Source organism: Papaver somniferum, unplaced genomic scaffold (assembly GCF_003573695.1).
Source record: "Papaver somniferum cultivar HN1 unplaced genomic scaffold, ASM357369v1 unplaced-scaffold_117, whole genome shotgun sequence".
Lineage (NCBI taxonomy): Eukaryota > Viridiplantae > Streptophyta > Magnoliopsida > Ranunculales > Papaveraceae > Papaver > Papaver somniferum.
The window spans coordinates 7,650,492-7,721,901 of NW_020620714.1; the positions used below are offsets into that span (position 1 = coordinate 7,650,492).

Below are 71,410 nucleotides of genomic sequence, written 5' to 3' on the forward strand. Positions count from 1 at the left end.
GTATCGCTGTTAATGAGGATGATGGTGGTGGAGGTGGGCAGATCGACAGATATCAAGATGTGTTTGGTTGCATGAACAAAATTTTTTTTATCAGTTGGGATTGTATGAACTATGAAGTGAATAATTGATTGTTATTTGGATAAAGATGACGAACAAAGAAAATAGTAGGATCAAGGTCGGATGAGAAACAACTGATTATTTCCATTAGTACTTTTGGGGGTATATAGAGGAACACCCTATTCATATATATATGCGAGTGTTTTTTCTTCACTACTGTAAACAAAATGGATCCTCCATCTCTCTAGCAATCAAGACAAGGTACACAAGACGTATGTATTTCTTAAATCAAGATCATTTTTCTGTTCCTGTTTGATTATCAGTTTATTATTTATTCCACTGTCATTCTATTAACTTGCTAAAAACTTATTATGGAAAATGATTTTTCTTCTTTCTTTAATTACCGATGTGATGTATGTACTAGATGATCATCACTTTTGCAAGTGGTTCTGATATGATGGAAACTGACCCATTAGTTCTATGCTTCCGTGGTTATCAAGATGGTAATACGTATCTATCAACTGTTTTATTATATATTTCATAAATGATTATATATTATATGAGTTAAAATGATTTACCATTTGCTACTGTGATTGATCGGGTATTCGTCGCCATTATTTTGATGAGCTTTTTGTTTTGTTTTTTTGTTTTAGGAACATGAGATAGATTTTTTATTGCATGAAAAGGTATTTTTTTTAGATTAATTTTTATATTCATTAGTGTTAATGTTATTTAACAATCATAAAACACGTTTTGCTTGAACCTCTAACCTTACTGTACGCAATCTGTATGTACTTGAAAATACGTAATTAGAAATGTCTGATATGGGAGAAGAACAACAAGAGGTTGCAAAGAGTAAACGAAAGAATGATACATGGACGATGTAAGAGAGCAATGAATTGGTTGTGCTCAAACGTGGAAAGATGAAACAGGTGATCAACTATCGCTGCTCAAATGTGGAAAGATGAAACCGGTGAAGAAAATAGCAATGAATCATGAAGTTATTTTAGATTAATTAAAAGTAATAAGGATTTTATTTTGTTTATTTATTTTGGTATGTTAAAAAAAATTAATTATTAACTGCTCATTTTTCTTAAGATATTTGGTGGTAGAAATTAATTTCAATCTTTATAAATCTAAATTAATCCAAGCTACAATCCATTATAATCTGAAATATATATCCATAAGAATCTAAAAGATTCATTAAGAAACCATACATATCCACCGGATCCAGGTAAAACTTATATCCATATAAACCCAAATAAATCAGGATCCAATACATCCCTGTAAGAATATATATATTGCATGTTGGGTCCGTTTAACTCCATATAGTAGCAGTATTATTTTTTTCAAAAGAATATAATATCATTTTATTTACTAATAAAAAAAATTATCTTTTTTGGTAAATATATTATGAGGATATAGATTAGATGTAATACTATAATATTATTTGAATACTATAGTTTCCTTTTCCATATATTAGGGGTTTTAATTCAAGATAGGTGACGGGCTCAGTCGGTGGCTAGGCTCCCTAATCGCTTCTTGTAAAAAAAAATTGTTTGTCCTGTATATTTATGACTTTCTATTTGATAAAAAAAAAAAGAAGCTTTATTTACTATTCTTATTGAATTTTTGATTTTCTATATTCAAAATATAAATTTTCATTGTGTTGTTTTCTTTCCAATAACAGGTACATGTATTTGAATCAAAGGGACCAATAGTGATTGAGCCATGGACAGTGAAGTGCATGACAGTAAGGGAAGCTTTATCTTGGGCTAAGAAAATGAATCTCTCATGCGTTCAAATTGAAGCGCAAACGCTAAACTAGTTATTGAGTCCTATAATGGGAGCATTTTAATCATTCAATGGGATAACAAAAACTTAATGAAATAGATCAAACATTTAATCTCTTGTGTTTTCATTTTGTGAGTTTATCTATGTAAGTCGAGATGATTATCAAGTTGCTGATGTTATTGCTAAGAATGTTAGGCAATCAGCAATTCCACTTAAATCTTATGAAAACTTTGATCTATCTACTTGTGGTCTTCCGTCAAAAGACCATAACTTTAGATGATATTAATAAAATTTTCATTCTAAAAACAAGAAAAATAAATTTAAATATTCAAATTCTCGATGAAACTAAATTAACATTTATCCATTATCTGGTAACAAATTTATTTATAGGAGGCATTATAAAAGAACAAAATCCATTATATATACAGTCAAATAATTGGTTCCATTATTTATGGGGTTATTTTCCCCAATAATGGAAAATCGAAGTTTCATAACTTCCAGAGAAAGTCATATATACGAGTCAAATGACTTTCTCTAACGGTCGCGAAAATGGTTGTTATTTGAGCGTCTTTTTCATCTATGACGTGGCTCTGCAGGTCGTGGAACAACTTATATGAACGACCAATTTTAACTGTCAAGGCGTTAAGACTGACCTCGTTAATCGTAGATATACATTTTAATATAAGAAAATAATAGATACAGATTGACTGACTTGCCTGCACTGGATCAATCTGAGTTGAAACAAGTCTGACAGAGACTAAAATGAAATTCAAGTTACAATAAAATGATACCCGGATTCAAAATTCAAAGGGTAATTTATTTAAAAACTCAATATTCATTATATAATTCATACAGGTTCAAATTGCAAAATTTCAATGAAAATGAAACCTGCACTTAGCTTCAAATCATAAGAAAAAAAAAAAAAAAAATCATGTATTTGCACCAATACAAGTCTTAGCTGATAGGTTCACATGTTTCATATAGACAATTCTTAAATAAAAGTGCAAGTCTGCATACCATACAATGAGATGTCGAATCAACTTTCTTTGTTGGAACCGCCTCACAAATAGCAGAGAGACGTGTTTGTTTATTTGTTGTGAACCCACCTCTGTCAAGTATAACACATCCCTGAGCACAGCGCAGGATTCCAATAAGATTTATCTGCAATATTTGAGATGGATTTAATCATAGTGGTGAACTGAGACATAGTTAACATAAGGACAAAATTGACATGTTAAGGAAACAGTATTACCTTCCTACTTGTCCCGAAGGTAGAAATCTACTGTCATCAGCTGCAAGAGCCAATATGAAAAAATAAAAATGATGTAGGCCGAGGAAGAAAAATAAAACTAAAGTTACATAATCAAAAATTAATAAAATCCATGGAACAAAAATTGTAGAAATGTTTATTTTCAATTTCAATATTAGAATTTTGTTTTTTCTGTGTTGTTTCTGAACTATGATCCCCTGAGTTGATTTCCAAATCATATCCTATTTTTTATCCTATTGCTTGATATGGTAGTAGTGCCAGGTAACCAAGAACACAAGCAAGTACAAATTATTAACCATTTAACTTCTCCTAAAAGAGAAATTAATAAAACTATGTTAGATTAGTCTTAGGCAAAGATAACATTAACAAGGATAGCATATTTAAGAGTATAAAAGAATTTAAATGAAAAAAACAGTGATGGAGATCTAATGTATCTCGGTTAAAATCCATGCGTCTTGAAAATCATTTTATTAAAATAACCAAAAATTTAGTTTAGAAAACTAAGTTTTCAAGCAAACAACCAAAAAATTGGATTTTCAAAATTGAAGAGATTTCGGTGAGAAAGAAAGTTTAAAAAAGCTTTCTTTAAATTTTATAGAAAGTTAAAAATTATTCCATGACAACAGATTAAAATAATTGTTGGAAGAACATTTTAGAGGAGAGAGGACAGAGCGAATATTTTAGATCGCATAGCGATTCTAAATGGACCGAGGAAAAAACAATGAAAAAAAATGGCCTCTCCCAATTTTCTAGTTTTTGAGGGCCCCACTGGACCCATCCCTCCGGAGGTTAGCAGGGACCCACGTATTTTGTATCCGTCGGTTTTTCTCGTTGGTTTTCACCCCGTTTCGTTAAGACTTTTGGAAGAAAAAAATGTAACCGAGAAGGCCCGCGCGTACGTTTTGTGTCCGAAACCAAAGGTTTTTTTTTCTTCTTTTTTTTTTCTACGACACAGCTCCTGAATGAAAATTGACCTTTAACCGTGGTGGCTGAATCTTGTTTGCGCTACACGAGCGGCAGTTTACCGCAGAAAGTTTTGCTCTCACAAGATGATCTAACAGCAAGGTGGTCAAACGTGTGGCGTTTTGTGACTTCACCAAATCCATGGTTTAAATGGTACCCAATTAACCCAAATCATACTGACACTCAAAGGATAACGAGTGAGCTACCGAGAGAACCTGCAATCAAAAGATACTGTGAAACCACCACCACCTTCAAATCACCACCATCAGTCCATTACCTTCAAACCACAACCTAATCTCCGTTCTCTTTTGCAAGTTTGGTTCTTATCTTCACAAGATCGTCTTCAAATCACTGATCTTCTTCAAATGATTTAGGTAAGAAGTTTTTCCAGGGATGATTTACAATTTTAACTTCTTCATGCTTTAATTTTGAACTAATTTGTTTTAATTTCAGAAATATAGTTAGGGGAACAATTTGGGTTTTTTTTTTTTTTTTTTTTTTAAAATTTGGTGTCAATTAGGGTTGAGTGATACTTACAATTTAAGCATGGGTTTATGTTTGATTTTTATACATTGTTTAGTTAACTTCGAATTTTAGGGATTTTCGGGTTTGTTCTGATTTGTAGGTGGATTAAAGAAAGGTCTGTCACAGGAAAATTAGTAGAAGTAAATTTTTGTTCATTAATTCCCTGGACATTAATAGTTCTAAAATATTAAATTTCTTGTGTTTTCAGGATGAGATAAAATTGAAATCTAGTAATTCTTTCCTCCACATTTTGTGAACACAGTTATGGGAGATAAAGTTAAATTCGTGTTTCTTATGATGCTTGCTGTATCCAAAAGACTTTTTAATCGAAAAAAACAGACATCATTGGAGTTTGGGCAGGTGAAGGATTGTTGGATAACGTTGATGATCCGGTGAAAGTTGAAAATGAAGGTTATGATGTAATCAGACGTCTTAAACATGCAGGATTGCTTGAAACTGGTGCTCAACTTGGATTAAAGATGGAATTTAAGGTAAAAGTGAATCGTGATTCGGCAGTTTCGATAGCTTCAGATCTTAGGAGCACGTATTTGACGCTACAAGCAGAAAGCACACTGAAGCTCCATGAATGGGTGAAAGCAGAGAAAATATGTTTGATAGGAAATAATGCAATTAAAGAACTTAAGGGAGCACCACGCTGCTCTAATCTCTCCACTCTGCTCCTTCAAGATAGTAGTAATTCTGTTATATCTGATGAATTTTTTCAGTTCATATCGCTGCTTAATGTTAAAAATAAAAATTAATTTGTGATCATTATTCTAGAATAATCTTGAAGTTCCCTAGACTAGGTAAAGCCCAATACATTCTAGAGTTTTTGGGCCTCTAGAGTCTTCTTTTTAGTCACATGTAATCTAGAGAATTCTTTCTCTAGAATTCTCTTAAGGCATAGTAGATCATAGTCTCTAGAATTTTCATTTCTAGAGTTTTCTTCACTAGGCCTATAAATAGGCACTCCATGGTTTCATTTTGATCATCAAAAACTCAAGTGAGTAACCAAGTAGTAGAGTGAGAGCTAGAGTTAGAGTAAGAGCCAAAGTGCCTCTTTGTAAACAACTAGTGGAAGCCAAAGTTGCTACACAAACCTCTTGTAACATTTTCATTTTCATATTAATCAAAGCCTCACTTTCCAATTAACCAACCTCTCTTTCAAAATCATTTCCATAAACCCATCACATTTCCGCATTGCGCCAACAAATTTGGTATCAGAGCAAACCTAACCCAGTAATCCTAAAACTCTACTCATGGCAATTAACCAAAATATTCAAGGTTTCAACTATGCCCAAAGTCTAATTCCAATTTTTGATGGTGAGAGTTACGATTATTGGAGTCTACAAATGAAGACACTATTCATTTCACAAGACCTATGGGATTTTATAGAAGAAGGTTATAAAGTACCAGAGTCGGCAGAAACTCTGTCGTCATGGACGGACGCAGAGAAAAAAGTATAAGGAAAATAAGAAGAAAGATGCTAAAGCATTACTGTTTCTACAACAGGGCGTAAGCAAAGCTATTTTTCCTCGAATTTCGGTGGCAAAAACTTCACAGGAGGCCTGGAATATTCTCAAAGTAGCATTCCAAGGATCAGAAAAGGTAATCTCCATTAAACTACAAAATTTATGGCGAGATTTTGATAATTTACTTATGAAAGAAAATGAAACTATCCAGAACTTCTTCTCAAGAGTTACTGGCATAGTAAATCAAATCAGTAGTTATGGAGATACCATTGAAAATAAAAGAGTGGTAGAAAAGATATTAAGAAGCTTACCATTCAAATTTGATCATATCGTCGCTGCCATTGAAGAATCAAAAAATTTATCGACTCTCTCGGTACATGAATTAATGGGTTCACTCGAGGCGCACGAGAAAAGAATAAATAGGTTCGCGGAGCAACCATTGGAGCAGGCATTTCAATCAAAAATAAATTTCAGTGAGAAGAAAAATACAGAAGCCAAAAAAAAGCTCTAGAGGGGGATCATCATCCAACTCGCAGTATGAGAAAGGGTCGACGTCAAATCAAGGACCCAGAAATTACTCCCGCGGACGTGGAAAAGGAAAAGGAGGTTATAGAAACAACAATCAAAGGTACGGAAAAAATAACTCCTCAAATCTCCGATGCAATGTTTGCAAAAATTTTGGACATGCAACTGAAGATTGCAAGTATAAGTGCACCAAGTGTGATAAATTAAATCACATGGAGAAAGATTGTTGGCTTAATGAAGCAAACTATTCCGAGAAAAACAATTTCTCAGAATCAAGTATTCTATTCCTGCCTCACCTCGCAACAAGAATCGCAAGGTATATGGTACGTCGACAGCGGATGCAGCAGCCATATGACAGGAAACAAAGAATATTTCGTAAAATTGGAGGAACAAGAGATTCCGCCAGTCAAACTTGGAGATGGAAAGTTCCAGAATGTTGAAGGAAGAGGAGTCATATCCGTACGTACAAGGTCAGGTAAAACTCGATACATATCTGATGTTCTTTATGTTCCTGGCCTAGCTCAAAATTTATTAAGTGTTGGACAACTTATAAGAAAAGGGTACTCACTACATTTCGAAGACGGAGAATGCACAATTTACGATAAAATTAATAATCAATTGGTGGCAAAAGTAAAAATGTCAGGAAATTTTGTCTTTCCCCTATCTATGCCATCAATTGAAAATTGTGCAATGAGTACCAACCATATTGACGAAGGAAAGCTATGGCATTTGAGATACGGGCATCTCAACTACAGATCCTTAAAGGTTCTAAAATCAAAAGGCATGGTAATTGGTCTTCCCAATATCGACGGTGGAGATAAAGTATGTGAAGGTTGTATTCTAGGGAAGTTTCATAGACTTCCATTTACGAAGACATCGTGGAGAGCAAGAAGGCCCCTCGAATTGGTGCACGCTGATATATGCGGTCCGACAAGAACAACTCACTCAACAACAGAATATTTTCTCTTATTCGTGGACGATTATACCAGGATGATGTGGGTGTACATTCTTGAGCAAAAGTCCGAGGCATTCACTAAATTCCTAGAATTCAAGGCGCTGGCAGAGAAGCAAAGTGGCCATCAATTGAAAGTTTTCCGTACAGACCGTGGTGGAGAATTTACTTCAAAAGAGTTTATCAACTACTGCAAAGAAAATGGAATTAAAAAGGAGCTCACCGTCCGATACACTCCACAACAAAACGGCGTTGCGGAAAGGAAAAATCGTACGATCGTGGAAATGGCTCGCAGTATGCTAAAAGCAAGGAAGCTACCCAACACCTACTGGGCGGAAGCAGTCAACACAGCAGTGTACATCCTTAATCGCTCGCCAACAAAAGCGGTTCACAATAAAACTCCATACGAGGGATGGCATAAGAAAAAGCCTGAGGTAACTTCTTTCAGAATTTTTGGTTGTGTAGCATACTCACATATTCCATCCCAACATAGAGAAAAGTTCGATGAAAAAGGAGAAAAGCTTATATTCATCGGATATAGCGAGGAGTCTAAAGCCTATAGACTTCTAAATCCAGATACAAAGGAACTGGTAATATCAAGAGATGTTATCTTTGATGAATTCAAAGCTTGGGATTGGAATGATGAACCAGATAACCACGAGTCTCCACTACTCATCGAAGAAGAGCCATATCTGTCACACCAAGAAGAAAACACTCCACCAGCAAGCCCGAGATCTCCTAGTCCAACACAACAAAGTCCAAGCTCATCTGACTCAAGTGCCCCACCTAGAAAGGTGCGTTCCCTAAGAGATATTTATAATGTATCTAATTGTGCTTTTATAGCACTAGAACCTCAAAAATATGAGGAAGCGGCAAAAGAAGAAAAATGGAGAAACGCCATAGACGAAGAAATGCGAGTAATTGAGAAAAATAAGACATGGGAGCTCGTCAATCAGCTAGTTGATAAAGAAATAATTGGTATGAAATGGGTCTACAAGACAAAATATAATGAAGATGGGTCAATTCAAAAGCACAAAGCAAGGCTAGTTGCAAAAGGATATTCCCAGCAACCAGGAATTGACTACAACGAGACATTCGCCCCAGTCGCTCGCATGGAAACAATTCGGATGGTGTTAGCTTTGGCAGCTCAACTCAAAATGAAAGTCTACCAATTAGACGTAAAGTCGGCGTTCCTAAACGGAGAACTAGAAGAAGAGGTGTACGTTGAACAACCTCAAGGATATATCCGAAAAGGAAAAGAAAAAATGGTATATCGTCTCCGCAAAGCACTATACGGTCTTAAGCAAGCACCGCGTGCATGGAACAGCAAAATCGACAAGTATTTCCGAGATAATGGATTTGAGAAAAGTCCAAGTGAGCCATCACTCTACATCAGAAAATAAGGTACGGACTTCCTAATTGTCTGTCTCTATGTTGATGATTTAATTTATGCCAGTACAAAACAAGAGGTGACAGAAAAATTTAAGAAGGAGATGATGAAAGAATATGAGATGACAGACTTAGGATTTATGCGATATTTTCTTGGGATTCAAGTAAAACAATCTCCAGAAGAAATATTCATTTCTCAAGAAAAATATGCGGAAGACTTACTGAAAAGGTTCAACATGATGGATTGCAAACCAATTGCAACTCCAATGGGTACCAATGAGAAATTGGTAAAAAATGATGGAGCGACAAAAGTTGATCCAACCTTATTCAGAAGTCTAGTCGGCTCACTGATCTACTTAACAAATACAAGGCCAGACATCGTCAATGCAACCAGTATTGTTTCTCGGTTTATGAGCGAGCCAAGCAAGTTACACTATGCAGCCGCAAAGAGAATTCTTCGGTATATCAAGAGAACGAAGGATTTTGGCATCAAGTATACAAAAGAAAAAGATAATGATTTAATTGGCTTCACAGATAGCGATTGGGCAGGTTCTATTGAAGACCGAAAGAGCACATCAGGCTATGTTTTTTGTATGGGAACAAAAGTTATCTCTTGGAGTTCTAAAAAGCAAAGCACGGTGGCATTATCGTCAGCCGAAGCAGAGTACATAGCATCAACAAGTGCAGCATGTGAAGCAGTGTGGCTAAGAAGAATAATGACCGACCTACAACAAAGGCAAATGCAGCCGACGACTATCTACTGTGACAATATGTCTACAATTGCAATGACAAAAAATCCAGTCTTCCACGGAAGGACGAAGCACATAGAGCTACGACACCACTTCATCGGAGAGCTTGTAGAAGACAAGGAAATCGAGCTCCAATTCTGTCCAACACAAGAACAAAATGCAGACATTTTCACGAAAGCAGACACGGTGGATAAGTTCAATCATTTCAGAGAAAAGCTCAACATCACAAATTAAGAGGGAGTGTTAAAAATAAAAATTAATTTGTGATCATTATTCTAGAATAATCTTGAAATTCCCTAGACTAGGTAAAGCCCAATACATTCTAGATTTTTTGGGCCTCTAGAGTCTTCTTTTTAGTCACATGTAATCTAGAGAATTCTTTCTCTAGAATTCTCTTAAGGCATAGTAGATCATAGTCTCTAGAATTTTCATTTCTAGAGTTTTCTTCACTAGGCCTATAAATAGGCACTCCATGGTTTCATTTTGATCATAAAAAAACTCAAGTGAGTAACCAAGTAGTAAAGTGAGAGCTAGAGTTAGAGTAAGAGCCAAAGTGCCTCTTTGTAAACAACTAGTGGAAGCCAAAGTTGCTACACAAACCTCTTGTAACATTTTCATTTTCATATTAATCAAAGCCTCACTTTCCAATTAACCAACCTCTCTTTCAAAATCATTTCCATAAACCCATCACATTTCCGCATTGCGCCAACACTTAAAGTGTTAGATTTTACCGGGTTGAAACTCGAGAAACTCCGGACAAGCTTGTTTCCATTGACGAGGTTACAATACCTGAATTTACCAGAATCTGACTAGCTTATCTGACCGGGGAGATTATCTTCATTTCCAGAACTGAAGATTTTAGGTTTATCAGAATCGTGTTGTCACTGGGAAGATGAAGGTGGACCAAGTCTCAGTGAATCAGAGAACTTACATCATTTGATTTTTCTTCAAATCACAATTGGAACTGCTGTTGCTCTTGAAAGATTAGTGACAAGCCAAAAATTACAACGCTGCACAACATTTTTGAGGGTATATTATCCAGGCATTACTTCTCTTAGTTTTCTATCATCCTCAGCATCGTCAACATCATCACTGACTCTTGTACACATGAGTCGCTTAAGTTCACTTGAACTGAAAAACTGTGATAATTTAGAAAATTTGTGACTCATGAGTGGGTATGAAGCTACTTTGTTAACAAACTTGGAGAACTTATTCCTTTCTTTCATGCCAAGGTTAAGAAATGTGTGGGATGTGCCTCAAGGATCTTTCCACTCTGTGAACCTCAAATGCGTAACCATCAGTGGATGTCCTCAATTGAATGATATTACATGGCTGGTCTATGCTCAGAATCTTTAGATTCTTATGTTGAGTGACTTGGATGAGTTGAAAGATGTAATTTCTAATGGTCAAAATATATTAGCAAATACATTTTCCAGGTTAAATCTTTTGGAGTTGGGTTTTCTAAGGAATCTATCATGGATATGTGAGCATTATGTAAAATTCTCTCTTTTGGAAAGGATTACTGTGGTGGAGTGTCCAGAGTTGAAGAAGCTGTCATTCAACCGCAGTAGTGTGATCCCCCAGTCTTTGATGATTGAAGGAGAGGAGGAATGGTGCGAAATCCTAGAATGGGAAGATGATGCCACCAAATCTAATCTTGCTCCTCTTTCTTCAAGAATTTGATTTGTAATCTGGATAACTGTATTAGGTCTAATAGTGTGTAAGTGTGGCGCGTGTGTGTAACCTCTCCTGATCCTGGACGTGGTGCACCATTAGCCAGAAATACTCTCAGTCATACATTTAGGGTACGGGCATCATAAAGATTTTTGTTGCAGCTGAGGATCACATCCTGAAGGAGCTGTTGTTTGGTTGTTTCACGGATACTTCTATTTCAGTATGTTATTAGCTGTTGGTATGTTCTTTCTTGCTGTTGAAGAAGACTTAGAAGTTGCTGTTTGTGGTTAATCCACCTGTTTAACTCTGGGAGAAGGTCTTTGGATCTGGTAATCTTTCTATTGTTTTTTGTTGCTTATGGTAGTTGATAACAATACTTGCTCGCATATGATTGCTTGACCTTGGAAGGATTGAGGTTTGGGTGTATGGTGTTGGCTGGTTTGGTACAGGTGCTTCTGTTTTCAGGACGTATTCTTCTTGCCTTCCTGAACTCTATATGTAGCAATCCTAAAGCCATGCTCAATGCTTAATTCTGATATTAAGACTGTACTTTGTCAAATTCAATTTACTATTGTTTCTCTGATTTTTCAGTTATAGCTCAGTGGTTTTATTACTAGAAACTTCAATTAAGCACTTCATTGAATTTGATTCTGGTTTTACCACATTGCATGGGTTGCAAAATTCCATCAAACCATATTGTTTGATCCGAATCACTATATATCTGATTATATTTTGGGATATTTTGATTTTGGATCACATAAAAATGATCAGAATTGCGTTTGGGTCGGTTAAAAAACTAATTAAAATTTGAAATGACAAAATAGTATTAAGTTTTAAATTTATTTACTAACTCTACCTACCATTTCCGTTTGTCACACTTGCGGTTAAAATCTTCCATGAACAAAGGGCTGAGATAAACACGAGTAAATTTTTGATGGGGGTATTATGTCGATGTGCCATTTGTCTTGCTTGTTAACTGTTTCTAACCGAACTCAACTTCTCATCTTTCAAAAAAAAAGGGCATTTTCGGTATTCACCTCTACTTCTCTTCCCCACCTCCATATTTCTCACCCATCTTTCATTACCACAACTCCTGCTAATCTATTTCCACGTCTGTATTCCACGGTTCAAGTCTTGTTCATTGAGAGATCAAAAATCAGTCAACAGTACAATCATAAAGTGGGTTTGAAATGCAGTAGCACATTTTGAATCATAGTTTATTATGATCATCAAGTTTTAGGGTTCGATTTGTGAAGTAGAAATATATTCGTTATGATTGACCGGGGGCCAATTTTCTAAACATAAACAAATATGGGTTTGATTCAAATTTGTTGAATTTCTAGGATTTTGGATTGGATTCTGTAAACCCTTGAATGGGGTTGAACGTGATTTGGGTCCTTGATTTAGATTCTGTAAAAGATACTATGATCTTTAGTAAACCCTTGATGGGGTTAACCATGATTTTTTGATCCTAGGGCTATGTGTACAAACATGTATATCATTCCGCGTTTGCCTTAAAGATATGTGCAAGAGCTATGTGTACAAACATATCAAACCACATGAAGTCATCATCAATATTACCATGAACCCACACTCCAAAATTACCTGTGTTTGGAGCACAAGAGCTAACTGTTCTTCTACACGATCTAGTCTTTGCTTCGTTTGACAAAGTTCAGCTTCCACTCTCAATCTTGCCTCTCTTTCCTCCTGCATCTTTGGTCGCGCGGTATGGAAGTAAGATCCTTGTGAAACGAACTTTCCCATCTCTCTAACATTTCCAGACTGTTCAGCAGTCCCTAAAGCAAGTGTTAGAATATCATTGCTGCCACTTGTGACCAGGGAACCTTCTTCCACCTGTTCGGTCAACTTGTCCTACAATTTAAGAGAGAGAAAAAATCCATATAGAAACGATACCAGCGAGAGTTGGGGTCCTTTGTAACCAACGAGGCAATAAATGAATCGACATAGAGATTTGTACTTCATTGTTTTATCTTACAATTGTTTCAACTCTTTCCTTGGTCGCATCATGTGGAATGTTCCCGTTTTTATCTTCCCTAGCTTTCTTCCATAAGATGCTCCTATCCAATCCATCAGAAGAAAGCTCTCCTTTTTTTTTCTGCTAGCAACAAAGACACATTAAATTAGGAACAACGATGTCTAAAAAATTTAAGTAGCCCCATCTTACATACCAATTGTTCCATAAGATGCTCCTATCCAAGCCATATGCAGTGACAAAACAACATTAAAATCGAAAGCAATTACAACATAGAGCATGCAAGTAAGTTACAATCCAGGGTTGGCATATCTTCTTCACTATCGTCATGTATGACTGGATGTTCAAACTCCATGCTTGTTGTATTTGATATAACACAAGCAAGTTGGTCACTGACCAATGAATATAAAAGGATAACAAACAAAGACATAAATGATAAATCTATTTAGCTAATCGAGCAATCAGAAACAAAAACAATCATAAGTAATAAATATTCCAGATGGAAAACATAGAAACTGAATGAGCCTAAGGAGAATACATGGGTCTAGTATATCATACTTTTATATAAGCAAGTCAGGGTGACTTTCCCAACAGTTGTTTCAAGCAGCAATTACATCCTCCAAATAGGGAAAAAAATGTAACTAACCTAGTAAGGGCGCATAGTTTTTCCACCTAAATATCCTAATCATGAACAAATGATGACCCTATTTTCTGCATCTTAATCATGTTAATTTTCAGCATCATACAAAAAGGAAAAAGAGGAGAGTCAGGGGTCTAGTTATTAGTACATGGAGTCTAAATGAGAATACAGGGGTCTAGTTATTAGTTACGCTACCTCTCTTTGAATTCTCCCAGGCATGTACATCTACCACTCAAATTCTACCTTAACCGCAGAACAAACCAAACCGCAAGATTCATAGCAGCGCAAATGCGCAATAAAAAAACAAAATAACAGAACAGCGTTGTAATATTTAAACAAGCAACACCATGATAATTACTAACTTATACCAGATTAGGGAACCAACCTTTGACAGTTCCACAGGTTTCGCCCCAAGTCCAACCTCTGTCACAGCCTTTCTAATTTTGTCCTCCCCCCAGCTTCATAAAGGAAACAAAAGGAAATTCATTTAATTCAAACTAGAAAGTAGAAAGGTACAAATCATATTTAATTGCTAATCTTGAAATCTAAAAATTGTTCACAAGAAGGACAAAGAAAAAGATAAACTTGGAAACAACTGAAACTATTGAATGTGGGTACAACGTATACCAATCTTATCTAAGCTTTATATAAATGTGTGGGTACAGCTTACACCAATCTTAGAAACTATTACAACAACGGGATTGAAAAGTCGTTTAATTTTACAAAAAATAAAAGTCAAAGTTCTGGCGGTGGACGACGTTAATTGTGAGCTATAGTGAACATACTTTAATTGGCTTGGGGATGTTAAAACTAAGTAGATTTTACAAGTACTCCTCCTTTTGGATTATACATGGAGTTCCAGCAAAGGCTAAGTGACAAAATGAGCTACAGTTGGCCACCTATTCAACCATATTTTGTTTGTGGATGGTTACAACAGTATCGTGCAAGCTGTACACACACGTTTATATTTATATAAAATCCACAAGTAGACACGGGAAAACATGCATCAAATTCCCAAACTGTGACTAGATAACAATATGTATCAAAATATCTGGTTAGTAACGTAGTTAGACTACCTTCCTTCTTAGCATCATTTCAAACTGGTCCTCCAAAACATCATCTTAACCAAACTAATTATGCACTCCTTAGATTTGGGATGGAGCAGACAATTTTACTTTTCAATGGCATTCAACAAGATAGCTTTGAGATAAGGCATAACAAACATCATAATATTATTGCAATTGCTCCTAAAAAAAAAAGAAAAGACTACAATGGTGAAACAGGACAGTGAAGTTTTTTGATATCTACTTTACAACATCATCTGTAATTTACAAACAAAATGAAAAGAGAAACTGAGAAAGTTAACTGAACTGAAGAAGCTAAGGTTACAATACTTACTACCCACAGCTCATCATCACAACCTTTCTAGATTCTACTTCCTCAAAAAGCTATCCAGACAACTACTTAACACTCAATGTCAGCCTACTCATATTCTCTCTTAAATTTTCTTATATACCCTAGTAGCTGTCAGGAAAAAAAAAATTACACACAAGGGATCCAAAAGAGTACTATCTCTGAATTCTCAATAACTGATCATAGTACTCCACTGATTTCAACTAATTTCCAAAAGAAAAAACACTTGAAACAGGAAATATCAAATCGATCTCTATAAACTAACCAATCTACTAAGTAAAAGTAAGAAAACAACTAATCTAAATCAGAACCAAACATGCAATCAAAATTTTTAAAGCAAACCTAAATCAAATCAGTTTCAAGTGAATTTCAAGCTAATACCAAATCAAACTTCACCGATTTCCAAGCAATATCTGACTCCAGGTTTAGATCGCGTACGCCTGCATACAAACCATATTGAAATCAAAATCAACCCTAATTTCAAATCTCAAGTACAAAATCAACTCGAACAAAAGAGGAACCAGTTGAATCCTACCTGAATCCAAAACGATTTCTACAGACGGAGAAAGTTTTGAGATCGTTCCTTAAATTTTCTAGGATTGAGAAAAATCGGGAGCAGCTCTGGAGTGAAAATGAGGAAAGACTGAGAATTCGAGGAGTAGAGAATAGAATCTTTGGACCCCCAAAAATAAAGTGGGCATTCTTTTTTTTTTCCCTGCTCACCGCAATTCTTTTTTAAAACATTTCAGAAGACTGATTTTTTATCACAAAATAGAACTGAAAGTGGTGAAATACGCACACTTTCAAAAATGTATGAGCAGGTCTTCATATCTAAGCGTCCACGTTGGGCGACTAAACCCAAATATTTGATCTTTTAAACAGACATAGTGGAACGTACTATCGATCAAATTTTGATCGACGACTAAAACCCAGAGTATATTTGGTCTGGGACCAAGACTAAACCCAAATATAGTCGAGGGTTGGTATAATCCACGCCCCATCACCAGGCGGTTATATAATTTACGTCCCACACCAGGCGTACGTAAAGTCCCCGCACCACATCAGGCATACGTAAAGTCTATGCTCCATATGGGGCGTACGCAAAGTCTACGCCCCATTTTTTTCTTTTTTTAATTTTGTATGGGGCGGGCATTATACCCTCGCCCCATTCTTTGTTTTCCAAAACAACTTTAGTGGGGCGGGCTTTATACCTCCGCCCCACTTCTTTCTCTTTTTTTTTCAGAATCTCCTCAATCAGGCGGACGTATAGCCCACGCCCCACACTAAGCGAATATATAGTGTACGCTCGATCAAATTTAGTCTTCCACCCGTAACGTCACACACTTTACTAAACTCAAATTTGATCATTTTTTTTGGTCTTTGATCTTTGGTTATACTCGCACCATTGCAGTTGCTCCAAGATCACAAACACTATAATAATATTAATGGTCTTTTTAAGTTTTGGTCTTAAAAAGACCACAAGAGTTCATACTTTTTGGTAGTGAAAATTTGAATTTTCCAAAGTTTAAATTTCCTATAACATGGGACGATAAATTTCCAATTTCTTCATCTTGATTAAATCTTTTAGCCGAGGGAGGGACATGAGGTGACCAAACTGATTTTTGAAGAATCTGAAATCTTTGCAAACAATGATTATATCTCATACGGAACTGATACGGAAAATGGGTCATTTGTCCAAATATTTTTAAAACATGGTTCAAATGGACGAGTAAAAATTAGTATGGATGAAATGGACAAAAAAGGTTTAGCAAGGATGAAACTGGATGCATCCTGTGTAAATTAAAAAATAAGAAAAAATATTTGAAAATTGGCAGGATGAAACTGTTTACATCCTGGCTATTTTTACATTTTTTTCCATTTAAACAGTATCAAAATCTAAGTGTTTTTTTCACCCAGAAATTATTGATTTTGATCTTTTTTTAACCAATAACCGATACCTATGGTTTGCTTTTTCTAACCAAAAAGGCAAAGAAGAGCTTATGGTAGAGATACCTAGTACTCGAAGAGCCTTTTTGAAGTTGTTTGTTCAAATTCTCCTCTTTTATTGATTCTTTTAGATGATATTGATACCAAGACTTGAACCCACACCTTTTCGATAAGCTCTTTCAGTTGTTCCATTGCAGTTATTTTAAGTTGAACGATCAAGTAGATTAGAATCATCCTTGTTATTTATCTTCTACTGTCCAAGTAATTTCGCTTCCATTTTAGACGACCCCTTAACTAAACTGGGTCATGAAATAACCTTTACCAGAGTTTGTCGTAGGCATATATCTTTCTTATCTTACTCAAAACAACTCGTGACAATCATTTTTGTATACTGCACATAATAGTTTGTACCAACCACACGGTGTACAACCGAACGACTCATAGATCACCCTGCCAAATCTAAAAGTATCACAGAGCATTTTCGAGTCATGTGGTAATTTTTAAGTCATGGCGCAGTGGGTAGTGCTGGTAGGTCTGCCAATCTATAGAAGTTAAGGAAAACTCTTACTATCTTAATTACATGTTCCTCAAGTGTAGCAAGAGGCAAGCTTCTTACGTCTAAGAGTTAAGTTAGGAAACCTACACTTACCGGAAATATAATCCTCGTTCTTGTAAGAAAAGTAATGTGCATAAATAGCTCATGAGAGAACCAAAAAAAAAAAAAGATATTTCTTCTTGACGGTAATATAAAATTGCAACCTCGTTCAAACTTGTTCGTTATCCAAGTGATTCGGTGTGGCTTACTTGGAACGCAAGTTTTTCTTCAAGTCTTGTCTAGATAAACCCTAATCAAGTAAATTCTTACAATGGATAACATACAAGAAGAACACCAGAATGTTGAAGAAAATAAAGTGAAAGAGTTCACTTGTCAAATTTGTTACAAAAACTTTCCTATGTCATGGAAATTCAAGAACATCTGCAAGAAAAACACCGACAACAGCAATGCGATGCGATATTGTGAACGCATATCTCAACATCATTTTTGCAAGGAATGTATTAAAGATTATATAGAATACAAAGTTGTGAAAGACAAGTCGAAAATTGTCATATACCCATTGTAACTTCAACCTAGACCATCGACACTGCTGTTCCATGATCGAGCCAGCACTTTACTTTAGTTGGTGTCACTTGCTTACTGAGCCATATCATGGAATCTATGCTATTGGGTTGTCGTCGTTATTCTTCGCTGGGTCTATTATAATAATGGCCATATTGAGTAGAAACTGACCGAGTTTATGAACAACATAAAGTTCTGCAACTTATGAAGGATGGTTTCCTCTGATGAAGAAATTTAGTTTAGGCAAACTAAAGTTCTATTTTTGTTCTTTTACTCTGAAAGCTTTAGGTGGAATCTTTTGAGTTTACTTCTATTTTAATAATTGTTTTCACCTACCGGAATCGTTTCAGTTTACTTGTTCTATTTTGTTATTTTCTTTTCTACTATTTTGTTCTTCTTTTTATGTTGCTGAACTTGTCCATCTATAAAGAAATTGGTGAAAAGTAATGGTTTACAACGATTTTGATGTTCCTATTGGATATCTGATTTCTATCTATTTAGGAATCATTAACAGCAAGACCATCAAGACCTGTTGCTTGGGTGCACAATGTAAGAGAATTGCGCACACACATCAAAGATGTTTCTGTGAGATGCCCTAAATCTATGTTGTGATTCAAAGATATCATGAGACTCAAATTTCACTTTGCGACTCAAAGTTTATACTACCTCCGTTTCTGAAAAAGTGGTACTTTCACTTTTTCATTTTAACCTAAAACTAGACCAAATTGAAAAAGTAAAAATAATACTTTCCCAAAAACGGAAGGAATATCAAAGATGACTTGCACTCCAACACAACATATAATTATTAGAATAGGTAGAGTTAGAGTTAGTTTTCTCGACCCAATTCACTTTAGTAACTGGAATGATCAAGTAATGTGTATTATGCTGTAAAATGTTGTAAAACAGTATTGCTTCTTTGTGCGTAAAATATGCTTTTCTTGTATTGCTTGACCATTTCTGATCGACCATTTTGCCAGGATGAAGTCTGTCACTGTTCACCAATATGCAGGGTAATTTAGTATTGAAAGTCCATGTAAATTTTTAACTAGTCTGAGAAAGAGGTATGACAGTAGACAACTTACTCTGTAGTGGGTTTCTTAGTATCTTTTGTCTCTTGTTTGTGCAAAATTTCTAAACATTTGTGCTGGGTTTGATTTAGACTAGCTTTATTGCTCGCAGTCATGCGTTATCTCTTTTTTATGCAAAATTTCTAAAAAGCATAGCTTTATGGCTCGCAGTTATACGCTTCACAAGTCTTCCTGTTGTAATGCCTTCGCTATGGTAATTATATCAAGAGGACATGTGAAAGCGCATAACTATTTTCCACAAAGACCAAGAGATTGTGGGGATTCGAACATCTGAACCTCTTTAACGGTATATCAGTCCCCTGACCAGCTAAGCAATTGTTAATTGCTGTTATTTCTTGGTAAACCTCACGTTTCATGTAATTATTCCCAAGGATTCCCTACCTAAATCCCACTCATTAACTCTAAAGATCTCATCCATCAATTGTTGTTAATGTAAAATTTTCATTTAAACATTTCCTCAAACAAATAAAATCTTGGCTGAAAGTTCGTTTCTACCACTTGCATTATTTTGTGGCATACAGGATACAAAGTACATCTTCCTCACTTGCAAAATTAAAAACTCATTGACCCTCCCGATTCCTCTAAGACCATTAAATTTATGGATTTTGTTGATAACAAGTTCTCTCTTTACTAAATCTGATGAATTTTGCTTCTTCACGATTTTGTAGATTGAACTGATGAACTATTAGTTTTTTTTCTTCTCTCCGAGTTTCTTCCTTTTGACATCGGAAATCTTACAAGACTTTTATACTCAGATGCTAGCTAGTCGTAACAAATTCACTGTAGTAATAACTGAACTGTTTGGAAATTTGGTACAAACTCAGAAAACTCGATCTTTCTTGCAACTTACTGGAAGGACCTGTACTTAGGAAATAGGAAAAATGCAGTCATACTAAATACTCTTTCTGATAACCTCTGGTGTTTTTCCAATCAACCACTTTCATTAATGCCAAGTCCAACAAGCCCTTTATTTTAACAAAGTCTGCTTCTGTGGTTGTGGATTCTTTTATATTTATACAAAAGTTGGAATTTCCTTTTGTGAAAAATAGTAGAACCTCCCTATTATATGGGTTAAATATATAGAAGCTCCACTAAATGGATCATCCATTGTCAATTCAAAATGATATTACTAGGCCCAAAAAATCAAATTTTCTTTAGATCTGGTCCATAATTAATTATTAGGAATTTTAATAATGACAACACTGCCCTTTAGTATTTATATCATTAGATATTTTCTTTTTCGGTTCATTTTCTTTTTCACTTTCTCTCTCTCGGATGAAGAAACATGCGGGAAGATGCAATTTCCGATTGAAAATTTCAGTGAAAAATGATTTTCAAAACCTAGATCCTGATTATCTGAATGTCAATTCAACATCAACATCACTTGTTCTTTGGAGATTCAACGAAAATCGATGGAAAATGAATGATAATCAGCAGCAGCAGCAAATGAATATGAAGATTCGCATACGAAATCAAATTAAACAGATAAGCTTCGTTTTAACTTTAACGTTTCAATTCAATAAGTAGATTTGTTTTGAATTTTGGTAGAAAAACTTAATTTAAATTTTCAGATCTGTTCTTCGTCAAAATCATTTTAACTCTCAATTTCAAGTTGCGATCTAAAAACTGATTAGAGATTCGATATCAACGACTCATCATCTCTATTACCCGTAGATTTAATTTGAATTTCATTCGCTTTTAATTTTTGATTTCACATGTTCTTGGTAGATATGAAATGGAAGTTGTTTTCGCTTTTGATGTTGGGAAACGGCATCCAGCAAGGGACGTTTTGGTGAAGTTCTCCAGAAATAAAAAAACGAAGAACTGAAGCTATTACTGACCATTTTCATGGGAATATATGAAGGAGATTGCAGTAGTGATGGTGTTTTTGAATGATTTTATGATTGTGTTAGAAATAATATGATAGTTGTTACCATCTTGGTTGCAGGAGTTGAGGAACCTATTAACTAAAAGGACGGACAGAGCTCATGTGTTAGAAATAATATGATAGTTGTTACCATGTCTCGGAATGTCACCATATCACTTTCTGTTTTTATTTTTGCAAACTTTTTGTTTCTCTAAGTGATTTGATGGGTCATTAACATCGAATTATTATTACTGCTAGGATGAAATAGAGTGATTGAGTTACTAAAAAAAAAAGACCAGACCAATTAGACCAACCGGTGTATATAAAAAAAATGAAAGGAAAAAAAAAATGACATTTGGATAGCAATATGTGTGTCTTATCCATGTCTCGTCGCCTAAACAAGCGTGGAATGCAGGATCCACGGGAATTACCATGTAATCCGCTGACAAGAAGCATGCGCTTGGATCCAAAAGATCTAATCATGTTGTCAATTCGAAAAAAAAAAAAAGTGAAAAAGAAAAAATGTTATTGTTGTTCTATTAATAAAATCGACTCCTGGTTCCCTTGTATATGCCAGTTGAGTTGATCTAGAATTAATATTGTCGACCGTTGGTTCCCTTGTATATGCCAGCTGTGTTGATATTAGAATTCAGACCAGTATCTCAATCCATTAGGATGCATAGGTTCATCTTGGTAGTGACCTTCAGACAGATATGGGAAACACCGTTCACTTAGTCAATATTCGCAAACATCTATCTCTATATCCATCTTCTTAATCTATTCATGTGTGATTGTGGTTAGTTAGATTCTGAGTATTGTGGTTTGTTCGACTTTCTTAGTAGAGATTTGTTTACATATATATTAATTTGGATTCGCATCAGGGTACCTCCTCATGTAGCCATTTTGGATTCGTTCATATATTTTTCACATGTAGATGGAGTTGAAAATATAGGTTTGTAGGTAGACCTCTTGTAAACCTTCACGAGACTATAACTCGTCCACTAGGGGTTCAAAGGCATGTTATTCATGTTAAGAGTAACCGTATCCTCAGCGACATGGAGTTGTTTGTATGTTTATAATTGTTTTGTTTGATTTGCTCGATGACTAGTAAAGTTTAAGTGTCGGGAATTTTTATAGGTCCCTAAACCACCTTGATATTTATCCATTGTTTATGCTTTCTTTGCTAAGTTTTCTTGTAAATTATGTATCTTATGTTTGTTTTTGAGTGTTTAGGTACTTTTGGAGTCGTTTGGAACAAAAGAAGAAGAAACGTCGCTTAAAAGGGCAAGGCGGATTATTTCTCATTATTTTATTTCATTTATTCATCTCGGTCTAAAAAGTATGTCGGCTTTAGTGATGCAAATTTATCTGTCTGAAAAGCATGACAACTTTAGTGATGAAGAGAAATTGAAGAGAAGAAGTGGATCTGAGAAGTAAGAGACGGCTGTTGTTGGTGGAAGAATTCGAGGAAGAAGAAAACGTTCATTTGAGCAAAAAGGGATAAATCATCATTTCGTATGTATGTGCTATTGGGAGCATAATGGAGGAAGAGGGGGCTGTCATTATTTGGTGGCCTTTCTACATGTCCTAGGTGCCTTTAGGAATTCCAATTCCTACACAAAATTCAGAGAAGAATTTCTTCTTATTATTACACATCTGAAATCGAGAAAGAATAGAGTAGTGATGATAGAGGCGCTACTGTCTGAGAGTGAAGTTGAAGATAGAGATGGAGATCCAAATGAATTCGTGATGAAGAACATAGTAGATTTAGGCACTGAGAAGATCATGGAAGGCTGGTTATCTGCTGCAAAAGAAGATGGTTTCTTTCTGTCAATTTGGGGAGAAATCAGATGGAGGATTTGGTGAAGATTAATGGAGATTTAGGGTTGGTAATTGATGAAAAAGATGAGGTTTCTGTTGAATTTATCTTTCATAGTAAGAAACTATAGAAATTGAGTCGAATCTATGATGGTCATCGAAGATAGGGTTTGAATCTGAGTTATGAGAAGAGATGGGTTATTGTGTTGTTGGTGGTTTTGAATCAGTGAAATGCAGGGAAGTGATAGCTTGGGTCTAGTGGAGTTCGAGACAAGGAATGAGAAATTGGCAAGAAGGGTTTGAGGTGGAAGTAATATGTGCAGTGCAGGAATGGAGACTGGTGGAGTTGTTGCTGTGGAGTTCATCTTGCTACTGTCTCAGTGGAGTGACTGAATTGGTGGTGTCCTTGAATTGCAGTTGGGATTAAGAAGCTACTACAACTGGTTTCTGAGATGCAGTGGTGAATGGGATAGCATATGAAGCAAATGTATAGATGTATGGTAGGATTGCAGGGGAGGACCTAATGAGAAAGGCCTGAGATATGGCCGGAAATGGAGCAGAAACAGAGATAACTTGGCTGAATTTCAGTTAGCCGAGTTGACTCACCGATCCAGTATCTTACTCTGATGAACTTGTGTTCTGATGTGTGGGCTTCTCTTTGTAGCAGAAACAACATTTAGCCTATGAGGTTGAATATGCCTGAGGTGGAGAAATCGGAAAATGGAGGAAAGTATAAAAGGAAAACTTGTATCTCTCTACAGAGATCTCTTTTGCTTCTACTTTTGTTCTAGGGTTTAGAAACATGAAAGCTTTTCTTTTTCTTCTTGTTATGAACTTCATGAACATGAGCTAGAATTTTATTATTGGTTTAAGGTTTGAGTTGGATTTCACATAACATGATTCTTTGATTCAATACATTAGTTTTGTCTCATATTTATCGTTCATGATTCTTTGAAAATATAGTTGTATGATTGACGTATTACAACATGATTGATTGTTTGTTTTGTCAAGTTGCAAATTGTTATAACTTGTAATCACATCTGTAGCTAATTTAGGATTTTTCATCGAGCGATAATCCTTGAACACAGGTAGCATAAATATGGTTATAGCTTGTAGTGATACATCCTTGTAATCATATGTGAACCATGACCTTTGTTTGAATTGTTTGCGCAATGTATTTCAATTGAATTGATTAGCCTAATTTCATGAATCTTAATGCTCCATAGGAATTGAACTTGATTAGCGCAATGCGTTAGGTTATTCTTTTGGTAGATTTCATACTTGCATCGTTTTACATGTATGTGTGATGAAATCAGGAAATTGCGGGATATTCTTTCGACTAGGTATCTTAGGGCTTTTGATAATGAGAGATTAAATATCAATTCTAGTTATTAAGACAAGATCATGTTAGTGAATGAAAACGAAATTCTTAACCAATATCTTTACATCTTGATTTGAGTGTTTGCTTTGCTTTATTTGTTTTTAAAATAACTTAGTTTATAAAAATCAGAAAATCCTCCCGTTGTTTTATGTAGGAAACCGAAACATATTGACAACCTAAGACCTCTCCGTGGGAACGATCCTTTCTTTCCCTTGCTATATTTTATATTTTGATTAGTGAGAAAGTAATTTATTTTTGACGCATACGACAGCAATCAAATCTCAGAAACAGTCTTTTTGAGAAATAATACTATAATTCCAGTGCTCCCAAAACAGTCCTTCTTATTGATTTTAAGTGTTTTCCTGGCAGGCTTTTTTTTTTTGCATTTTCCACTAGTGTTCATCTTCTTCATCATCCTCTACTTTTTCTTTCGGATTAATCCCTAACTTCACCACTAATGGACATTCATGTGGTTCTCCTGCTTCTGGTGTTTCTTCCGCACTGAATGAAATAGTTTGCTTTTGTCAATCCTTTAATGGTGATACCTTCGCAAGGTTAAAGATTTCTCTTCCATCATTGTCTCTCGCATGCACCCGACTTAAGATGTTTTCATGAAAGTCTTCTATATTCTTGAACGAATGTATAATCGAATTACAGTATAGGTTTTTCGCCTTCGCACCAACTTCAATTACATATGTATTCTTTCCTTTCTATGCACCATATGCATTTCCTCCTGGTGGTGGTGGTGGTAAATTTTGTGGCTGCTTTGCTAAGAAGTGGTCCAGTTTTCCTTGTTCAATTATTCGTAGTATGATTTTCCTCACGTTTCTACAATTACTTGTTGTGTGACCATGAAAGCGATGATATACACAGAATTCTTTGCTCCTTCTCCCAGGTGGTGGCTCATCTCCTACATTATGTGGTTCAGGAATTTCTTCCATTAATATAACAGCTTCCCAGATTTTTTCTACTATGGTATTCAACTTTGGCAAGTTTATCTGTTCCCAGACCACCTTTCCAGTTAACTCTTTGTCTTTTATTATAATATGGTTGTTGGCCTCCATAGCCTTCTGGTGAATTGTCCATTCTTTGAATCTTATTATTTCCTCCACGATTTTGAAATTGTTTTTCTTTGTATTCTCTTTCGAATTCTTCTTGATTTGCGCTACCCATGGATACCAGCTTTTGTTCTACTTCTGTAATATTCTTTCCTTGACTTCCTTGAGATGTACTCCCAACAGTATTTTTCATTCTTGGAAGTAAACTTGCATTCCAATTATTCCCATTAGGTATTCCAACTGGGTAAGACTCAATATCTCTCTGCTTCTCCTCAAGTGCTATATATTCCTCTTGAAATTCGCGCAGCTCTGACATTGTTATGGTGTCTTTTATCTTGAAGATCTGTGTATATAATAAATATGTTGGAAAGAGAGCATTGATAAAGGCTAGTATAAGATTTCGTTCATCTACCCGTCTTTCCATTTCACTACACATTGTTCTCCAACGCGGGGTTAGATGACGCAAACTCTCATTGATCCTTCTGCGAAGTACAAAGGCTGTCTCAATCCCTGGTCTTGACATATTATTACTGATATATTGTCCCAAAAAGACGTTCTCTAAATGACGAAATGATATAATGGTTCCTACTGGAAACCCTTCAAACCATTGCAAGTCTTCCCCTGTCAAGGTGGAAGGGAAATACTTACACAACATTGCATCATTCTCTTCCCATTGCAACAGAGATCGACTGTAAGCTTTTATGTGTTGTACTGCACATTTACTTCCATCAAATATACTTGTGAATACTGGTAAATTGCACTTAGGTGGTATTGTTGCACTTTGAATTTGCCTCGAAAAGGGTGTTTTTCCAGCTTCCTCTACTGCTTTTTCTAGCTGTCTCCTTCCGCCATTTCTTCGCGCACTCATCATTTCTCTTAGCTCTGCCATTTATCTAAGAATTTCTTCACTCATACTTTGATCTAAATCATGTCGCGTAGGTCTTTTAAATCTCGCTTGCCTCAACCTATTCTCATGATTATTCTGTAGCATGGCTTCTTGGATATCTCTTTCTTCATCTTCTTCTCTTCTTCGCCTACGCCTTTCTCTTTCATCTCTCATACGTTCACGAATAGCATTATTTCTTTCGTGCAATAGAATAACATTAATTCTTTCATCCTCTTCTTCGCGTGCATATTGATCTCTCAATATTTCTCTTCCGTGCAATAGAATTCTCCCTTGTTCTGGATCATTTTCTTCATCATTATCTGACTCATAATGTGTGCGATGTCGTTCGCCTACATTTTGACGTGTGTTGTTCCTTTGACCTTCTTGTCGGTGATGATGCTCACGTGGTTGCTTGTATCGATCATATTATATGCGTCTTTCCTCGCGTTGATCTTGTAAATTACCACCTACATGTCTCATCAATATTATCTAAAGATTGTTCTCGCCTAGCACCTCTTTGATTAGATTGACTTCGTCTTGATGAACTTCCGTTTGTCCTAGATCTTGATCGTGGAGAGCTTCTTGATCTATGTTCTTATAATCTGAGGTTCTCTTCTCTTAGATCTCCATTCTGACGTATCAAGTTCGCACGCTCTTCCTCTTCTCTTCGCTATTGTGGAATCAATCGTTGTCTAAGTTCTGCAATTGTCATTGTTTCTTCGTTTCCTTCAATCCTTCCTGCATCTCCAGTTCTTTGTTCCTCTTCTTCGGTAGAATTCGTTCGTGCGATATGAATACTCACTCGATCATAATCAATATCATTATTCTGCTCTTGTGTACGCTGAGGTCTAATTAGAGTTGCATTTTTTGATTTTCTCTTTCTCCTTCCTCTGGTTGTTCAGGAATTTCACATCTTCTTCTTTCAGCAATTCTTTTACTCCTCCTAGTTGTCGCTGTTTGTTCAACAGTAGATCTGATTCGTACCATCACCACTTTTCTGTATTAACAAATAAAAGACTACTTTAAAAAGAATTGAAAGGTTCTAATGATGAAAATCTCAATTGTTTTAAACAAAAATGTTAGATTTAAAATTCTGTAAACTTGATTTCTAAACGAGTTCACCAACAAGGTATATACTCATCCCCTGTTTCTAGCGCCAAATGTAGTTGCAGGAAATCCTACAACCACACTTGTATAAGAATCTGAGCAATATACTAAGAAATCATGGTGAAAATCATTCATTTACTCATTAAAATCTTAAGATGGATACAAGATAATACAAAGGTTTTACTTGCTCTCCAAATAAACTTTCTCTCTCCTAATTTCTTTTCTAACACACTCTAAGAGATCTCTCCATTACATGATAGCCCCTCCCTTTATATAGGGTACTAAATAGTGCATGACAGCTAATAGATCCCCTATTTTCGGAATCATCGTACAGTACAATCGCTCATGTACATTCCTTCAACTTCGTACAGATCTTCACACTTTATTCGTGATTATGCTGACATCATCAAATACGTCATATCAATTGTACTGTGTGCGATGATCTTCGCTTATATTACATGATCTTTACTTCGCATACATAACGAACGTGCGATATTTCACTCCTAACGATCCCGAAACTACGTCCTTAACAAAATATATCTCGTGTCCCAAAAATTGTCAAGTGAATCAAAATTTAACTTATAACTTAGATATTTTTTAAGTAATCCATACTTTGGACAGGGACCTCTAAATCGTCCCTTTACAAAAATCTATCACGTGATCCAAGACTGGTTATCTGTAGTGCCACAAAAATCTGCTAATTTAATCAAAATTGCCCGGTGACATATATATAGTATGCGTCGCTCATGACTAGAGATCTCCCACCTTTGTGAGCTTAATGTGCCACTTGCACTAAAATTTGCTAATCAACCCATAATTGGTTTCATCATGCATGCTTTTCGTGCCACTTTCTTTCGAGTTATAAGAAAAAAGCGATTGAGCTTTTAACTGAGAGAGCGATGGAGTAACTCAAACTCCTTACTCGATTTGCATATACAAACTTTTAGTGATCTTCCCTGCTGGAAAACAACTCACATGAGAGTTGGAGTGGACGAATATACATTTACTTCCTTGAACAACCCATATTCTAAAAATGTGCCATGGTTGTTTTCAGTGGGTTCATTGAATTTGGAGTGGTGCTGGTAGTAGAAAGATCACAGGTGAGAAAATGAAGCTTATTACAGCAACTACTTGAGCACCACCCCAAATACTGTTGGGGTCAAGAAAGAGACGTTGTGAATGAGGATGCCGGCAAGTGAAAACATATCTCCTGGTCCCCGTCTTAGGCTTGGACTTGACTCACTTCTACGTGATAGGTAAGTAAAAAATCTATCCATCTATTCTATTATATTATATAAAGGGAATAGACGAACAGTTTTAGGAAGCTGTAAATTTCATTTGGACACTTTTACCCCTACTCTGTGCCGATGCAAGTGATGAGGAATAAATAATATGAGGGTATAATAGTCAAACGCGAAGAAAATTAGCCTTTCTATATACTACCCACTCTTTTACTGGAGGTTCGTGGGATCAAGTTTAAGCACATGCCGAATACAAGTAACTATTATAAAGGGAACAGTGTTTTGAAGCTGCAATTTTCATGCGGACCATTTTGCCCTTATTCTATGCTGATAAAAGTGATGAGAAATAAATAATATAAGTGTATGATAGTAATTTGATCAAAGTTAGAAATATCAAAAATTAGTTTGGTATACAATTTAGTATGACAATTAATTGCCAAAAAGCTTATGAATCAACGTCATTTCATGCTTCAAAGAAAAACGGAAAAAGGGTCATTTGTCCAAATATTTTTAAAATCACAAAATTAGTTAAAAAGACCAAAATCAACAATTTTTGGGTAAAAAAGATATTTAGATTTTGATACTGTTTAAATGAACAAAAACGTAAAAATAGCCAGGATGTGAACAGTTTTATCCTAACCATTTTTAAAAACTTTTTCTTATTTTCAATTTACATCAGGATGAATCCAGTTTCATCCTTGCTATTTTTTTTGGTGTCCATTTCACTTATAATAATTTTTACTCGTCCATTTGAACCATGTTTTAAAAATATTTGGACAAATGACTCATTTTTCGTTTTAAAATATGGTTATAATGGACGGATATAAATTATTACGGGTAAAATGGACAAAAAAAAAGATAGTAAGGATGAAACTGGATTCATCTGGCTTAAACTTAAAAAATAGCGATGATGAAACTGGATGCATCCTGTTGTAAATTTAAAATAAGAAAAAAAATATTTGAAAATGGGTAGGATGAAACTGTTTACATCCTAACTATTTTAACATTTTTGTCCATTTAAACAGTATCAAAACCTAAATATCTTTTTCATCCAGGATTGTTGATTTTAGTCTTTTTAACCAATTCTGTGAAAGAAAAATCATATCATTTCTGCTTCTACTTGCCAAACAGACCGGAATGTTGATCTAAAAATCCAGGTGTACGGTGTAGACAAAAAGGAATGTAAAAGAGATGTAAGAATAAATAGTAGTAAGTAAGTAAGTAAATAGTGCAGTACAACTGTACACAGGATAGAAAATCCATGTTTCACTCTACAGAGTTTTTCACTGCATTTTTTTCTTCTTCATTAAATTAAAAGATTCATTCACAGCATAAACTTGGTCTCTCCGAAAAACCCGCCTTCAATTCTTCTTCATCTTCATTCCATTCTCATTCTCATTCTCATTCCCATGGATTCCGACCCCAAAGCCCTAGAAAAAACCAGACAAAAATCATGCCTTTCTCTCTTTAAATCTCACTATCTGTAGTCAACCAAAACAAGAAGAAGAAGACGAAGTCAGTTTTGTGTTTGGGTTTTACTTTTCATCTTTGATTCAAGGTATTTTCTGCAACTTTTTGTGAATCTCAATTTCATGTTTGATCCTTTTTACATCATCATCATCATCATCATCTCATGATTTGTTTGAATTTTTCTTGAAAATCACAAATACACCTTTGTATCTGTGTTCAAAGACGACATTTTTTTGATTTTTTTGATCATTCATGTCATCAATTCACGTTTATTCTCCAATTTGGTTCAAAATCTGAAGTGGGTTTTTGTTTGATTTCATTTTACAATTCTTCATTGACTCCTCAAAAATTTTCATTTATTCTATACCTGTGTATAAAGATGACATTTTTTATGATTTTTTTGATCATTTATGTCATGAATCATGTTGATTCTTCATTTTTAGTTTAAAATCTCAAGTGGGTTTTGCTTGCATTTCATCTTTCATGCACACACTAATGTACTTATTCAATTGACTCCTTTCAATTTTACTTTTGTTCTGTTTCAGAAATATCAAAAAAAACAAAAAAGAAGATTATTGATTCAATTCTGGTTGTGTTTTGATGAATTTTGATATGTGTTTATCATGTTGTGTGGATCATAGTCAGTTTCTGTAATGGGGTTTTTTCAATTTCATGTTTCATGCACACCCCCTCTGGAAAAATGCTGTTCTTTGTTGCTCTGATGTTCTTTTCCAGAAATAGAATTTTGATAATTGTTATTCAATTCTGGTTCATTTTTGATTAACTATGAAATGGGTTTCTTTTTAACAGATCAAATTGATGTAATCGTCGAAAACCCCAAGCGAATTGAAGTGGATTGCCTCAAAACTTTGTGTTTCTTGATGTTGGAATTTTGAGGGAGTCACTGAGATTGAGAGAGGAAAGTCAAGATGCTTTCGTCGAATCTATGGGGAGGTTCATTTGAGATGCACGATGATGACAATAGAGATAGAAATACGAAAGTGGATGATAATTTAGACAGAGGAGCTCTAACTAATCAACAACAATTAGATCAAGCTCAACAAAGTTGGTTATTAGGACCTAAAGAGAACAAAAGAAAGAAATATATGGATTTTGGTTGTGTAGTTTGTAGTAGACAAGCGGTAAAATGGTCATTTTGGACAATTGTTTTAGCTTTTGTTGTCATTGCTCTTCCAACGATTATCGTCAAGAATTGGCCAAACCATAAAGTCCATCCCACTCCTCCGGATCAATACCATGTTGCTCTCACAAAGGCGCTCAAATTTTTTGACGCACAAATGTGTGAGTCCCTTGTCTTAAGTCTTCTCTCTTTTTTATCTTTTTATAATCTCTATTAGCAAGTTCTTATTCAGCTGTCCATAGATATCATGTAGTCGTCTATGCAAGAGACGGAACGTATCCTTGCTTTCGAGAGGATTTTGCAGTTGTTCAGACCATTCTTTTCCTTTTCTTTCTTTTTGAATTAGTATGTCAGAAACTCTTAGTGTATGTTTTAAGTAGGGTTACAAAATTTTGAGGGTTCTGTGCAGCGGGGAGGTTGCCGAAGAACCATAACATTTCATGGAGAGGACCTTCTGGATTAAAAGATGGAGTGAAGGATGTGAAAGGTGGACTAGTTGGCGGCTATTATGATGCTGGAGACAACATTAAGTTCAGTTTCCCGATGGCTTTCTCTATGAGTATGCTAAGTTGGAGTGTGATAGAATATAGTCATAAATACAAATCGATAGGGGAATATGATCATATAAGGGATATCATCAAATGGGGCACCGATTACCTACTTCTTACCTTCAATTCTTCCGCCACAAATATCGACAAAATTTATAGCCAGGTATCTATGAACTTCTTACTTACTTACAGTTCCTTCAGTATTCTCTGGTATTAGGCCAAGTCTATATGGCCTCTGCCTCATGACATTGTCATAACATATGAAAGGAAATTTGATCGTTTTATTCTTCTTACTCTATCTCAAGGACATGTGCATATTTTGTTATAATTATTTGGTTACATTACATATTGGTTCTCGTTCAAACTTTTTACCTTGCTTAACCTACCATAGGTAGGCGTTGGTAGGAGTGACTCAACTTTACCAGATGATCATAACTGTTGGCAAAGACCAGAAGACATGAATTATGACCGCCCGGTGCAAACAACAACTGCAGGATGCGACTTGGCCAGTGAAATGGCATCAGCTCTAGCATCTGCATCAATTGTCTTCATCGACGACAGAAAATACTCCCAAAAACTCATAAAAGGTGCTACTGCCTTGTTTGCATTTGGTAGGGATTTTACTAAACGTTCCACATATAGCACAGGGAAACCAGATATTGAACAGTTTTACAAGTCGTCTGGATACTGGGATGAGTTCATGTGGGGCTCGGCTTGGATGTATTATGCAACTGGTAATTCGAGTTATCTTTCCCTGGCCACGAATCCAGGAATACCGCAGAATGCGAATGCGTCTCTCCGAACAGCAGATATGGGAGTTTTGAGTTGGGACAACAAGTTACCAGCTGCTGAATTGTTGTTAACTAGGATGCGGATCTTTCTGAGCCCAGGGTATCCTTATGAGGACATGCTGAGAAGCTATCAGAATCTTACTAGTTTAAATATGTGTTCGTATCTTAAGAAGTACAATGTTTACAATTTTACTAAAGGTGAGCTTTGTTCATTCATATATAAACTGAAATGAAACTTAATATTATTGTTTTCAGATCAAGGTTGATGACGTTTCATTTCGTTGCAGGTGGCTTGATACAATTGAACCATGGAGGCCCCCAGAATCTGCAGTATGTTGTGAATGCTGCTTTCATAGCTTCTCTATTTGTTGATTATATGAACGCAACAGGCGTGCCTGGCTGGTACTGTGGAACGCAATACACTGGTGCAGATGAACTGCACAAATTTGCCACTTCTCAGGTGCTACATCCGTATCTTTTATATGAACTGCATCGCTAACTTTCACTTTTTTTAGTCTGCACTAACAGTCAAAATCTACTTCTTAGCTTGATAAAATCATGACAACTTAGTAGATGTTACATCAGACTATCAGTATGTTCATCGAGGATAGTAAATTTATTAATGTGTTCACATTTGCAGTTCAGTTACTCATTATATGTATCTACATTGCTGTGAAAAGGTTGATTACATTCTTGGGGCAAACCCAAGTAAGATGAGCTACGTAGTTGGATATGGGGAGAAGTTTCCGAAGCATGTGCACCACAGAGGTGCATCTATACCTCTTGATGGTCACCAATACACCTGTAAAGAAGGCTTTAAATGGCGAGACACTAAGAATTCTAATCCCCACAATCTTACGGGAGCCATGGTTGGCGGTCCCGACAGGTCTGATAAGTTTCAAGATTTCCGGCGTAATTATAACTTCACTGAACCAACGTTAGCCGGAAATGCAGGACTCGTGGCAGCTTTAGTGTCCTTGACGACTACTGGGGGAAGCATAGTTGACAAGAACACTATGTTCTCAGGCGTACCACCGCTGTCCCCTACTCCTCCACCACCTCCTCCTCCATGGAAACCTTGATTCAGTCATTTTCTAGCCATAGTTAAATTGATATAGTTACCCCCTTTTGGTACCTAGAAATTCGTGATCTGAATTATATTTTGCTTCTTCATATAAAGACACGGATAGATTCTTCTTGTAATTATTACCATCATTGGGCTAATCTATTGTGGGGGTTTTACGTATTCCAGGGTCATAAAGATTGACTGTTTACATTATTACTCTAGTAGATTCTGAACTGTGTCGTTTCTTTAATATCAGTTGGCAGAAGGTGAAAGTTGTTTTAGATGTTGCTGGTTGTTTTTTCTTTGTATGCATCGAGTTCATTATGAACTGCTAGGTGTTGTGGTGTGCATAATGAACTCACTAGTTAACAATGTATCTAGATGCTCACGAAGTTTTTTGTAATTTGCATCTTTCCATTTAGCCAGGGTGCGTAAGATTTGTCAGACGATTGTTTCCAGGCAGAATAAGGGTACATAAGTTTTCTCAGGGTGCATGATTAAACAAGGTGGCCTTATGTGTTGCCAAGCTTTTAGCGAAATCACATGGCGGAAGGCGACAGTTGTTTTAGATGTTCCTGGTTGTTTTCTTTGTATGCATGAGTTCATTATGACCTGCAAGGTTTTGAGGTGTGCACGATGAACTCAATGTACCTAGATGCTCGCGAAGTTTTCTGTAATTTGCATCTTTCCATTTAGCCAGGGCACATAAGATTTGTCAGATAATTGTTTCCGGAAAGAATAAGGGTGCATAAGTTTTGTCAGGGTGCATAAGTTTTGTCAGGGTACATAAGTTTTGCCAATGCTGATTAAACAAGGGAACAAGGTGGTCTTATGTGTTGCCAAGCTTTTAGCGAAATCACATGGCGAAAGGTGAAAGTTGTTTTAGATGTTGCTGGTTGTTTTTTCTTTGTATGCATCGAGTTCATTATGAACTGCAAGGTGTTGTGTGCATAATGAAACTAACTAGTTAGCAATGTATCTAGATGCTCGCAAAGTTTGTCTGTAATTTGCAAATTACCTTTTAGCCAGGGTGCATAAGTTTTGTCAGATTGTCAGATGATTGTTTCCAGACAGAATAAGGAACAGAAAACCAAAGAGAAGAATTTAAACATAAAACCAAAATATAAATCCAAAGAAATTAACCAGCTATGATCGCCTCTAACTCCTAGCTGCTGCTGCAAACTAAATCATTCATTCAAAAGCCCATGGATTTTCCCTGCGATGCTGTTCATCTTCTTCAGGGGTGAAATAGGCCCCAATGTTGAATGTGGAACGTAATTGCTCCGGTGTTTTACCGCTCATCATCTCCCACACCTTGTGCTTTGCCAAGTATGCCAATCCGTTTGTATTAAGAGAATTCGAAGCCACGATTAAGTCGAATAATAATTGAATATTATTACCGACGTTCACAAATTCTGCATCCCAAATCTGTTTTTCAGCATCACTGGTCTCAACCTCAGCGTGTTTCCTGCAGTATACTATTACCTTTGCCAAGATACTGCCTTTGATGCAATGCAACAGATTCCTCAATAACGAAGGTCTGTTCGTCAGAACTCTTTAAAGTAATCATCTTTGCTGCTGCCGGTGCCTCTGCCATGGTGATCCCAGATTCGCAATACAAGAATTTGTGAATATTGAAACAAAGAAAGTGTGTTTCTCTCTGCCGTGTTAAGGTGTGTTTATACTACTACTGACTAAATTTCTTTTTTTGGTTGGACTCGGATTCTAAGATAAAACCTGATTTACAGATGCTAACACAGTAATCTCTGTGCAGGACTTTAATTCAATTCATAGATGGTAGGGGTTTAGATTCCCTGTAGGAGTAGAATCTGTTGGTACTTTCTTCTGCTACATCTCATATTGGGGAGTGATTTCAGAAACAAAAAGATAAACAATTCGAAGGGTGTCCAAAAAAGAGATGACATAATATGACCACAATAAGCTCATGTCAGTAGTGCTCAGACTGAAAACTCAAAAACTTTACGGTAACCAAAGTAGGAAAATGTGAGTCTTCCTGGAACTACAAAATTCTTTATCATCTCAAAATCTCTGGAGACAGTGCATCCTGAAGATATACTGCAGTTCCATTTGAATCTCTCATCTGTCTAACCACCTCAATTCCCCTTCTTCAGATTCAAAGGTAAGATTCATTTCCTTGAATACGTAACAAAATTTAAGTTTCAACTTCGTTATCTACAAAAAGATACCACAGGACCCATTACCTAGAACATCCTCTTCTTGCAGTCAGGTGCCCCGCAGTAACAGTCCATGTGCTTGATGTTTCCTTCCTTGTCCACCACGCTGTCAACAGCGTAACCATAATCATAGGATAATTCCTACAAAAACATGAAATGCATTCAATTACTAAAACGATAAAGGTATAGATACAAGAAAAAGCTCTTGAAAGTAAACAGTTAAAAGAAGCACATTACCTGAAGAGGGGGTATATTATCAGCAGCGAATAAAACAATTCGTGCAAGCTTTATATCGTGATGCTCACTTAATACACACTGGACAAATAGATTGGGAGCGCAGCTGTGATTAATATATCTAGTAACATTGCCAGTCAATCCAGCATCAATACAATAATCAACTTCATCTGCTGCTTTGTCCGAGAGAGCACCTGGAGATATGGATACATCACCTTTCCTTCTCTGTAAGACAGACCAAGGAAATCAAATCAGCAGGTGCATCCATATAGATTACTTCATACAAGTACATATAAGAAACAGCAGAATCTCTATATCAGAGTACTAGCAGCAAACTTCAAGTACTGTCTGTCCTGTTAAACCTACAGATAAATCTCTTAATCTCTTCTGTATGCCTCCTACAGTTTGTACTTGTATACTACTCATCCATCTAGGTGTCAAACAGCAACTGCATTCACAGATTGATGCACTATCTTAAAAGAAACAGGTATTACATGTGCATTTGTCATTGCATGTGTAACTTTTTCTATAATTATGCAAGACAGACCATGGAAATAATATCAGTAGGAGAATCTATGTAAACTACTTCATACAAAGCTCTATATCAGAGACCTGTAGTGGCAAAATAGCAGCACTCTGTCCTGTTATAGCTACTGATAAATCTCATCTGTATGCCTCTTACAGTTTGTTTTCGGATACTACTTGTCCATCTAGATTGATTTACTAAGAAGCAAATATTACATGAGCATTTACATAAATTCTGTATACTTACTATGCTTTGCAAGTCCAGTTGATTTATGTTTAGGATCACTTGGTGTTAAGGTCTTAGTAGGTGATAATCCAAATTTATCAGGATACTACATATAAAGTACTAAATAAACAAAAAACAAATGGTAACAGTGACATTTCAACTAAATAACCATGTATTGCAAGTAGTAAAGTAGTACCTCTCTTCCATCTAGTCCTTTCATCGTCTGAAGGCAATCGATGTCAAAAATGAAGAAGTTCTCCGGATCATGTACCTCGTTCGTCGTCTTGATAACTCCAATATATTCACATACGAAAGCCCCGGAGGGAATAAAATCCCACGATCTTACTCCCCATCCTTTTTTGGGGGTACGATATACCTTTAAAGAGACACCAAATGAAACCATATTGTAAGCCTTCCTCATACTTTAATAAAGAACATGGTAAATTCAGAAGATTAAAAGAAATTGCATCGAATACAATATAGTTAAAGGCTACCTCAAGACGGTATTTTAATCCGCGCTGAGATGTCTTGTTTACACAATCAGGTCCACATCCACAATGTGGTCCACATTCATACACCACATCCTTGGCTTCAATCAATCTGAAAAGGAAAAAGGTAACAATGCTCTCAAAATCTATGTAAAAATGAACATGAACTCATGCTCATAAGCAAATCAATTTGGTGAATCCAACTATCTTGTCAAACTGCACTTATGCAGTGGGTACCATTACAGCTCATATTTTAAATGTGCCCAAGAGGAGGAGAATACATCCAAAAAGAAAATTAAGAGAAGAATCTTAGCAATACATTTTTAACATATATCAGACTATCAGTACCAAGTACATGGCATAAGAAGACGGTATAAGTCAAATATTTGTAAGCAAATGACTGAAGTAGGAAAGAGCGAATATTTTTTACCTGCCACCATCTTTAGACACATATGGAAACTCTGCACCATTAAGCTTTGCACAGGCACATATACTAGGATCAATACAAGCTCCTTTGCACTTGCAGCCAAAGGCATTTACAGGAATTCTCACACTTGCAGAAACTTGAGCAGTGGTGATATATGTCAAACCTATATAATCAGAACCCATTAGATTCAAAATAGAAGTAGCTAGTTGTTATTCAGTATTATGCATGAATAACCATTATGCTCCTATAGGCATCCACGAAAAAGACGAAACAGAAAGATAGTATCTACCTAGGTGGTTGCACACTAAATCTTACCTGTAGGAGGACCAGGTGGGTCATCAACCAAATTGGTCGCTGGAATAGGAATGTTTTCTTGGCCCCCACTAATGTCTTTACAGACCAATCTTCATCGATTTAAAAAGAAAAACAAAAAATAAAACTCAGTTACAAGGTTGTGTTAGATAAATCTAGAGACGTCAAAGTCTAGATTACAAGTTCCTACCCACGAATATCATCTGCGCATTTGGGAGCTTGTGCTCTAGTAAATTGAACCTGCAGATGATATCATCAAGCAATCGTAAATTCCTAGTCATGATTAGATATAAAAATTATACTATTGTCTTTGACTGTTAGTATGTGAAGACAAACCTGGTTGGTAGTCAGAACTGGCTGCCCCTCAAGGCGCTTGAGACGATACTTGTATATTGTAAAACCAGAAACACCTTTCTCGGCCCAATAATCAACAACCTGTAGATTACGATTCAGTATCAAACAAAAGTGTAAGGTTACTTACTACTATGTCAGTTAAGTTGTTTAGAGTAAAGGGTACTTCTAACAAAGGCAAGAAAAAATAAAAGCAGGCTATGTAGTTATAATAACATCCCAAACAAATTTAATCTACACCCTAAAACATAGTCATTACAAGATTTAATCCCTGATATGCAGTCAGCCCACACTCCTATGATCTAGTTGTATGTCTCTGTAGGCAAATTTGACAAGGCCATGGGCAGTGGCGCCAGGAACTTTTATTGGGCGGGCACTAAAATCATCATTTTTATTCGGTGGGGCACCATGTATGTATGCGTTGCATAATGAAGTTTCCAACAGCTAAAACTTATAACAGCAGCTAACTGTATACGCACCATATAAAACCAATCTTTGTAAATGTAGCTCCACCCCTGACCTTAATTGCTAAACTTTTAGCCATAACAATTACTAGTAACTAATAAGAAGACTGAAAACATAATTGCAAACTAAATCAGTAGAACCATGTCAACTAAAGGAATTGAACCTAACATATGTATCTGTTATATTAAGTCTACATTCTTAGACCAGTATATTTGTCAAATCACCGTCATACAGAAATTGACAATTCGAAAGGCATGAGTCTATAGGTGCTTCAATTGAGCCCAAAGGACTTACATTATATAGTCCATCGTAGGTATAAACCTTTCCACAGTAGCTACTAGGACATTTCAGTCCACGGATGACTCTAACTGGAACATTCTGGCCAATGTTATTCTGCAAAGGAAAAAGGAAAAAATAGTAATAATTTTAGTTCCATTAATACACAGTTAGTTATATGAATATATAAAACAAAAACCAAAGAAATTACTAGATTTAAAAGGAGAAAATTGCTAACCTTGAGTGCCAGATTGCCACGTTTCATTACTTGGTCAGCTATTTGAGATTTATTACCAAGTAAATCGTTACCCCCTTGACCAGTATAAATAACATCATCAGAATTATCTAGATCATCTTCATATTGTCCTGATAACACAATTGAGATGGCGACGGGAAAGGTATAGTTCTTAAATTCTGCCTGCAGCACATGAAAACAAAACTTGATAAATTGCTAGAATATTGGACAGCTAAGAACTTAATCACATAGTTTTTTCCTTAGTATTACCACTTCACCATAATACGCAAAGTGACTGGCCAAATTTTAAAATCCATTACCACTTTTTTGAATTTGGCACCCATAAAATCAATTCCATTTAACCAATGGTTGTGCAAGCCCACGACACACATTTCAGCCCTTGAATAGAACTGGTGCCCTACATCAACACCTGCGACATGAAAAACAAAAAAATCCTACTCTGCTCAAATGTATTAAAGTTCACACATATTCCATTGACATAAACGTGATCTGTGGAAGCAAACCTGGCAGGTGGCCAGGTCTTTTATCAGGATATAGAATGGTGTTTTCGTCTAACATCTGACAAAAAAATATAAGAAGTTAGACGACTTATGGATTAAGAAAATAACGAATATCTGAAATGACTAAGCTCTGATAACACTGATTTCCAGGGAATCTAAGATATTAGAGCTACTTGCCTGGGAAATTGCCTTCAAATCCGGGCGTTTGGAAGGTCTTTTCCCAGCTTTTTCATCATCTTTCTGCACATTTGCCAATATAATAAAGTAGTTCAATGGTAGGGGATATGTAAAATAGAAATAAAAGCTACTAAGATAGATTAATGTACACAGTTTTCACTAATTTCATAATGGGGTATCAAACATAATGATCACACAAATCTCCTATTTCATCACCACTAGTAAACCAATACTGATTCCTCACTGCTTCGAAATATTCTAAACATCTTACAGAGGTATCCCTCCAAGCTTAAAGGCATTAGAATCCAGTTCTTTTTAAGGATACATAACATAAGTCGTAACAATGCAATCTTGAGACACAATCAGGAGGGGGCCTGCCTCCTTGTAATCACCAATCACTTAGATATGTACAACATTGTAGGTAGCACAAGTTTGGAAGGCAGTCTAGCTATTGTAATTGCCAAAAACAAAACGAAAATTATGTAAAACTAATACATAATTCATGTTATATTCAAGCATCCTTATACTATCACATCAAGACATTTCATCAATTTCCTTAATTCCATACTAACTTCTATAAAATTTCCACACAAAAATCAACCTAACTCGGATTGAAATGCATCCAATTGCTTGAAACTAACAAGAATGGTAATAAACTAACCTTGTTTTTCAATTCTTCTTCGAGGTTCTTAACTCGGAGTTCTTCCTCCTGCACCAACAAATAAACATCAAAAAAACTCAGACAAAAAATTGAAAAAAGTAATTCTAACACTCCGATTTTAATAGTTAGGTTTTTTGTGCACAAACCTGAACAAAGTGGAGATAGTGCGAATTAAAAGCCCTGATAGTTGCTCTAACTTTAGCATAATCGCTCCTCTCATCGGATTCTGTACCCTTTTCAGCCGATTCGAAACTCTTTTCTGCCGATTTCATACTATTTACAACCGATTTTCTACGCTTTGCAGCCGATTTTACACTCTTTTCAACCGATTCAATACCATTTTCACCACCAATCTTCACTTCATGTTCAACATCAGCAGTAACAACTTCTCCCAAATCATTAGACTCATCAATTGATTGATTCTTCTCTGTTAATTTCTTTGAAACCTTTACATCGTTGTTTGATTTACTGATTCTCTTCTTCTTAACAACTGGTTCTTCCTCTTCAATATCACCTCCACGGTCATCATATCTAATTTCCTTAACTATCTTTTTGATTCTAGAACTTCTCCTTCTTCCATCATCAACCATTTCCACTGTAATTTTGAAGGATTTTTACAAAGGGGTTTTTAGGGTTTAAGTTAAGGAAAGGAAGATGAAAATGGGGGAAAGGTTGATAGATTTTTTAGGGTTTGAAAGTGGAGGAGTCGTGAGAGAATGGAATTGTTATTCTCGGAAAAAGAGAATGTGGAATTAATACTTTTTTGGGGAAGACGAAGTGACGGGAATGGGCGGGCTAATTTTGAAATTCAAAATTTGAATTTTAATCGCACTCTGTGTCAGAGATACAGGGCTGCTGCAGTTACCAAGAAAAATAAATAATTGAGAGATTAAAACCGGAGGGTAATTTGGTAATGTGATAAACAACTGAGTTTAAAGATTCCTCATTGTAGGTCAGTAAAGCCAAATAGAAATTCAGTTTTCGTCAATTAAATTACATAAACCAAATGTTAGATACGTAGCCTAAATTTCAGGGATTTTCCAACTACCTGGGGTTAGTCCAATTGACCAGGAGTTGGACTCTCAAGTAGGAAGTCAGCGATTCGAATCTTCGTTCAAGTTTAATTTATACTAACTTTAACATGGATTTTAGAAGGACCGAGTTTGCTCAGTGGGGATAAGCCGGTAGCTACACGGCCAGGAGACAGGACGGGCCTACGCCTTAGCATCAAAAAAAAAAATCAGGGATTTTCCAATTTATTCATTAAAAACCTGAAACATCGGATATAAAAAAAAAACATTTCCGAAAACTGACATATTTATTATCCGGAAAGAAACTAATTTTCCATCTCCATAAACCAAGAAATTCATCTCTACAACAGTCCATAAGTGTTGCGATTTTGCTCTATTTTAGCTTAACTATATTGAAAATATAGCCAAGCAAAATGACCAACTATGCATAGTGTGTGGCCTAACATATCAAGTACCGGTGTTAGTTAGTTACTCACAAACTTTAAGGAAAAAAATTATCGAGAGGGTTAGGTTTATTGTAAATACATGAAGATACGTAGACAATGCTTTAAGTTTAGATCGATGTTTATCGAGTGAGCATTTTTCTTTAAAGTATTTTAAAGATGTGAAAACTACAGGGAGACCTATTCTTCCAGACTTTTCTACTATGAAACCCACGCTCAGAAAAACACAGGCGCGCACTCATTTTCTGGAAGAAAATTATTCTCAAACCCATAATTTCTGAAATTATGTTTCGGTCTTTTTTTTTCCTTCTTCTTCTTCTCAGATTCGTATTTCCCTACAGCTTTCTTTCCTATCTATCGACGGAGTCCAAAATCTCGATTGAGATTAGAAATTGCAGCAACCAAGTTGGGTCCGTTTGTCAACTGGATTGGGTGTATTCAAGGGTTCGTTTGTGATTCGAATCATCTACAGTTGAGGTAATGTTTGAGAGGAAGAAGTTAGGGTCTGATCTGTTGATGTAATTGATTATGAATGAAGTTTTAGAAGATCAGATAAGGAATTTGGTGAAGTTGCAAAACTGAAATCAACAAAGAAAAGGGGATCTGGGACTGATTGATTAAATAGGTTTTGGTGGTTGTGTTCGAAGAATCGGGAGCTCGAGATGATGTAGAAGTTTGGGTTGTATTTTAACTCAAGAGAGCCACGAAAGAATAATTTCTTACATCCCCACTTTTCTCTGTCCAAGAGATGTTGTTGTTGTGGTATTGTGACAGTAAATAATGATGAATGAGTCTAGTTTATAATTCCTGGAAGAAGTGGAGTTATTGGGTTGTGTTGAATGTGAAATTGCAGGAATTTGAGAGCTGAAGGAGATGGTTTCTCAACATACAACAACACCATCAGGTAGCGTATATCAACTATTCGACAGAAAAGCTGAACCACCATCTTATTACCACCTAGTTCGCAGCTGTTACAATGGTTGCTGCTATGGGCATTGTTGATTATTTGGGTCGTGTAAGAAGAGGAGAAGAAACAAATGCTGCTGCAGATGTTTGTGTGGGTGTTGTGTGTTGTTGCCGTGGGTTTGAAACCAACAAGATATCGAAGGATACATGTTGTCTATGGTGAGGGTTTGGTACAGTTCTGGCAGCGAGAAAATAAGGAAGAAAAGGGTGCAGAGTGATTCGCAAATTTGGTTAGTGCTGTGGAAGATTTGGTCAAGGCTAAAAAACAAGAACATAACCAGCTGCAGCTGCTTGACCGCACCGTTTCCTTGCTAGTTTGTTGTGCGTTTGTGGGATGAGTACAAGGATTGTTTGCAGCGGATGTGGCGTTAATTAGAAGCCAGTAGGGTGATCTAACTTGGTTACCAATTTGTTTCAGCATCGGATAGAGTTTGGGTCCTTTAAAATAGTTAAGAAAGAGTGTAGATGCCGTCAGTTTTATGAGATGAATGGCTGCAGATTGGTGGTGTTTAGTGTTTGTATCGAACAAGGATTGTTGGAGGCGGTTTGTGGTGCGACATTACAGGGTTTAACACATCAGGTTTTGACAGAAGAAGCATTATCAACGGCAGCTTGGTTTGCTGCCAGGATTTGACTTGAATCTATGATGTTTTATTCTACGTCTGCAACAATGGATATGAGGGTGTGCTTGTTGTCCGAGATTGAAGAGTCTGATTTTTGTCGAGATATAGATGGGGAGCTGTGAAGTTGGTGGCTAGTTATGCATGACACGTTGTTATGACTGCATAACATGTCAAGATCAGATTTGGTTTTTAGTCTGTTGGGTGTTGTTTTAAGTTGTTATGCAGCTATGAAAATGGATGCATAACCTGTTATGCATCTACAAAATTTGTTGCATAACTTGTTATGTAGTCCAGAAAACGGTTGCATAGCACGTTATGCATCAACTTTTTCGTTACTATTGAAACCAACAAAAACAAAGACTGCACAACTTGTCATGCAACTACAATAATATCTGCATAACATGTTATGCAGTCGTGAAAATTGATGCATAACCTGTTATGCATCCGAAAATATGGCTGCATAATGCATCGAGAAATTTGTTGCACAATCTTTTATGCATCGAGAAAATAGATGCATAACCTGTTATCACTGGCATCACTGGCTAACAACCATGTGAGTAAGGCCAATGCCGGAGACTCATATTGCATCATATGAGTTTTTTATGTACGCACTAAAATCAACCAAAACAATGGCTACATAACTTGTTATAGATGCATAACTTTGTTATGCAGATGCATAATTTGTTATGCAGTCGAGAAAATGGTTGCATAATTCGTTATGCGTCTGCAGAATGTGTTATGCATCTTTTTTTGTGGCTGCATAATGGTTATGTAGTCAGTTTTCGAAATTTTGCCTAAAATGATGATCACCTCCAATTTTTTCGTGAAAAACAAAAATTTAATATTATTGTGTTGTACTCGTCGCGTAGCTCTCTTAAAAAGATTTCCAACGATATAAAATTTGTAAAATTCCAAGGCGCGGATTTTTAGATATGTTATATCCAAGTTGCGTTGTCAATTATACCCCTGATGCATAACCCGTCATGCGGATGCATAATCCGTCAGCATACATTTTTAATAATTTCATTTAATTATGGTGTCACGGTACCTAAAATTAATTATGGGCATGAGAATGAGAATATTTATTTTTGGGTCTCCCCCTAATTTCCCCTCTAAAGATTATGAAAAAGAGGCTAGGAACACTTGATGGGTTTTGTGTCTAGACAAAAAGCCCATCTGTTTTGTTTGTCTTTGTTGAGCCCAACATGATTGCTAAAAACTGGTATCGTATTTGCTAAAATCCGGCACCAATTCAGTTCAACGGCTGCAATTATTTTGGTTTACATGAATTAATACTCATCCCATTAATAGCTGCATTTGCCGTTAACAATTGTGGGGATCAATGACCGTTTGCTAGCAAGAATATTGGATAAGTGTTGGTCATTAGGACTTCGAAATATTATGAAGTCCAACATTGGTTTTATCTCCTTCACGTTTACATAATTAAAGAATTACCGTGTTCTCAGAATTTGTCTGAATATTTCTATAGAAGAAGAAGAAGGGTTTTACAATTATGCATTTTATTCAGGTTATGGTAAACATGATCTTTTTAGATATGAAAATAAACTTTGGGCGATAATTTCAAGTAGGAAAATGCTTGGTGAGAGACCCTGCAGTAGTGCACTTACCGACAAAATAAGAGAGACAAGTCTAAGGGTATTTTTGAAATGAGAAATATCAGAGGTTGAGTGCTTGAAACCCAAGGTAATTTTGTAATGTAATAGATAACATAGATTTTAAGATCAAGGGTTTTCTGGAAAATGATTATAAGGCGTACTCCTGTTTACATGATTAAAGAAAATTATTGGGCATACCAGGTGACACGGAAAATGAGTTGCGACATCATAGAAAAACCATTGAGCGATAGAGATTCTAGCGGACGAAATAATTTATAATTAACACCGATGATAGAGTCTTTATCGCTAGCACTACGCAGAATACCGCTGAACATTATTAACTATATCGCCAACGTTCGACATTGTAACGCCCATACCATCATCTCATTCCCCTTTGCACCTTCCCTTATCTCTCTTTTCTTCTCTAATTAATTCTCTTCTCTAGTTTAACAAAATTATGTTTATTTTACTTCCTAAACAAATATTAGTGATAAAAGAAAAAGAAATAGAAAACTCAAAGGATCTACTAATACCCAAACCAGGCGATTATGTTATATTGTGTATAAAAATATGAGTTTTAAAATATTATACAACTAGCCGGTGATGGTGTACTCCCTATGCACATATCTGGTCATCCGGAGCGAGTTAGTTTAGTCTATCTAAGAGGTGGGTGGTCTGAGTTCCGTACGGTGTTCATGTTACTTCAACATATTGTTCAAGAGAGAATTCGAAGATATCCTTGGCTGCATTTATATCATACACAACCTATAAACCACATGCTCCAAATAATTCAAGTTATATTCAAACGATGGTGGAAGATTTTTTTTTATTATTATTTTTTTTGTAAACCTCAACAAATTAACTCGAATTACGAATATGTTCTTAAATAGGAGTTTCACCGTTAGATTTGTACATGTTAGCGGGAATTCCATGTGAAGGAAACTTACTTCCATTTAACATACAAAATTGGTTATCAGGAGATAGATGGTAACAAAGACTTCATTTATACTCAAATGATGTGTAAGAAATCTACATATAGACAAATAAAAGCGTATGGATTTAAAGTGGTTGGGTTGAAAAGTTTTTACAACGTTATGTCAGGAAGGCGAATGAGTTGACGTAAGATAATAAGAAGCCATATTTGTTATCTGACTATTATGAGGAGCTCAAACTTTTGTTTGTTTTGTGGACAATAGGCCAATGTGTTAGAGCATTGCTCGGTCGAACTCGCACGTGTCGCTATCTCAAGCATGTTTGTCAATGTTAGTGATCAAAACTATATGTTTCGAGATGAGATTACCTCGCTTATATATTTCTCGAAATATGTGTTGGAAAGCTTTCACTTTAGCCATGTTCATCTTACATTCGTGATGAAAGTCCGAATAAGATCATATGAAAATTTCCGAGCTACATCTAACATGGTTTGTGTGATAAAATCATTTGGTATTGCCTTGGAATGTTTCATTATGATAATTTCAATAACTTGAAAATCGCTTTAACCAAAAATAGTTTGTGAACAACAACTATATAACGTCCTCTAAGAAAGTTTCAATGATTGAAATTAAGATTTGATGAGATAACCACCTTTGGATATAAGCATATATAGTATGTTCGTACATTAGTGTATAAATCCATAAACTGGGAACCAAGTGTATGCATATGTGTGTGTACAATATTGGTGAAGGAGACAACATAAGTGTGCGTACTCGTACGCATACTGGTAGAGGTTTTCGAACCGAAAACTTCTGCCGTGTTTAGGAATTACAAACTCCTAAACTAGTCACCTTAAGTATACGCACCCGTACGCATACTAGAGGAGGTTTTTGAACCGAAAATATCTACTAGGTTTGGGAATTACAAACTCCTAAACTAGTCACATTAAGTATGCGTACCCGTACACATACTGGCGGAAGTTTTTGAACCGAGAATTTCTGCTGAGTTTGGAAACTTAACAAACTCAAATCTGGTTACTTAAGTACGCATACTTAAGCTGGTTATTTTATCAAATCGATCTGTTCATGAACTTAAACATTTAAATCTTAAGGAATGCAATCTTTGCAAACCGTTGCTATAATGTTCATGATTGATTTAAGTGAATCAAACCGATTTGGTTTCAATTGTGTTCTTCTATGCAATTGAACAACTCTTTAACTAGTTTCATTTGAGTCATTTGAACTATTTATGGATAACATGAATAAGGTTAATATGAGAGTAAACATATGTCTAACCTCGGTTAACTAAATGTTGAGCCAACATGAGTGTACACGTTTGGGAACGGTTACATAAACCTAAATGAGGGTACATTTCATTTGTGTGTAACAAGCTAAGTTCGATCTAACGGTTGAAAGATATTAGCTTGGTTGAATCAGGTTTTTCATCTAACGGTGAATATTGAATGCTTTGTTACCAAGGTAACCTGGATTGGAAAGTTGTATAGCTAGAGTCGATTCTCCTTTAACCTTAGGTTTCTTCTCGAGACCCTATAGGTTAATGACTTGAAGACTTAATTGGTATTGCGAAGCCAGACCGATACTACTCCTCTTGTAGTTGTGTGATTTGATCTTGTTGTTTCTATCGTACGAGTACAATTGTAAAATTGGCTTGAGATTTATTTCTCCAATAGGCAAGATAGTAAAGTAGTCACAAACATCTTCGTCTCATAGTTTGTGATTCCACAATATTTTGTTTCGCTAGTTGATTAAGATTATTGTGAGGTGATTGATAATACTAGGATGTTCTTCGGGAATATAAGTCTGTTTTATCAATTGGTTCCTGTTCACCTTAATTTATCAAAAGACGGGACAAAAACTCTTGGGTATTTCTGTGGGAGACAGATTTATTCAATCCTATAGACTTTTCTACGTGAGACAGATTTGTTTATCAAGTCTTCGACTTTGGGTCGTACCAACTCTTGGTTGTGGGTGAGATCAGCTAAGGGAATCAAGTGCATAGTATCCTGCTGGGATCAGAGACGTAAGGAGCGCAACTATACCTTGAATTAGTGTGAGATTGATTAGGGTTCAACTACAGTCCAGTCTGAAGTTAATTGGTAGTAGGCTAGTGTCTGTAGCGACTTAATACAGTGTGGTGTTCAATCTGGACTAGGTCCCGGGGTTTCTCTGCATTTGCGGTTTCCTCATTAACAAAATTCTGGTGTCTGTGTTATTTCTTTTCCGCATTATATTTTGTTATATAATTGAAATATCACAGGTTGTGCGCTATGATCAATCAATTAGAATATCCAACCTTTGGTTGTTGATTTACATTGATTGACACTTGGACATTGGTCTTTGGTACCGTTCAAGTTTACTCATCTTATATTCAATCGGGCTCGCAGATTTCTATTTGATGATTGCGGGTTGAATTAAGAGTTAGAGATATTATACTCTTTGATACACTTTATTCTAGATTGAGTCTGACTGTCTAGTTGATTCTCTAGAAAGTGTATTGGAGTAAGTTCTCTCAGATTTCCAAACGAATTGTTGGGTGTGGTTGTTAGACCCCCGCATTTTCAATTGGTATTAGAGCATGCAAACACATTAAAGACCTGATAAGTCTGTGTTTGTAGCGATATGATATGGACGAGAATGTCTATGGTCACGCATCACCAGTTCAGGAACATTCTATCTTGGATAAAAGTCTTGATTCCATTAAGAATGTTGTTACGACTCCGTCACCTTCTAAATCCATATCTAACTGGGAAGAACGTCTTGATAAACAGTTAGATGAACTTTCTGATGAAAGTGATTCAGAAGAAGGACAAGATGTCGAAGAAGAAGTTTCTCATTACATAATTCTCTTTGATCGTATTCTAAAGGAAAAAAGGTCAACATCATGTTTAACTGAATTTCTGACTCCTCTCTGCATTGAAGACAGAAAATTGAGAAAACTCTTTAGGGGGTGCGATGGTGGGTATAGTTTGTTACAAGATACTCTCAAAAATCGTGACGAGGATATATGTTCAAAGAAATCTGAATGTGATAATCTTTGTCAAAATCTCTTTGTGTTGAAAGAAAGACTTGCAAAAACCGAAGAAATATATGTCTCTCAACAAGAATGTTTCAACGACAGAGAAAATATTTTTATCACACGGGAAAAACAATTGGAGACTGACCTTAGTACGGAAAGGATCAAGGCATTAAAAAAGAATTTGAAAAGGTTCAATTTCTAGCTCTACAAAACTATCCTCTATGCTTGGGACTTGCAAAGAACATCGTGATACACATGGTCTGGGCTATAAAGGTATAAAAGCTCAAATTACATGTAAGATGAGTTTTGTTATGGAAAAAAATCCTTCTACTACCATTGATGTAGTTCGTGAGCCTACAAGAATGACTTAGTTGAGCATAAATAAAAATTCTCATGTCAACTGCTATTATTGCAGAAAGAAAGGTCATGTTGAAATAAGATGTCACTTTCACATAAGGAATGAAAAAATTCACAACATTCTTATTTGGATGTCGAAAGAAGTCATTAAATTTTCCCCTCAGTGTTCAGTTAAACATTCATTCCACAATCGCGAAAAAGACTGCAATGGGGATTTTTCTGATTATGAGCATAACATTTCTCCTACTTACAGCTGTAAAAGGAACAATGTTATGTGGGTGACTGATAGGTGCCAAATATTGCATTATTTCTGTATCATTTTATTGGCACTTATCCCTTTTTGCATACTATAAAATTCCTTTTTGCAATGAATTTTGTATTTTACTCTCCTCAAGGATAAATATCTTTTATTAATTAATTTTGCATTTTTAGGTACAAAATAAAGTCTAGATGAGTTGCGGAGTGAAAAGAGCAAAGACACGTGAAAAAGCCGAAGGAAACTCTAGCGGAAAAGAAGTGAAGAATGCGGTATGGAAGACTCAAGGATGAAAATGGGCTTAACAAGGAAGAAATTGTTCTTAAAGAAGAAATGGGCTCAAGATTACCTAAGTCCAAATCCATTTCCCAAACCCAAACCCATATCCTAAACCCAAAATCCAAACCCAAACCCGCTTCTCTCCTTAGCCGTCAGATTGGATCCATTCCATCATCCAACGGTCGCTTCATCAGAGTGCATCGAGCTTTGATGTTCCTGTCTAACACTATAGAACCTAACTCCATCTTGGACCGTCAGTTTTGATGTATCTCACATCCAACGGTCGCTCCACACCCATCTCCATCGCTCCGTTGGATCATTCCATCACCTTCTCATCGTACGCCCTTTATCACCAATCATCAAAACTTGATGTTCCGCCTCACATCCTAACAACCAAATACCCTCTTCCCAACCAAACACTCCCCAATCCAAAATCCATCGATCTCTTTTCTCTTCTCCCCAAACTCCATCTTCCCCAAATTGCAGAGAACTGCTCCACCACCATTCCCTGCCACTGCAGTCGTCACCTCCATCACCACCACCAGTTCCATCACTGCCACCACCATCTCTCTAGGATAGATATTTTGCCCATTTCACATCCCGTGAAACCCTAGGGTGTGGAGTTTGTAAAACAGCTAGCTAGGGCATCAGTAGGGAACAATAGGAACATAGGAAGAGCATCAGAGACGCAGAAGAGAGATGGGGTCGAGGGGGAGACAACAAAAGCAAAGACGGGTGAGCTTTAATTTTAATTTTCAATGTAAACCCTAATTTGGGAATTTTGGGGGAAATTGTTAAGAATCCTAATTTTGGGTATAAAATAGAACAGGGTATTGTGTGTGTGGGTATGCCCGGGCTAGCCGGAGCACCAAGCTCTTAGTGTTCTGTAATTTTACTATTTCATCTGTTTCATCCAGTAGTATAATTTGAACATGTTTTAGTTCACTAAGCTAAGGTTGAGATGAAACCATAGCTTTGTACTATGTTATTTATGTTGTTTGTGTGATTCTTGAATGCTTAAATTGTTCTAGAAAAATTTCAATCTTGGTTACGTTTGTCACATTTTGCTCTCACAGTGCATGCCATGTATGCATTTTAGTTAGGATAAAACTATGTGATTATAGCACAACTCATGCCTTATAGACTGTTATGAATCCTCTGACTAGTTGTGCTTTAGTTAGACAGTTAGTGCTTAGGATTGATATCTTATTTGTGATTGATTCATCCACTGGTGAAACACCTTAGGTAAAAGGGAAGACTAGAATCTTCACCCTTACCTGCTATAAGGACAAGAATGATGCTATATCAGCTGAGTTCATAGTGTAGGTTAATGGTGGATTAAAAGAACCTTAGCACTTTCCAGTTTTGTTCACACTCTAGCTTTACTTTCTGTCACTAGTTCAGTTGCACCAAAATAGCTCAGTTGTATTTCAACACAACACAAAAATCATCATCTGTCACTTTGTCACATAGAATCAGTTAGTAAAGACCATTAGAAGCAACTTTAGCACCCACCTTGTCCCTGAGGATCGACATGTGCTTGCCCTGTGTTGCATATCGACACTGTGCACTTGCAGTTAGACATAGTCGTAGGCTTCTTTCAAGTCCTACCAAGTTTTTGGCGCCGCTGCCGGGGACTCGGTAGCGGTGTGATTGTTTCTTTTCTTCCACTTTACTGATTTTGAATATACTGCTTGTATATATGTGTTAGATTTTTGGTTTTTTGTTGTTAATAGTGTTAGACGTAATTAGTTTATTTGATCTGCCATTTTGTAATAGTTTAATAACATCATCATTCCACTTCATCTTAGCTGTAGTTTATCTGCCATTTTGTAGTTGTTAACTTAGCATCACTGCATTTTCATTTTCACTGCATTTTCATTTTCCCTGCATTCCACTTCATTTTGGCTTACTGTTTGTATATATATGTTAGCTTAGCCTGCCATGTGTTAGCTTAGTCTGCCATGTAACATAGTCTGCCTCATTTGCATACTTAGCAAACAATAACCTTGTGTATATATGTGTTAGCTTTCTCTTTGTTTCTGTCACATGCATACCTGCAAAGCATTACTGCATCCGTGGTTTTGCTCATTATCTGTGGGTTTGCTCATTTTGTCATTGTCTGTAGCTTTGCCCTGCCTGCTTTATAGAAATTCAACCGTGGGAAGAATAAAAGTGATTCTATCATTGGAATTGGGAATAGTGGAAAGGGTCTCACCATCCTCTTACACGAAATTACTACTTGCAAAAAAATATCACGGTGTGCTAATTAATCATTTTCGTTGTTTGAAGGGTTTAATTGGCTCATTTGGTGGTGTATGTTTGGAGTCCAAACTGAGTGAACTGTCTTAATAATGAGATTTGTGATTTTGTTGGAATAATTTAAGAAAATAACATCCGATGGGGTCACATTTGTTAATATGAGTCGTTTAATTATTAAGAAAAACAAAAAAAACAAAAAAGTAAACCAAATTCCGGGCCGTTACGGCACGGGTCATATCCTAGTATAGATAAGAAAAACAAATTCCACCAATATCTAGGAAAACACATACTAGTAGTTTAGGACTAGTTTTGCAAGTCCCCAGCACCACACAGAGATATGAAGGCAATTTCTTAGCCTTGGAATGAGAGAAATCAGAGAAAGCGAACAAGATCAATGGAAAACCTTGCTGGAGATTTAATTATCAAAATTATCATTAGCCTACCTCTTTTTTCTATCGTAAGATGCAGGTGCGTATGCAACTCATGGTATAAATTACTCGATCGTGAATTTTGTAGTATGAAACTTAATTATGATAAGAAACATGAAAAATTTAAGACTACTTGTAACCGAACCAAGAGAAACATCAGATTATGAAACGTCTAGGATCCATGAGGGTGTTATGGTGATTAATATATTCCCAGAAATTATTAGACAAAACGTAGAATCGAAATCATTGATATCTAGTGAGGATGTTGTAAAGATTATGTACCCATTCGAGAAGAAGCCCTGTGACGGTCGTCGAGGTGATGGTATTACAATTGTGGGTTGTTGTAATGGTTTGATTTGCGCATCCCATGCTGGTTATATTTTTTATGTCTGGAATCCATGTACCGGAGAGTATAAAGTAATTAGATCGCCTTTTGGGTTTGAGAACCGATCTTTAGGGTTTGGTTATGATTCTAAAACTTGTGATTACAAGTTTGTCTCAATTTACAGTCAACCACGTACGGATGTTTCACAAGTTTGAGATATATACTTTAAGTTCAGATTCATGGGAAAACTATCATTCTTACAGTTCTTATGAAATTAGCGTAAAGCATGGGGTGTTTCCAAATGGAGCTGTCCACTGGGTAGCAAAGCAGCGTACCAAGTGGAAACCACAACTTTTAATTTGTATGGATATGGAAGACGGGGTATTCAAAGAAATACCACAACCTGAATATATGGATGATTTCGATTACAGATTTGTTGATGTGGTGAGAGGTTTCCTTTGCTTGCTTTGTAGTGTTCCTGACACTAATTTTGAGATACGGGAGATGATAAATTACGGAGTGAGAGAGAGTTGGTCTAAAGTGTTCAAAATTAACCAGCGACAACTTATGGCGACAGTGACAATGGGTATTCGATCCTGTAAATACATAAGGAAATCTATATCTTTAAAAGATGGCGAAATCCTATTAGAGATAATGGTGAAGGATAGTTTTCGTGAAAGGGTTGATGTTGTAAAAATTCACTTGGATGAAACAAAAAGACGCCAAAATATTAAGGCTTATGTGGAGAGGCTTAAACAAAAAGACTGTATGATTGTCAACTATCCCGGAATTTCGTTCGAAATAATAAATGAGGAGGATGAGGAATTATGTCAAAACACAAGAGGGTATGAATACATGAAGAATATCCAAGGGATGGAGGCTTATGTGGAGAGCCTAGTTTCAGATAACTCGGGTACGTTTGTTGGGAAAGAACAAAAAGATTACTACACGGTTGAAGAACTTCCACAGCTCTTACTGGTAGTTCCCTTTCCAGAAAATTAAAATTAAAATTTGAATGTGTATTTTCTTCATGTGATATTAAATTTAAATATGCTGTTCTGCTCTAGCTCAGGTAGAAATATTTTCCGTTCCGGGGTTGAGATTTTCTGGAGCATTTACTGATTATTTATTGACAGGGACTTTAGTTTGTTTTCTCTATGTATGATTCGTTTAGGTATCCATATTTAGGTTTTTTGACAACTAAGAAAATGCGAGAAAACAAAATACTGCCTGCGGAGAAGTAGTATTCTCTTTGAATAAGAAAGTGTTTAGTTTTTATAAATTTTCTTTTACTTTTTAAATTTATCCTTAGTTGTTCCAATATAAATATTGTTTTATATATCTATATCTCATATGTAAAACTAGATTATATGATACCCATACATCATTAATAAGGATGTACGTGGAAAAAACAACTTTGAAAATGGAGCTCCGCCTATGTAATGGTACCACAAAATTTTAAACTCCGCCTATATAATAAGTAAGGTGGGAGTAAGAGTTTTATTGATTGATAACTGATAAATCATAACAGCCTTAAAACTGCTGGTTTTATTGTACCCACAACAAAATGGTGAAACGAAAAGAAAAAAGAAACATATATTTCTGATCTTCTAAACGCATCCAACCTGATCTTCTCTCTTGGATCATAAGATTCATAACCTTTCCATGAATTCGAGGCTTCCAGCCCAAACGTGTTTCCCATTTATATTGATTGGTGCAGTTTCTCTCCCTTGCATGATTTCCTGCACCGGGATTTGAGAATGGAAAATTATTGACGCCCAAGATGGATGCTCATTACCTGGAACTTGCTGCATTGTAATTTTCTCGATACACCTTTCACCATACGATCTGTAGTATCAAGTGAATTTTATGAATAATTAAGCCACAGATCAGACGATTAATATACACAAATTTATTTAACGGTATTTGGTTGTTGAGTAAGATTATTACCTTTCCAAGAAGCTCTCAAGTTCTTTTTGTTGAACCGGATATTCTCGTGTAAACGTACAGAATATTGCACGCTTGCTTTCTGGTACATGTTCGTCCTTACCGAGCGTTGTATGATTTGGAAGAACAGAAGAGTACGCTGAAGGTGCATCAAAACAAGGTGCTGCTTGTTCTGCGTGGCCCTCTAGCAGATCTTGCGCTAAAGGAAGAACATTCAATTCTGGAAAGCTCATTCCTGACACCTCTTGAATTATGTCATCGAAAGCGATAGAAAATGATCCAAACACGGTTTCATTCACTTTCGTTATGACATTCGTACTGTTCGTGTATACCAACATCAGATTTATTCGCTTATTACCACCCATTAAGCCTTCAGTTAATGGCATATCAGACATATTAACCGCCGGTACAGGGGGTTGAACCGATTGAACACATCTGAGGCACATATCTGCTTCATCCAGGAGCTTGTTCACAACCATTTCATGGATCTTGAGAAATTTTCGAACTAGATTGGGAAACCCCATTCCTTCAAGAACAATCCACAATGCAATGGCTTGCATGGTTATAACTATTTCTCGCCCACTGTCCAGAACTAGTCTTCTATATAGCACTCTTGCATCTAGATAGAAGTTTCTGATATCATTATCAGCCATTACGTAAGATTTAGATATCGATGAAGTGATGGATGATGGATAATGGATTGATCGAATGATATGATGATGAATAAGGCTAAGGGGTGTCGATATGTTTTTGGGGCTTGGCTCCATTTTATAGGCTCTATTATGACTCTTGGAGATGTCTCTTGCCAAGAGACGCGGCTCTTAATGAGAAAAAGATAAATGCGAAAAGATGTTTTCTTCTTCGGTTTAAGACACAACGGTTGATGCAATTGCGGGTATGGGCATTAAAAGGGATTACTTTAGAATCCGAGTTATTAAACCAGAAAAGAAAAAAAATTCTTAACAGGGTATGGCAGCAGCACCAGTGAAGATGATTACTTTAAAGAGTTCTGACGAAAAGACCTCCGTTATCGAGGAGGCTGTCGCATTGCAATCTAAAACCCTTGAGCACATGATAACTAATAACGAAACTGAGAATATTGTTACTCCCTTTACTACGTACCATCACCGGCAATATCTTGGCAAAAGTGATCGACTACTGCAGCAAACACGCCGAGTTTGAGACTAGAGATGAAGATAAAAAGATTTGGCATGCCCAGTTACTGAATTTTGATTTCAGAAAACATGATCCAGGCTGCGAATTTTCTGGACATAAAAGTCTTGTTTGACTTGGCATCAAAGAAAGTGGTTATGTGGATGGTTGGTAAAACTCCATGGGATATACGGAACATGCATGGACCTTTGATGATTAATATTTGCAGCGTGGAGTAGAAGGCAATCATAGCTGATGGTTTTTTATTTTTATGAATTTATATATTTTATCTTTTATTATATATTTTCTGTTCTTCTTGTCGTATCAGTATACATGCACGCCAATACATTTCGGTTCATGATGAAATAAAAGCAAGTGATTCCTCTAAAAGCAACTGATAATACAAATAGAACTTGCAAGGAAAGACTCCGATTTGAAATACAATACTGTCACCTTTGATACACAAATACTATTTGCCTCCCAACAGCGTTATATAAAGGACAAGGGCAATCTAAGTTCTACCCTTGTTCGAAGGTGTGGAGCCACTCCACTCATCGCCAATTGGTTTTGAGTTGGAAGCCCACACACTTCAAACATGGTATCAGAGCTAGATCCGAATGAGAGTGGAATGAGAACTATGCCCAAAGGGCTGCCCGTCCACCCGTACAGAGATCCACGTTATAGTGGCTTGCTCTCCGCCCTACACGTGGATGGGGGCATGTTAGAGAAACTATAAAATAGTTCCACATAGCTAACTCATTAGCCTAGACCTTAATATATAAGGTGTGGAGCCACTCCACTCAGTGCCAATTGGTTTTGAGTTGGAAGCCCACACTTCAAACATGGTATCAGAGCTAAGCCCGTATGAGAGTGGAATGAGAAGTAGGCTCAAAGGGCTCCCCGTCCACCCGTACAGAGGTCCACATTGTAGTGGTTTACTCCGCCGTACACGTGGAGGGGGAGCATGTTGGAGAAACTATAAGATAGTCCCACATTACTAACTCCTTAGCCTAGATCTTAATATATAAGGTGTGCAGCCACTCCACTCATAACTAATTGGTTTTGAGTTGGAAGCCCACACAGTGCAAACAACGTTACTACATTAGGAACTAATCCCTTTTTTGGAATCTCATTAAACAGTTTTCTTGCATCTTCCAATTTGCCAGTCTGACAAAATCCATGAATAAGAATACTGTACATATTAATATTAGATAAGATACATGTACCCTCCATGGATTCAAACAATTCTATTGCCTCCACAATTTTCCCATTCTTGCATAGACCATCAAAAATTGTAATGCAAGTAACTTCATCTGGAGATTGACCAAAAGATTGCATCTCATTAAGAAACTTCTGAGCAGTCGTCATTCTTCCCTCCTTGTATAGCCCCCTTACTAGTGTATTATAGGTAACTGTTGTGGGATTCAACCCATTTTGCTTCATTTTCTTGAATAGTTGCTCAGCTGCATCCAACTTACGATTCTTACAATACCCATTAATTAATATATTGCAGCTGACAGCATCCGGTTGAAGTTCCCTATCCCCCATCGAGTTAAACAGTTTAACCGCCTCTTGCAGCCGACCTACCAAATGTTATTGTATCTGGTGAAATCCCTTGAAACATCATTTCATCAAAATATCGTCTTGCTTCCTCATGTTGACCATTTACACAATGACTATGAATCATAGAATTGTAAGTAGTTAAATTTGCAGAAATTCCTCGCCTAAGCATCTCATCAAAGAGTCTTTTCACATCTTTTAACCGGCCAGAATTACCAAACCCGTTAATCAAAATATTGTAAGTAAGCACAATATTCGAATCGTTAAGCATTTCGGAGAAGAGAACCAAAGCTTGATCAAGTAAACCTTCTTTACAAAGAGTATCTATAATAGCATTATATGAAACACCATCGGGTCTACAATTCCATTTCAACATGTTGTTTTTTAACTGAAGCGCACGATCCACTTGACCAGTTGTACAGAGCCCATGTATAAGAGTATTACAGGTATAGGCACTAGGTTGAATACCCGTCTTAGTCGAACATTTTGATTGCAAGATCAATCTTTGCTTGAAGACACAACCCCTTGATCAGTGTAGTATAAGTGACAGTATCAGGATGATAACCTCTTTTTAACATCTCTCCCAGCAAACAAAACCCATGATTAACTTTTCCTGATTGACAGCAGCAATTAATCAAAATATTGAATGTATACAAACCAGGTTGTACCCCAACCAAATTCATCTTCTTAAACAACAAAATGACATCTGAATAACATTTAATCTTGGATAATGATCCGAACACATGATTAAGCGTATCATTAGAAGGTAATGGTCTCTCCAAAATCAATAGATCAAAGTATTTCAAACCATCATCAAAATTCTTAATCCTTCCAGATTTACACTCATCCATCATAAAACGTTCAAGTTGTCTTATTATTCTACTACCATTATAACCACCTTGAGAAGCATAAGAATGATATCTCACGATTTTATGATTCCCTAGAAATGAGTGATAATAATAATAATTACCTCCTGCTGCAGCTCTTGTATCCAGCAGTAATCTCAAATTCATTTCAAGGAAAATTTACTTTACTGTTGGTAGAAGATCCCAAATTCTTAATCTTGTTAATTCTGGTAACTTGGGTGTCCCTTCATAATTTAACGAGTGAATGAAAGAAACTTAAGATGGAGCTGGGCGATACAAACCAGTCTTCTTGACTCACTCATGTACATTAATAATACAGGCACAAAATGAAAACCGTGAAAACTGACTTGTCTCGTCTTGTCTGGTCTGGTCTTCTCCTTGACTAAAACCTTTAGATTTTGTTTCCCCGGAGAAGCTTCGTCCATAATTTTGAGACCCTATGCCAATTTATGTACGTTTGATTTAGATTTTCATCGGACAAGCCCCTGTATAAATGTAGTGCGTAATCAGTGCCGTCCCCTGCGGCTTGGTGAATTCGCTGAATGAGTTAGTTTGGTCCGGTTGACTCGGTCAAATGTCTGGTTGGTCCTTTTCTTAAATGAATATTACTGTTCGGGACTAGGACGGAGAATAGCCATGCGAGCTTTTTTTTATACTAAAATATCCTTTTATAACCGTATATACACTAAATCAGTAAAGAAAAAATCATTTGCAGATTTGCTTTCTCTTTCCTTTCTGTTCTTCAAATCTAGTTTTTGTCTCTCATTTTTCTTCTTCTGCTACGAGATTTTTCGTTTTTAGGTTTCCGATTTACAGAGATTGATAACAAAGATGAAGATTTGATTTTTTCTTTTTTTTAGTGTTTTTCTTCTGCTGCTGCGTTCTTCTCTGTTGCTGTCAAAGAAGATGAAGATTGATGACGAAGATTTATTTACAGATAAGAAAATTTGAAAATTGATTTTGAAGAGTTGAAGATTACGAAGATTTGATTTGTCGTCAAAGAAGATGAAGATTGATTTTCTCACATTTGGCTTCAGTTTTGGCTTTGATTTTAAGTGTTCATTCGAAAGAAAATGAGCTCTGTTTTTTGTTATTTATTCATACCCTTTTTAAGAATGAACTTTGTTCTAGTTTTGATTTATTTTGTTTCGATTAGGTGTTCATTTTGAAATAAAGAACACTGTTTAATTAGGTGTTCATTTGAAAGAATGAACTTTGTTCTCGTTTTGGTTTGATTGGGTGTTCATTTGAAAGGATGAACTCTGTTTTTTGTTCACAATAATGAAGTTTTATTATGTGTTCATTTTAAAGAATGAACTTTGTTATAATTTTGTTTTGATTAGAATTCGAAAAAATGAATTCTCTTCTTTGTTCATAACAATGAAGATTTGTTGTGTGTTCATTTTAGATAATGAACTATGTTCTGGTTGTTGTTTGATTAGGTGTTCATTTGAAGGAATGAACTTTTGTATGAAAATAGTAGAAAGTTTAGAGTTCATCGGAGAACATGAACTCAAATAATTATGGAAATAGAAGAATTGCGGGAATTAATAATGTTGAAACTGTATGTAAGGGTATCTTGGTCTATTTGATATTTTCATATAATTATAGACCAAACGCTTTTTACCGCTGGACCAAACTATTCTGGTCCCAACTATAAATGGATCAAACACAAGTTTTCCCAAAAATAAATATCCAAAGCCTAGTTAGTGATTCGGAATATGACAAAAGCGTAGGACTGCAAACTTACGAGAATTATTGCTTTTGAAGAAATGTAGATTCAGTCCATTATTCGGTAGGAAACAGTTCGTGATTCGTAAATAATTCAGAACGACATACATATGTGTATAATTCATTTTAGAGATTCAAATTCGGAAAACGAAATTCGGCATATATTAACCTTTAGAAAACTATTCTTAACATAATCTTGCCTTGTGTTATGATTTAATGATTTAAACGTATGAAATATAAAATATAATCCGCAAGTACATGTATATTGGTGATATTAATCTTAGTTTGGTATATGTAAGATTTTAGAAGTCAAAAATGTGATACAAAATGATAGTTTGGTGATGACGCGAAAATATTACACGAGCCGTATAATTTAGTAATTCGCAAATATGGGTATAATTCATTTTAGTATTAGTATGAAAATTCACAAACCTAATTGGGATACGGAAAGTAAGTAGGAGATGCACGAGTTCAGACGATTCGGACAGATTCGTAAATTATACCGATGAAATTCGCGAGCTTACTAACTAGGACCCAAAAGAGAACTTATTTTCATTGGTATGTTGAACTAAAGGGTGTGGAATTGGTGTTTGGGGTTTAAATAGATACGTGATTCTCCAGTTTGGGGTCCAGGCAGTGTAGCGCCATCTTGGTCGAACACTGACTAGGCCGGTGTCACACCTTCAAATGCACCTTGCAAATTTCTACGAAAGTGTAACCTGACAGTATAGTGGTTCCGTGAATCAAGCTTCACCCACCTGCACTTCAGCCTTATAAGTTTACACCTACGCAAATAGACAACTCTTCAGTTATACAATGGAAGTTTTTAAGCCTTCTTTATCTTCTCTAAACTTCTCAAATGCATCCCATAAAACATTCAAACAATGTCATACATTACCAACAACAAGCATCCAACCAACAACACTTAGAGCATGACACAATTACTCACTTTTTATAACATTAAGGGAAGATATACAAAACTTTCTCACTTAGGGACATACACAGACTTGTTTCTTTTGAACCAAGCCTTAACCTTGAAAAAACTCTCTCAACTGAGTCTCACAATCTCCTATGTAAGCCTACTGATTTTCCCATGCCTTAGGACTATTTGTACAGAATCTTTTTAGGATAAAAAACGTGCACAACTGTTGCACACGCAGGGGACATCCATCTGTCCCATGGAGTAGTTCCATAACCGCCTATAGAGGGCCACCTTGGGCAGTTTCTCTTTAAACTCGGTCCAACACTCAACACATGTTCCACAGTAGTTAGAAACATTCTCCATGCTTATAAACTCCATTTTTAGCCTTCCTTTATTGTCTTGCATCATTGGCACGCTTGTGAAGCTTGTCACGAACTCTTAACTGTCAATTGAGTCGTATTGCACAATTGTTGCGCTTTACTGAACTTGGCCCTGCATTCTTCTTGCTCTAAGCTAATGCACGGTCAATCCTTGTGCTTCAATCATAAGGGCCGACTCCTTAAGCTCATTTTAGTCATTCATGCGTCATATGCCTCACTTAACCAATTTGCTTGACAATAGCAATGTCGCACTTATATTACTAGATTGTTTGCACTTGTTCAAGATTTGGTCGTTCCTCGAAATAATGCATAGAACAAGTTTTGGCCTATTCTACTTTCTTGCATCATCCTTGAGTTTGGGCCAACTCAATTATGTGAATATGCATCAATGCCAACATCGCATGTTGCATCTTTCCACTTTGGCGTTGTCTTGCCATTCCTCAATGAAGCTTCATTGTGTCGGCAAATAAGATTCATTACTTATCCAAATGTCTTTACAATGTGGCGGCACCTTTGCGCTTCATTATCCCTGTAGGGTTATGTCATTCTTAGTACTTGATAGTCCATGTAATGTTGCGCAATCATTGTGCGCCACTTGCCTAGACGGTCATAGACATCCCCCACTTAATACGTTCAATGTCCTCGTTGAACGTGACCCAGTATAAACACTATACTTGTCTTAACTTCGCTATTACGCACCTGCAAAACCTCTTTTGAAATTCAGCAATCTTTGCTGGTCTTTGCGAAACTCCTTTGCAAAATTTCATGCCTAAGAACCAACACCACTTAGCTTTACTTCTTTTCTATTGATCTCACTAACTTGAGCCACACCTTAGCGTTGTGCACTACGCTACAACTGCTACTCAAATTATGTATCAACACCCAAATGCAAACTTGAAATTCTTCTTAGCCAATTTCCTCCAAATTAGGCATGAATTCCACTTCAATCTTTTACGCGTAAGTGTACACACAAAATGATTCTTCTTAACTGATCACTACGATCACTGCCTTAGTCTTTCGGCTGCTGACTTTGCCTTTTGTATCTAACTGTTAAAGCACTGCTCGGTTGAACCCACTAGCGTTGGTATGTCAAGTTAGTTGTCAATTTTAGTTGTCAAAATACATTCTTGATTTAGCATTTTAAAGATAGTTTCGGACTAGATTAGGTCTAAGAAGTTGAATCAAAGCTATCCTTAAAGGATGAAGATTGAAGATTGAAGACTACAAAAAGACATCAACAAAGGTATGTGATTGATTTCATTTGGATTCTTGTTCAATTCTACCTTTCTAATCTATCAAGATATATACTCACTCTATGAAACAATTCCGATGACGATAAATCTACATTTATGGGATTATTATTATTAACGATTTATTTTGCAGCGTGTAGTAAGAGCTGGTGGGTTTCTTTTGATTAAATTTAGTGTTTTTCTTTTGTTTCTTTTTATTCACAGATATGTTTTTTTAAGAATGGATTTATATTTCGGTTATGCTTAAATTCATTATGCTCACCACAATCCTTGCAGTTCATGATGCACAAATACCCTTTGTGATTCAACTTTAGAACAACGCTGATCGCCATAAAAATATCCAAAACGTAGAGGAATAACCCCATAGTACGTTATAATCAAGCTTCCATATAGTTGCCGTCTGAAAGAAATTTTCATTCTGTCATTGGAGACAGCCACATATCACTGCAGAAGCCTGGAACCTTACATTGCCAACGCCACCTGAGAATTTTCTGAACAAGAATTTAAAATCAAAATAACAAGAGTCGGACAATGCTAGCTACCACCTGAAGAATTAGACAAAGGCAAGGAATGATTAATAAAAACTTAATATAATTTACAAAATCATACATTAGTCAAACCATGTAGATGCCTGTTACCCTTAACAAGTACAAGGTCTCACAAAAACAGCGAAAGGTTTTTCAGTTCATCCGTTGAGAGAGTTTTTATTAACAAGGAAAAAACAGAATCACTTGGTACAAAATTTCTTTCACGCATCTGGCGAAGAAATTGTAATGCCTCCTCAGTCTTCTTCCCTTCAAGGAAACCCTTAATGATGATATCATATGTAATGAAATCTGGTAAACAACCTTTCTCTTCCATTTCAATGATCAATTTGTTAGCCTCCAAGAACATCCTGTTGTGAAAGAAGCCAGTTATCATAGTGTTATACGTTACTACGTCAGAAACTAATCCCTTTTCTGGGATCTCATTAAATAGTTTCCATGCATCTTCCAACTTGCCGGCCTGACAAAAACCATGAATAAGAATATTATGCATTTCAATGTTAGCTAAGATACCACTACCCTCCATGGATTCAAACAATTCTATTGCCTCACAAATTTCCCCATTCTTGCAAAGGCCATGCAAGATTGTAGTGTATGTCACTTCATCTGGAGATTCACCAGAAGATTGCATCTCACTAAGAAACCTTTGAGCAGTCTGCATTCTTCCACCCTGGTATAGTCCCCTTAATAGTATACTGTAGGTAACTGTTGTGGGCTTCAGTCCATTTTGTTTCATTTTCTTAAATAATTTCATAGCTGCATCCAACTTACGATTCTTACAATACCCATCGATTAATGTACTGCAACTGATAACATCTGGCTGAATGCCCCTATCCACCATCGAGTTAAACAGTTTCACCGCATCTTGCAGCTGCCCTACCAAACACAGACCATCCATCATTGAATTATACGTAAACTGATCAGGTGAGATGTTTAACTTGTCCATCAGTTCAAATAACCCCCAAGCATCTTCCATCATACCATCTTTACAATGTGAATCTATTAATATATTAAAGGTTACAATATTAGGTAAAATCCCATCTTCCATCATTTCATCAAAATATCTTCTTGCTTCTTTTTGTTGACCATGTACACAATGACCATGAATCATAGAATTATAACTTACTATATCTCCAGAGATTCCTCTACCAACCATGTCGTCAAAGAGCTTCTTTGCCTCATCCAACTGGCCTGGTTTGCAAAGTCCATTGATCAAAGAATTGTAAACAATAACATTGGGTGTAACATTCAAATCTCTAAGCATTTCGGAGAAGAGAACCAAAGCTTCGTCAACTAGACCTCCTTTGCAAAGGGTATCTATAATGGTATTATATGAAACGACATCGGGTCTGCATTTCCATTTCAGCATGTTATTTTTTAACTTGAGAGCAGGACCCACTTGACCAGTTTTACACAGCCCATGTATAAGAGTATTACATGTAACAGCATTAGGTTGAATACCCGTCTTAGTCATTTTGTCGAACACTTGGGATTGCAAAATCAATCTTTTGTTGAAGACATAACCCCCTAATCAGTGTATTGAAAGTGATTGTATCAGGATGGTAACCTCTTTTAATGATCTCTCCAAGCAAACAGAACCCGTGATCAACTTTCGCTAATGTACAACAACAATTTATCAAAATGTTGAGCGTGTAGATATTAGGTTGTACCCCAACCAAACTCATCTTCTTGTACAACAAAATGACATCCGAATAACATTTGATTTTAGATAACGAACCCAACACATGATTAAATGTAACATTAGATGGTAATGGCCTTTCTGAAACCAACTGATCAAAGTATCTCAACCCATCATCGAGTTTCTTAATCCTTCCTGATTTACACTCATCCCACACAAAACGCTCAAATTGTGTTACTCTGTTACCACCTTCAGAAGCATAATAATATCTCACAATATCATGATTCAGTAGAAATGAATAATTACCTCCTGCTGCAGCTCTTGTATCCAGCAACTGCAGTAATCTTCGACTCAAATTCATTTCAAGTAAGTTTCCAGAAAAGAGAGCTAATACAAATGAATTTATTGTTCCGTATGAAGGGCACAAGAGTATATAATCTTTGCTGGTAACTTGGGTGTCCCTTAATAACTATTGTTCTCTATGAAGGCACCCCATATGTTTGCTGGTAATTTATTTGGGGGTGCCTTCATAAATATAACTTGTTCCTTGAGTCTGAGAAATGAACCAGAATCTATCCTGCACAAGTACATTACACTACTAACGATTATGAAGATGATAAAAATGGAGATTAATTTCTTTTGTTCGAAATTTACGTTTTCTTCTTCTACACAGAAGACAGAGTTTGTGATACAATGACAATCACAGTCTATGCTCTTAACAAAAGAACAGAAATAAAGGAGATGATAGGTCCCCAGTATCAGAGGTTGTATAACAGACATTCTTCCTATTTCCAAAGGTATTACAGGTGATAGGTCCTTTCAGTAAGTTCTATGATCCGGATTTTTTGAGTAGTACCAAACAACCGAGCTCGAGGAATTACTCCAGTGAATTTGTTCAGACTAGCATCCAGGTATAAAAGCCTTGTAAGATTTTGGATGCTTGGAGGCAAATTCTCAGAGAAGAAATATTGAAGATTCCCAGAAAATGAGTTGCCGTGTATTGACAGTGCAATGAGGTTTCAAAGTTCTCCAACCGTGGAAGGTAAGCGGCCAGTGAAACAGTTCTCATCAAGTAGCTGAAGTTCGATGCGGTTGCAGTGTACTGACAGTTCGATGAGGTTACCAAGTTCTCTGAGCATTTTAAGGTTGGACAAAGACGGAAGTAGAATATTACCACCCTAATTTACAGACTATAAATTCTCCAAATTCCATATATTTGCAAGACGAGGGCCTGCGAGGACAAAAGTAGCTGACAGAAACGCTTCAGAGCTCTGAGTTACCCAAGGTGGCTTGAAAATGGAAGCTGTAGTGAAAGCCGAGTGCACAATAGATCGACCTCATGAACCTTGGAACTGACGCATCTTATAGCAGACCAATTACATGGTGGAAGTGCCGAACCAGCTCGGAAGGAGATCTCTTCTTACGACGGGAGAATCTTTGGGGCGATTGATATCTGATCGTCACAGGATCATTTGCTTCACAGTAGGATGAACAGATGAAGCAAACAGCGGCGAAACTGAAAGGAGTCTAGAGTGCAGAATATGAGCGGGTAGAATCATTCTGGAGCTTCTGTTGTGGATGAAGAAGAATCAAGGAAAACATCCTGGGGCTCGGTGAGACTTGCGAAACCATGTGGTGAACATTGAGAAGTATCTATGAATTAAGACAAGCGAAGTGGATTACGAAGTTTTCCTAGTCCGGTATAGGCAGTGCATGAATCAAGAATAGTTTCAAACAACCACTAGCAATAATACAATGAAGAAGTTGTACCTGGTAAATTCTAAAGAAACAGAGACAAAGCAAATATATTTTGGCCATTCTCGTATCCATCAGCCTTATGTTAAAAGTAACAGTTGGAAAAACATACAGGAATAGAACTGGTGACAAGATATATTTCTGGGACAACTTAAGGTGCATATTAGTTAACCAAGACAGAGAAGATCACAGATACATAAATCCATTACTTGTATTCTTACTCTTAGATACTGGAGCATCATATAATTGGCGAGGGTGATCCACATCATAAATTCTCCTATGTTAATAAAACAGAGCTACTAATAAGCACTAGAAGAGTTATATTTTTTTACTCTTTAAAAGAAAATGGGATCGAGAACTTATAGAAAGAATGCCCTTTGAGTTTTTAGCTTTTCTCTTCTAAACTTCCTTGGGGTTTAAAGAAACTTCTGAGCATAAAAAACAGCATAAATCCGATAACTTCTGAGCATAAAAAACAGCATAAATCCGATAACAGCTTTGAGGGGCTGTTAAATTTACAAAATAAACTCAGGCGGGCCCGGATAGCGCCTGCAAACTGTACAGCACCCACCTCCCTGTATATATAAGATAACAGAAAGAAAGAAACAAAATGATTTTGAGTGCGGCTTTGTTAATTAATTTGATATATAATCTAAACAAAAAGAGCCTATCAAACAAACAAAGAAAAAAATGAACAAGGAGAAAAGGAGATATTAAGATTTGCAGGAGTTTAATGAGCTCTCGCCAGAACTGCTATTTCTGCCAATAATGATAAACATCCCTGAGACATAAAGCTATTAGAATTTCATCTATTTTGGATTCTATTGTGCCTCGCAGGAGACTAAGATGCCAAATATTTACACAGGTCATAAAATTCTTTAATACAGAGAATCGTGTCCCTGTTTTCACTTTAGATGGTTGTAAATCCTTTCATTCATCGGCTTCGCAACCAACAAATGATTCAAACCAAGAGAAAACAAAAATGCAGGGCATCTCACTTACAGCCCCGTGTAGGGCATAATACTAAAGAAATGATTTGGGGCTAAAAGCCTTTAATACAAATCAATAGCCTTAAATGAATGAAATGCTCTGAAACGACGTAATTTTCAATCTATATGTTCTGAGTGGCCTAATGCTCCATAAGAAATGTTGATTTCCATATTAACCCATTAAGCAGGTGTCAGTGAAAGTATTAATAGGTGGGTAATAACGAATAGAGTAGTAGCCATCAAATAGATAATCTCACAATTATTGACCTGAATGCCTTTCATCCATACTAATATTTTACTAACACCAACTCACATAAGGAGGTTCAGTAGACAGTGTATGTTATCTTTGCAAAAATAAAAGCTGAATACCTGTTATACGTTATAACATGACATACTTCAGGGCTTTGCAAAGTTATTTCCTGCTCAGCCAGTCTTTTTCGCCGCGCTGAAGCCACTAATAAAATCAATAGAAGTTCCAGGTTTTGGTCCAACCAAACTATTGGTACTCATAGAATGAGTGGGATCTGAGTCTCCATCCTTAGGGGCTCCTTTAAGGCGTGAACAGCTCCAGAAACATGCCAAACCTTGCAGATCGAGCTTCCATACAGCAGATTTGTCCACTCTTTTTGTGCCTGCTTCGACAGAGTGTAACCCCTTAGAAAGGCAGTGCTGGTTGGTGGCTGCTAGTTTCTACTTACTGCGCAACAAAAACAAAAGCAAAGTTGATTTTCATCTAGGTACCGAAGCCACTTAACCTGAAACTAAAAGAAAAAACAATGAATGATCAACATAGACTACAAAGAGACAAGTGAACTCAAATGTTACCTGAGATATCTGTACCATCCATGGATCCAAACAATTCTACTGCTTCCTCAATTTCTCTATCCTTACAGAGTCCATCCATAACTGTACAGGGTGTAATTTTATTTGGGTAATGACCACGAGACTGCATCTCACATAAGAAACTTTCTGCGGTCTTTATTCTTCCATCTCGGTATAACCCTGCTAAGAGTATACCGTAAGTAACTGATGTGGGTTTCACCCCGTTTTGTTTCATTTTCTCGAATAGTTGCATAGCTTCATCCAGCTTACGATTCCTGCAATACCATCAATTAATGTAGTGCAACTGACAACATTCGGTTCAAGGCCCCTATCCACCATCAAGTCAAATAGTTCCACCGCATCTTGCAACCGACCTGCCAAACATGGACCGTTGATCATTGAATTATAAGTAATCAGATCAGGTTCTATATTTATCTTTTCCATGTATTTAAATAACCCCACAGCATCTTCAGTCTTCCCATCTTTACAAAGTGCATCTATCCATATAGTAAAGGTTATAGCATTGGGTAAAATCCCTTTATCCAACATTTCATTAAAAAATCTTCTTGCTTCTTCCCATTTACCATGTATGCAGTGCCCATGAATGCAACTATATGTCGTTACATTTCCTAAGATTCCTCTACTTACCATCTCGTCAAAGATTCTCTTTGCCTCATCCAACCGGCCTGAACTGCAAAGCCCATCGATCAAAGAAGTGTAAACAACTACATGAGGTACAACATTCGAATCTTTGAGCATATCAGAGAAGAGAGCCAAAGCATCATCAACTAATTCTTCTTTGCAAAGCGTATCTATAATCGCAGAATATGAAACAACCGTAGGGCTGCAGTTCCAATTCCCCATCTTGTTTCTTATCTGAAGAGCTAATTCCACTTTAACGATGCTACAAAGCCCGGATATAAGAGTATTACAAGCAATAGCATCAGGTTGAATCCCTGACTCAGTCATTTTACCAAACAGTTTGAATGCAAAATCAATCTTTTCTAGTAGACACAACCCTTTAATCAATGTAGTGAAAGTAACCCTATCAGGATGATGACCTCTCTTCAACATCTCCCCAAACAAACAAAACCCATAATCAATTTTTCCTAATTAACAACAGCAATTAATCAAAATGCTAAATGTATAAATACTAGGTTTTACTCCAACCAAACTCATCTTCTTATACAACAGAATCACATCTGAATAGCATTTGATTTTCGATAACGAACCAAATACATGATTAAATGTATAATTAGACGGTAATGGCTTTTCCCTAATCAACTGATCAAAGTATCTCAAACCATCATCAAGCTTCTGTATCCTTCCAGATTTACACTCATCCCTCACAAAACTCTCAAGTTGTGATATGTTATAATAATTTCTCACAAAACGCAAATTCATTTGTGTAATGTATCAGATTGATTCAGTAATTTGAAATGTTAGAAATGTACCTTTGATGATAAATCTGACTGAGTCTCGGGTTTCGAGTTACTCCAATGCCGCCGAAGAGAGACGCAGAGAATGGGAAGGAGGAAGTGGGTATCAATTCGGAAAGAAAAATACTTCGGCGGCCAATCTTTTGTGGGTGCTATACCAACCGGGCCCGGTCCATAAACAGTGATTTGTAATGTTTTTTTCTACTGACTCGACCAATGACTAAGCGAGAGTCAGATGTCAGGCCAGAGATGTCAGGCCATTTGTTTTAAGTCTCGGTTAGGTCTGACTCGCTATTTGATTCAGACCAAATATTTGTCTCGATCCGCTTAATTAAAGAAGCTAATAAGAGAAAATGGCTCAATTGTCCAAAAACTCATAAAACATGGTTCTAGTGGACAAGTAAACACTGGGCATGAGTCAAATGGACACGAAAAATTCAAGACAACCAAGTCCCTTATGTCTAAGTTTTTCTTTTTTTTATCCTTTGGTTTTTCCAATTTAAAAACAAATTATAAAAAAAATCATAACTTTCAAGATATAAATCCAATTTTAATAAAATTTATATTTCGAATTAGAAATGGTTTTCGGTGAGCTAGAAAACAAGATCCATTGTTGAAAGTAAATCCATAGTTTTATGGACCGTGCTCGAGGGCGTGTTGTATCGTGCTGTACCTTGTTTTGGCACATTTATTTTATATTTTTCAAAGTAAATATTATTAACATATCTAGATATATATGTGTCATTATTGAAATTTTTCGATATAACGAAGATGGTTAAAATAAACACTCTTTTGTGAAATATATGTTGTGTTATACAATATT

The 71,410-nt window shown here is 36.2% G+C and overlaps 6 protein-coding genes, 2 long non-coding RNA genes and 1 pseudogene across 9 annotated transcripts; 1 reads left to right on the plus strand and 8 right to left on the minus strand.

The window, feature by feature from the left end:
• Positions 1-12,778: 12,778 nt before the first annotated feature.
• Positions 12,779-16,153, minus strand: LOC113330231. The gene is made up of 5 exons (XR_003350115.1): positions 15,952-16,153; positions 15,798-15,856; positions 14,389-14,461; positions 13,367-13,486; positions 12,779-13,242 (listed from the first exon to the last, which is right to left on the minus strand). It is a non-coding gene; the product is annotated as an uncharacterized LOC113330231 (long non-coding RNA).
• Positions 16,154-30,204: 14,051 nt separating this feature from the next.
• On the plus strand, positions 30,205-34,223 carry LOC113329938 (endoglucanase 12-like). The gene is made up of 6 exons (XM_026576771.1): positions 30,205-30,484; positions 31,207-31,698; positions 31,947-32,248; positions 32,477-33,074; positions 33,164-33,336; positions 33,557-34,223. The coding sequence occupies exons 2-6, from the start codon at positions 31,326-31,328 to the stop codon at positions 33,956-33,958; spliced, it is 1,848 nt and encodes a 615-aa protein (XP_026432556.1). The 5' UTR covers positions 30,205-30,484; positions 31,207-31,325; the 3' UTR covers positions 33,959-34,223.
• Positions 34,224-35,133: 910 nt separating this feature from the next.
• LOC113329765 (SKP1-like protein 11) lies at positions 35,134-35,539 on the minus strand. Its single transcript, XM_026576599.1, has 2 exons — positions 35,428-35,539; positions 35,134-35,357 (listed from the first exon to the last, which is right to left on the minus strand). Exons 1-2 carry the CDS (start codon positions 35,537-35,539, stop codon positions 35,134-35,136), a joined length of 336 nt encoding a protein of 111 aa, XP_026432384.1.
• Positions 35,540-35,844: 305 nt separating this feature from the next.
• On the minus strand, positions 35,845-41,743 carry LOC113329937 (histone-lysine N-methyltransferase, H3 lysine-9 specific SUVH4-like). Its single transcript, XM_026576770.1, has 15 exons — positions 41,182-41,743; positions 41,036-41,083; positions 40,375-40,437; positions 40,201-40,255; positions 39,997-40,106; positions 39,680-39,859; positions 39,460-39,558; positions 38,686-38,784; positions 38,540-38,589; positions 38,353-38,441; positions 38,041-38,200; positions 37,617-37,722; positions 37,319-37,498; positions 36,375-36,596; positions 35,845-36,278 (listed from the first exon to the last, which is right to left on the minus strand). Exons 1-15 carry the CDS (start codon positions 41,623-41,625, stop codon positions 36,165-36,167), a joined length of 2,019 nt encoding a protein of 672 aa, XP_026432555.1. The 5' UTR covers positions 41,626-41,743; the 3' UTR covers positions 35,845-36,164.
• A 13,396-nt stretch (positions 41,744-55,139) lies between these two features.
• Positions 55,140-56,207, minus strand: LOC113329883. The gene is made up of 2 exons (XM_026576709.1): positions 55,541-56,207; positions 55,140-55,438 (listed from the first exon to the last, which is right to left on the minus strand). Exons 1-2 carry the CDS (start codon positions 56,188-56,190, stop codon positions 55,243-55,245), a joined length of 846 nt encoding a protein of 281 aa, XP_026432494.1. The 5' UTR covers positions 56,191-56,207; the 3' UTR covers positions 55,140-55,242.
• A 1,499-nt stretch (positions 56,208-57,706) lies between these two features.
• LOC113329766 (pentatricopeptide repeat-containing protein At3g22470, mitochondrial-like) lies at positions 57,707-58,237 on the minus strand. The gene has a single exon (XM_026576601.1). The coding sequence runs from the start codon at positions 58,235-58,237 to the stop codon at positions 57,707-57,709; it is 531 nt and encodes a 176-aa protein (XP_026432386.1).
• A 13-nt stretch (positions 58,238-58,250) lies between these two features.
• On the minus strand, positions 58,251-59,262 carry LOC113329767 (pentatricopeptide repeat-containing protein At1g62680, mitochondrial-like). Its single transcript, XM_026576602.1, has 3 exons — positions 58,908-59,262; positions 58,733-58,862; positions 58,251-58,605 (listed from the first exon to the last, which is right to left on the minus strand). The coding sequence occupies exons 1-3, from the start codon at positions 59,260-59,262 to the stop codon at positions 58,251-58,253; spliced, it is 840 nt and encodes a 279-aa protein (XP_026432387.1).
• Positions 59,263-64,055: 4,793 nt separating this feature from the next.
• On the minus strand, positions 64,056-65,943 carry LOC113329768 (annotated as a pseudogene).
• Positions 65,944-66,216: 273 nt separating this feature from the next.
• LOC113329575 lies at positions 66,217-70,675 on the minus strand. Of its 2 annotated transcripts, XR_003349942.1 has the most exons (4): positions 69,797-70,675; positions 69,152-69,522; positions 68,696-69,023; positions 66,217-67,912 (listed from the first exon to the last, which is right to left on the minus strand). It is a non-coding gene; the product is annotated as an uncharacterized LOC113329575 (long non-coding RNA). The 2 variants fall into 2 exon arrangements; XR_003349941.1 differs by having other exon boundaries at positions 69,152-70,675.
• Between the last annotated feature and the right edge of the window lie 735 nt (positions 70,676-71,410).

Bases quoted from the DNA above. Each gene is read 5' to 3' on its own strand.
- LOC113329938 (XM_026576771.1), top strand. From the start codon at position 31,326: ATGCTTTCGTCGAATCTATGGGGAGGTTCATTTGAGATGCACGATGAT. The intron at 32,249-32,476 runs GTATCTATGAAC...AACCTACCATAG, and splicing joins TCGACAAAATTTATAGCCAG to GTAGGCGTTGGTAGGAGTGA. The intron at 33,337-33,556 runs GTGCTACATCCG...TGCTGTGAAAAG, and splicing joins ACAAATTTGCCACTTCTCAG to GTTGATTACATTCTTGGGGC.
- LOC113329765 (XM_026576599.1), bottom strand. From the start codon at position 35,539: ATGGCAGAGGCACCGGCAGCAGCAAAGATGATTACTTTAAAGAGTTCT. The intron at 35,358-35,427 runs GTAATAGTATAC...TTTGGGATGCAG, and splicing joins AAGGCAGTATCTTGGCAAAG to AATTTGTGAACGTCGGTAAT.
- LOC113329937 (XM_026576770.1), bottom strand. From the start codon at position 41,625: ATGGTTGATGATGGAAGAAGGAGAAGTTCTAGAATCAAAAAGATAGTT. The intron at 40,256-40,374 runs GCAAGTAGCTCT...TTTTTTTGTCAG, and splicing joins ATTTGAAGGCAATTTCCCAG to ATGTTAGACGAAAACACCAT. The intron at 38,590-38,685 runs GTTTGTCTTCAC...TATCATCTGCAG, and splicing joins CAGTTCTGACTACCAACCAG to GTTCAATTTACTAGAGCACA.
- LOC113329883 (XM_026576709.1), bottom strand. From the start codon at position 56,190: ATGGCTGATAATGATATCAGAAACTTCTATCTAGATGCAAGAGTGCTA. The intron at 55,439-55,540 runs GTAATAATCTTA...TTGATACTACAG, and splicing joins CTTGAGAGCTTCTTGGAAAG to ATCGTATGGTGAAAGGTGTA.
- LOC113329766 (XM_026576601.1), bottom strand. From the start codon at position 58,237: ATGGGGGATAGGGAACTTCAACCGGATGCTGTCAGCTGCAATATATTA.
- LOC113329767 (XM_026576602.1), bottom strand. From the start codon at position 59,262: ATGAATTTGAGATTACTGCTGGATACAAGAGCTGCAGCAGGAGGTAAT. The intron at 58,863-58,907 runs GTTTGTATACAT...GCTGTCAATCAG, and splicing joins TTTGGTTGGGGTACAACCTG to GAAAAGTTAATCATGGGTTT. The intron at 58,606-58,732 runs GTTCGACTAAGA...ATGGAATTGTAG, and splicing joins ATTGATCTTGCAATCAAAAT to ACCCGATGGTGTTTCATATA.